Below are 72089 nucleotides of genomic sequence, written 5' to 3'. Positions count from 1 at the left end.
GAAGGCCACGAGGTCTGGCTCCTGCCACTCCGTTGCCTCTCCCCGTGTGCTCCTTATACTGAGGGGGCCGAGGCGAGGACGCGGACTGCAGCTCTCCTGGAATGCCCAGCGTGCGAGAGCAGCACCTGGGCAGGGCCACCCGCCTGGGGCTGAAGGAGCTGACGCCTGTCAGCATCGCATTGGCTCTTGGCAGGAGCCTCCACAAACGTCTAAGCCTTGGTCCACTGTTCTAGTCAGGATAGTAGCATTGAGGAGAGGTAATGGGGGTGGAGGCAGACGAGTGAAGGATGGGAAGGGTTGCTGCTGGCTAGGCTAGGTCATGTAGAGTTTGTGAGTGGATGAGGCTTCTGAACTCAGGAGGTGCTGCAAACTTCGAGACTCTGCCCATCTTCCGCAGAAGTTATACTTCCTTCTGTAGGAACCACCTGCATCCCACCCCAACCCCGTGTTCTTTTTCAAAGCCCAACCCTCAAAACAAAACAAAACAAAAAGCTTGGACATTGCGAACTGTTGCCCTGCAAGCAGGGGTGCAAATAAAGATCAGGCAAAGAATTGGGGGCAACAAAATGTCAGGACTGTGGAGATGAAAGAGTTAAATTTCAACACGTTGACCTTCCTTCTAGGGATTTTACCTTTATGTAGACTCAGGTTAAGCAGGGTAATTAAAGTGAGGAGTCCCACTCCTTCTTCCTTCTCTCAGAGGAGTGGAGAATGTCAGTGGACAGTCTGCCTTTAGAGTTTCCCTGTTTGTGGGACTCAGCACAGGCGTTACAGGAGAGAACTCCTGGCATCTTCTCATAGCATGGGGAGTTATGATCAGACTGTCCAGCCTGTGCATGAACCACTGTTCCCTGGTGTGATCAGTTCTAGGAAAAGATATCCTAGTGACAACAACTCTGGGTTGTCCGGTTGCTTGACCTCTAGTGACAAGAAAAAAAAAAAACCAAAAAGATAATTTTCCTCCCTCCTTAATGGAAGGAGAAAAGGGTTTGCTGGATTACAGGAGGCTAACACTGGGGAGAGTAGCATGAGTGGGGTTGGGCTAGACAGAGCAGGTGGAAGCCAGCAATCTTTAGTCTTGTTAGGGGAAGTTTTATATTTTTGAGAAAATTCTGCCTCTTTTCAACCTGAAAGAACTGTTACAATTTAAGCTGATGCTGGGAACTTTAACTTCCTGAAAAACAAAACAAAACATCTTGAATACCACAGCTAAAGAGCACTTAAAAGTGTTCTCCAGGCCTTGAGAGCATTAACACCAAATAAAGGTATCTTTCATGTTGTTTTCAATTGTGGTGTAATTGGCAGAAACTTTCCCAGTGGGGTGTAGCTTTTAGTTGTGACTCAGTGTCAGCTGGTAATGAAATTTGTGAACATTTAAAACATTTTTATGAATCCCTTTGATGTCCAGGCATAGATGCATTAAGACAAATCATGGTAATTGCAGTTTTTACACCAGCAGTTGATTTTGCCTGTTTTTGAACTTCAAGTAAATATGTACCATTTTGGATGTGGCCTCTTTTGCTCAACATTATGTTTGTGAGATTCATATGCATCTGTCCTTTTAGCAAACAAGTATTGCTGAAGAGTAGCATTAACCTATGAATATCTTAGTTTTGTTTTAACTTGTTGGTGTGGTACAACAAATGAACTGTCGAATATATTTTGTTGAACTCCTATGATGCCCTCAGGCTCTGTGCTGAACTGTGGGGAGATGAAAAGTTAGGGAAGCTGTTTCCCAAGGGTCATCAGTCTAATATGAGAGTCTTATTAACCAAAGACCACTGCATTGTGACAAATGTGCAGAACATATGTGTAAGAGTGATAGAAACACTGAGCTGATTGGGGGTCACTTTCTCCAGGGCACTGTCAATTATTGAAGGGTGAGTAACAGCTCACCAAATAGAAACTTGAGTTGGGAACTTGGAGGTTGTTATGTTCAGTTTGGCTCTGTCAACCAGACTTGAGATGTGGTCTCTGAATCCAGATTCCTTCTCTGTCATAATGGGATGTTTTGTGCTACCTGCCCTTGTGGGCCTCTAGGTGATATCTAAGGAGGTATTGTTATGATACTCTGCCCAGGCTAAGAGTGCTGTATAGAGATAGTCATCATCATTAATGATAAATAGATTCATCCAGTACTTAATTGAACACAACCCATGTGCCAGAAACTGTTCCGATGATGGTATCAAGAGTGGAAGAGGTAGGAGTTCCCATTGTGGGTCAATGGGTTAAGAACCCAACTAGCATCCACGAGGATGCGGATTCAATCCCTGGCCTCACTCAGTGGGTTAAGGATCCATTGTTGCAAGCTGTGGTGTATGTTTCAGATGGAGCTTGTATCTGGTGTTGCTGTGGCTGTGGCATAGACCAGCAGCTCTAGGTCCGATTCGATCCCTAGCCCCAGACCTCCCTTATGCTGCAGGTGTGGCCCTTAAAAAAAGAGAGAGAGAGAGAGAGAATGAGAGGAACAAAGATGGAAGAGGTAGCTGTTCCACCATAAGTATATTTTTATCTTACGCTTTTTATAAGATGCCCTGAAAGCCTAGTAGTTTGAGGAAAAGCTGAGAGAGTGAGGAAGCCCCTAAGGAAGCGTGGTGAATATAGAACTTGTCAACCTCAAACAATAAAATGGCCAGTTATTTTACTAGCACAATGGTTTTATTCAGGAATAGCAGAGAATTGCAGTTTGGGACAGGCAAGCTATGGTGAATCATAGGCAAGTCTGAATAGATAAAGGGAAGGTCAGGTTTCATTAGGTTGTAAAAGTTCATTGGACAGGAACAAGAGTTTGAGGTTGTGGCAGGTTTTTACTGGCTTCAAGTAGTGGTTAATGCATTGTTGCTCAGGCAGAGAGGGATCTTCTTATGAGCTGAAATTCCCGTGTGAAAAACTGTCTTACCATCATGGATAAGGCGTTGAGACCAAAGAATTTTACCCCAAAAAATCTATCCAAACAGGCCTTGTTAAAAAACTGTTACTGCAGTTTCTGTTGTGGCTTATCAGGTTAAGTAAGAATCTGACATAGTGCCTGTGAGGATGCGGGTGGTTGCAAATGCGGCTCAGATCCCATGAGGCTGTGGTGTAGGCCAGCAGCTGCAGCTCTGATTTGACCCCTAGGCTGGAAACTTTCATATGCCACACGTGTAAAAAAACACCCTGTTACTGTTTCTCCTGTCCTGCAGGCAGCAACTGAGTGTGGTAAGTAAAAACCCCTCCCTTCAGGGTTTCCTGACTTTATTTTAAGTGAAGTTTGCTTTTATTCATTTTCACATTTCAGTTTTTCATCAAGATTTTGCTTGAAAGCATCACTGATCGAGTCAGGTTTTCCTCATTGAGAGATTTTTGTCCTTTGGTAACAGGAAGGTCCTTCCTGGTTGTCATGTCCCATGTCAGAGGGAACGTGCATAGTGACTGGAAACCATTGAAACCTCATTTGAGTAACAAGGAGGGGCATGAGGGAGAATGCTCAGGAATTTTTCATCTAAAGTCTATATCCTAACTACGTTGTAGGTATTAGAGATCATCTCAAAGTACTGACTAGCATCTCCCTGTTGCGTATGTCGTTTCTACAAAGGTTTGGCAGGCAGAGGGTTCAGAGCTTAAAAATAATTATGCAGAGCAGGGTTAAAAGTAATATAAGTCCAGTTTATATGGTGGTAACTAGCTAAATAGATCGAAAGATCATGGAGTATCAGGGGAAATTTGTTGTAACCAGTGTGTGCTTGTTCCCTAATCTTGTGTAATTGAATTCTTGTCTCTCCAGAGGTGTTTATCCATGTGCAACAGATTTTATTTGCTATCACACAGACACCTCCTTGCTCAGCAAGTAGATAATCAAGGGCCATGCCATTATCTAAAACTACTTTAGCCAGAGAGTCAAGTAATCATTGTTGGCCTGCTACTGCTTTGGCTGTGAAATTGGCTAGCTCTCCCATGGGAGAGCTTTCCGATCAGGTGTTCATTGGTGCTTATACTAATCCTAAGGGGAAAGGCTCTTTCTGTGGAGGCAAACTTGGAATCATATACACCATACCCCTCCCCCCATAGGTCCTGTTTAACTGGCCATGGAGGCTTAATTGGGTGGACCATGGGAGGCTTCAGAAGTCTTACTTTGTAGCTGATGTCAAGGGGGCCCTGGGTAAAATTAGCACTAACGTTTGGGACAAGTAAAAACATTTGTTACAGGATAGAGGAAAGAATCACCATTGCCAAGAATGGACTGAAGTTTCTGGTGGCAAGCCCAACAAGTAGGTAAGTTTTCCCCCTTTGTAATAGACTGAGAAATGCAGGTAAGATGTTTCTTTCCAACAAAAAGAGAGAGAGAATAAGGTAAGAAGTAACAGTGGGGAAAGGTATACAGGCCTGATCCTGAGGTCTTAGGAAAGCTGTTTCTTTCAGCTATCTTCTGTTTCAATTCTTGGTGAATCTGACTCTGAAGTCTCCAGTGCTTGCATAGGGCTAGATGCCAGGTGGAGCTTTCTTTAGCTATAAGATGTGTACCTAGGGCTTGAGTTTCTGAGGTTTTGCTGCTATCTGGGTAAAGTGAGGAGGACCTGGTTTAGTCCCTTCCAAGGAAATTTAAGGGCAGTCTTTGTTTTTATTGATTCCAAATCAAAAGGGTTGGAGAAAATTGGAAACATTTAGTTCAGAAATATTTTTTTAGTCAGATATTTGAGGAAATGAGAAGAGTTTTGTATATAGTCCACCTTATAGGTATATAACAGAACCTTAAAGACAAGGATGAGAACCTAATATCTGGAAGTTCCCACTGTGGCTCAGTGGATTAAGAACCCCATGCTGTCTCTCTGAGAATGCAGGTTTGATCCCTGGCCTCGCTTAGTGGGTTAAGGATCCTTTGTTGCCGTGGCTGTGGTGTAGGCCTGCAGCCGCAGCTCTGATTCAGCCCATAGCCTGGGACCTTCAGTATGCTGTAGGTATGGCCATAAAAAGAAAGAAAAAAAGAACCTAGTATCTGCAAAGGTGCAAAAATAATTTCTCTCTCCATAATTAAATCAAAGGCCATTATAGTAAAACTAATTTGTATTAAAATGGTCTGATTATTTACATAAATGCAGCAAGAATAATGATTTACCACATAAGCTCTTTTTAAGATTATTTTGCTGGAACTTTATAAGCAAGGTAGTAAGCTAATTTTTCCAAGCACTTCCTTAAATTTTTTTGGTCTTATCTGATTCTATGTATATTTCTCTCTAATACGACGTTTTGGTCAAATCCTTGGTATTGTAGCTAGTATATCTGATTGTGTCCTGTTTTGAGGAGAGGAGAACATATTGTTATTGAACTCATGCAAATGACTATATTGTCATAAAAATAAGAATACCCACTTACTTAGTCTCACTCAGAATTTGAAGAGTTTTCAAATTCTGGAGGGGTCAGACAGAGAGAAGAAATAAATGCTTCATTATGATTTACAAAGGAACACTTAATAAAATTTCTGTGAGTCATAGATAGCTTAAGGAAAAAGTTTCCTTAAATCTGTAAAATTAAAATGCTGAAAACATTAAGCAGTATTTCAAAGAAAAAAGTCATAAAAAGAATTATAAACATTCTCCTCAGTTAATTTGGTCCCATGAAATTAGTTCTTGTTGGCCTTGATCTTTTGTTAGAAGTTTTATGAAGCTATCTGTTTCTTCATTAGCATTCTCTAAATTTTTACCTAAATCAGTGGTATGATGTGAAAAGTTATCAGAAACCGGTATTCTTTACTGCTTGTCAGAGTCCTTTCCATGACTCTCTTTGAGGATGAAGCACTTTAGTAGAAACTAAAGTGCTTCATTTTTTTTTTAATGTAATTTTAGGAGTGAACCTAACCAGTGTATATTCCTTTTGCTTATAAGGAAATCCTGGCTGGTTTTTCAGTTTTTATTTTTATTTTATTTTTTGACTTTTTAGGGCTGCAGCCATGGCATATGGAGTTTCTCAGGCTAGGCGTCTAATTGTAGGTATAGCTGCTGGCCTGCTCCACAGCCACAGCAACACCATATCAGATCAGATCAACGCATCTGCAACATACACCACAGCTCACGGCAACACCGGATTTTTAACCCACTGAGTGAGGCCAGGGATCAAACCTGCAACCTCATGGTTCCTAGTCAGATTTGTTTTTTCTGTGCCACGATGGAAACTTCTAGTTTTCCAGTTTTTATTTTATTTTATTTTATTTTAATTAATTAATTAATTTATTTATTTATTTATTTTTGTCTTTTTAGGGCCGCACCCTCGGCATATGGAGGTTCCCAGGCTAGGGGTCTAATTAGAGCTATAGCTCCTGACCTACACCATAGCTACAGCAATGCCAGATCCGAGCCATATCTTTGACCTACATCACAGCTCACGGCAATGCCAGATCCTTAACCCACTGAGCGAGGCCAGGGATTGAACCTGAAACCTCATGGTTCCTAGTCAGATTCATTTCTGCTGAACCATGATGGGCACTCCTGGTTTTCCAGTTTTTAAATTTAACATTGTATCATAAGCAAACTCTGCAGTGTTACAGCTCTCTGACTTGTTAGAAAAGTAGGTCAAAACAAACCTGCAGTGGATATATTTGTGCCTATCACTTGGGTTTTTCCCCTGGTATTATTTATGTGTGTGTGTGTGTGTGAAACTTATATATGTGCACTGGGTCAGAGAGTGAGTTCTGCATGTCACTGTGCTTTTCTGAAAAGTAGTAACAATTTATACCACTGCCGGCAATTTATGAGGGTGCTAATTGTATTACATCTTTATTTACATGAGTGATATTCTCAATGACAAAGATTTCTACTATCTTCGAAAAACAGTGCCTTAATGTTTTAATTTTCATTTCCCTAATTACTGATAAGAATAACATTGTTCCCTTATTTTGTTTACTAGTTGGGATTTTCACTGATTTTTCTGTTCGCAAGGCAAGAAGGTAAAATAAGCATATATAAGCATGGAATGTGCTTCTTAACAGGATTACAATCCTGTTTCAGTGGACTGGGCAAATTGATGAAGTTGTGATGAGAGGCAGGGGATTCAAGAGTTATAGATGCAACAGAGCCTTTCAATCCTGAGATTTTTAGATTCTTCTTGGAAGGAAGGAAATGAGGAAGCATCCTGTGCCTGCAAGTGTTGAATTTGGAATGGCAGAATCACCAAGGAAAGTCCTTTCTTTTATAGGCTCTGCCTCAATGTTCTCATTTCTTTTCTTTTCTTTTTTTCTTTGTCTTTTTGTCTTTTTAGGGCCGAACCCGCGGCATATGTAGGTTCCCAGGCTAGAGGTCTAATCAGAGCTGTAGCCGCCTGCCTGCGCCACAGCCACAGCCACAGCAATGTGAGATCTGAGCCGCGTTTGCAACCTATACCACAGCTCACGACAACACCGGATCCTTAACCCATTGAGCAAGGCCAGGGATCGAACCCACAATCTCATGGTTCCTAGTTGGGTTCATTGACCGCTGAGCCATGACGGGAACTCTCTTCATTTCTTTTCTTATATATTTTCTTTTTCCCATCCCAGGATACCACTTCTAGGCAGAATTTCTCAAATTGTCACATTCTGATTAGTACCTTTTAAGAACTGACAAGTTTGACAAGTTTTAACCTCATTTCCTTCATTTCAAGGGTCTTGAGACCCAATCTTGTGTTTTCTCCAAGACGATCTCTCACCAGTGGGTGGCAGCCTGTTGCTTTCAAGAGAGGCAGTTACAAGCTTTTGTGTGTAGAAGGCAGAGGTGGAAGTATGGTATATAAGAGATAACTGGAATTTCGGGGAAGATAAATGGCTGTTGAATCTACTTGATGGTAAGATCAATTTGGCAGTTTGCTTGGACAACTTTTAATGATGACTGATTTATACAAACACATATTCCTGAGCTTTAGGATTACTCCTGGGAAGTTTTGGGGACCACCCTACAGAGAAAAATGTTTAATTTTTTTTAAACCTTTTTTTTTTTAATCAAAAGTTTATTTCTACTAATCTTTCTTGTTTTCTGGATTGAAAATAGTGAAAAAATTATTTGCTTTTATTCACATATGAAATTTCTTCGTGTCAGTTAAATCATTTTCCTAATTCCTAAGGTGAATAATACAACTTAGTATTTCTGAAGCATTATCTTTAATGTGGAGTAGGAAACTGAGTAATAAAAACTATCCAAGTCACGTGCATTCTAAAATAAGCCCAGATAGTTGAATCAAGGTGATGGAAATTGCACATAAATCTGAAATTTTAATGAGACTCCTTACTGAAATGTCTCAATCACTTATCCATTTTCTTTAGGTTTGCTTATTTAATATTTTTTCCTCTTAAGTACAAACTGATGATTAACTTATTAAAAAATGGTAATCATATATGATCATGTGAAATTTATTTGGGTTGTTTTTTAATAAGCTTGATTTGATATCTAAATTCTAAAAGTCTGTTTTCATCGTTACATGCATTAAAATGACATTCTTGGGTGCCTCCTCCATATAGCAGCTGCTCAATAATAAAGTTTATTAGAAAAGACATAGAGACCAGGAAACTTCTGTCCTAGTCCTTGATATGGAATTAACTAACAATTTTTGATAAATCAGTTAACTTCTTTTCTTTGGTTTTCATATCTATAAAGTAGAGATGATGATATGGTATCTACCTGATGAAGATGTTTGAAATTGGATAATACTTTAGAACACTCTGGAATAATATCAGCTTACCTTTGTTTAGCAGTCTCAATTTTCCAAAATCTTATTTCTGGGATTGAAGTCATTGAAGGCATTCGTGTCTCCTTATTTAAAAGATTTAAGAAGTCTCTTACCAAGGTGTGCCTCAATTCCTAAGGTTTCATTTTTTCTCCCCCAGGAAATGTACTGACAATTTTATTTTTTTATTTAAGGATTTTTTTTCCACTATAGCTGGTTTACAGTGTTCTGTCAGTTTTCTGTCACACATACATGTATACATTCCTTTCTCTCTCATTATCATGCTCTATCATAAGTGACTAGATATAGTTCCCAGTGCTATACAGCAGGATATCATTGCTAATCCATTCCAAAGGCAATAGTTTGCATCTATTAACCCCAAATTCCCCATCCATCCCACTCCCTCCCCCTCCCCCTTGGCAACTACAATTCTATTCTCCATGTCCATGATTTTCTTTTCTGTGGAAAGGTTCATTTGTGCCATATATTAGATTCCAGGTATAAGTGATACCATATGGTATTTGTCTTTCTCTGTCTGACTTCACTTAATACGAGAGTCTCAAGTTCCATCCATGTTGCTGCAAGTGGCATTATTTTGTTCTTTTTATGGCTAAGTAGTATTTCATTGTGTATATATATCTCATCTTCTTAATCCACTCATCTGTCGATGGACATGTAGGTTGTTTCCGTGGATTGGCTATTGTGAATAATGCTGCAGTGAACATACGGTTGCATGTGTCTTTCCTAAGAAAGTTTTGTACAGATATATGCCCAAGAGTGGGATTTCTAGGTCCTATGTATAGTTTTTTAAGGTACCTCCATACTGTTTTCCGTAGTGTTTGTACCAATTTACACTCCTAGAAATAGTGCGGGAGGGTTACCTTTTCTCCACACCCCCTCCAGCATTTGTTATTTGTGGACTTATTAATGATGGCCATTCTGACTGGTGTGAGGTAGTATCTCATAGTAGTTTTGATTTGCATTTCTCTAATAATGTTGAACATTTTTTCATGTGCTTGTTGGCAATCTGTATATATTCCGTGGAGAAATGTCTGTTTAGGTCTTTTACCCATTTTTCAATTGCTTTTGGGGTTTTTTTGTTGTTGTTGTTATTGAGTTGTATAAGTTGTTTGTGTATTTTAGAGATTAAGTCCTTGTCTGTTGCATTGTTTGAAACTATTTTCTTCCTTTCTGTGGGGTTGTCTTTTTTTTTTTTTTCCTCATGGTTTCCTTTGCTGTGCAAAAACTTGTCAGTTTGATTAGGTCCACTGGTTTATCTTTGCTTTTATTTCTCTGGCCTTGGGAGTCTGACCTATGTAAATATTTGTATGGTCGATGTTAGAGAATGTTTTGCCTATGTTGTCTTCTAGAAGTTTGATGGTGCCTTGTCTTACGTTTAAGTCTTTAAGCCATTTTGAGTTTATTTTCGTGCATGACGTGAGGGTGTGTTCCAGTTTCATTGATTTGCATGCGGCTGTCCAGGTTTCCCAGCACAAATTGCTGAAAAGACTGCCTTTTTCCCATTTTATATTCTTGCCTCCTTTGTCGAAGATTAATTAACCATAGATGTCTGGGTTTATTTCTTGGTTCTCTATTCTGTTCCATTGGTCTGTATATCTGTTTTGGTACCAGTACCATACTGTCTTGATGACTGTGGCTTTGTAATATTGCCTGACATCTGGGAGAGTTATGTCTCCCGCTTGGTTTTTGTTCCTCAGGATTGCTTTGGCAATGCTGGGTCCTGGGGCTCCATATAAATTTTTGGATTATTTGTTCTAGTTCTGTGAAAAATATCATGGGTAATTTGATAGGGATTGCATTAAATCTGTAGGTTGCTTTGCATAGTATGTCCATTTTTACAGTATTAATTTTTCCAACCCAGAATCGTGGAATATCTTTCCATTTCTTTGAATCATCTTTAATATTCTTGATCAATGTTTTATAGTTCTTAGTGTATAAGTCTTTCACCTCCTTGGTCAGGTGTATTCCCAGGTATTTGATTTTTGGGGGTGCAATTTTGAAAGGTACTGTATTTCTGTATTCCTTTTCTAATATTTCATTGTTAGTATGCAGAAATGCAACCGATTTCTGAATGTTAATCTTGTATCCTGCTACTTTGCTGAATTTGTTGATCAGTTCAAGTAGTTTTTGGGTTGAGTCCTTGGGCTTTTCTATATATAGTATCATGTCATCTGCATATAGTGCAGATTTATCTCTTTTTTACCTCTTCTCTTCCTATTTGGATGCCTTTTATTTCTTTTGTTTGTCTGATAGCTGTGGCTAGGACTTCCAGTATTATGTGGAATAGCAGTGGTGAGAGTGGGCATCCTTGTCTTGTTCCAGATTTTAGTGGGAAGGCTTTCAGCTTTTCTCCATTGAGTATTATATTTGCTGTGGGTTTGTCATAAATGGCTTTGATTATGTTCCCTCTATACCCACTTTCGTAAGAGTTTTTGTCATGAATGGATGTTGGACTTGTCAAATGCTTTTCCTGCATCTATTGAGATGATCATATGGGTTTTGACTTTTCTTTTGTTAATGTGGTGTATGACATTGATTGATTTGTATATGCTGAACCATCCTTGTGAACCTGGGATGAATCCCACTTGGTCATGGTGTATGATCTCTTTTATATGTTGTTGGATACAGTTGGCTAACATTTTGTAGAGAATTTTTGCATCTATATTCATCAAAAAAAACTGGCCTATAGTTTTCTTTTTTGGTAGTAATTTTGTCTGGTTTTGGAATTAGGGTGATGGTGGCATCATAGAATGTCTTTGAGATTGTTTTTTCTTCAAACTTTTGGAAATGTTTAAGGAGGATATGTATAAATTCCTCCTTGTGTGTTTAGTAGAATTTTCCTGTGAAGCCATCTGGTCCTGGACTTTTATTTGTAGGGAGTGTTTTTTATGACATATTCAATTTCATTTCTAGTGATCGGTCTGTTCACTTGATCTCTTTCTTCTTGATTCAGTTTTGGCAGGCTGTAAGTCTCTAGAAAGTTGTCCATTTCTTCTAGGTTGTCAGACTTTTTGGCATACAGTTGTTCATAGTATTCTCTTATGTTTTTTTGTATTTCTGCTGTATCTGTTGTGATTTCTCCTTTTTCATTTCTTATTTATTTACTTATTGGTCTTTTTAGGGCCACACCCGCAGCATATGGAGGTTCCCAGATTAGGGATACAATTGAAGCTACAACTGCTAGCCTATGCCAAAGCGATAGCAATGCCAGATCTAAGCTGCATCTGCAACCTACACTACAGCTCAAGGCAATGCCAGATCCTTAACCCACTGAGCGAGGCCAGGATTTGAACCCGCAACCTCATGGTTCCCAGTCAGATTCATTTCCGCTGTGCCTTGATGTGAAATCCCCCTTTTTCATTTCTTATTTTGTTTATTTGGGTTTTTTTTCTCCTCTTCTTTGTGAGTCTGACCAGAGGTTTTTCAATTTTGTTTACCTTTTCAAAGAACTAGCTCTTGATTTTATTGATTTTTTTTCTATTGTTTTTTGAATCTCTATTTTATTGATTTCCTCTCTGATCTTTATGATTTCCTTCTTTCTGCTGACTTTAGGTTTTGTTCTTCTTTTTCTAATTCATTTAGGTGGTAGGTTAAGTTGTTGATTTGAGATTTTTCTTCTTTTTTGAGGAAGGCTTGTATTTCTACGAACTTCCCTCTGAGCACTGCTTTTGTGGCATCCCGTAGATTTTTGAATAGTTGTGTCTTCATTATCATTTATCTCCAGGTATTTTTAAAATTTTGTTCTTTTTTTTTTTGTCTTTTGTTTTGTTGTTGTTGTTGTTGTTGTTGTTGCTATTTCTTGGGCCGCTCCCGCGGCATATGGAGGTTCCCAGGCTAGGGGTCTCATCGGAGCTGCAGCCACCGGCCTATGCCAGAGCCACAGCAACGCAGGATCCGAGCCGCGTCTGCAACCTACACCACAGCTCACGGCAACGCCGGATCGTTAACCCACTGAGCAAGGGCAGGGACCGAACCCGCAACCTCATGGTTCCTAGTCGGATTCGTTAACCACTGCGCCACGACGGGAACTCCTAAAATTTTGTTCTTTATTTCCTTATTGACCCATTCGTTTTTTAGTATTATGTTGTTTAGTCTCCATGTAGTTAGTTTCTTTTTGTTTCATTTCTTTTCCTGTGGTTGATTTCTAGTTTTATGCCGTTGTGAGAGAAGATACTTGAAATAATTTCTATACTCTTAAATTTGTTGTGGTTAGTTTTGTGCCCAAGAATATGGTCAATCCTTGAGACTGTTCCATATGCACTTGAAAAAAATGTATTTTATGATTTTTTTTGGATGTAATGTCCTGAAAATATCTATTCAGTCTAATTTCTATTTTGTCATTTAGGATCTCCATTGCCTTATTGTTTTTCTGTCTAAAGGATATGTCCATTGATGTGAGTGGGATGTTAAAGCCTCCTACTATTATTACATTCCCATCAACTTCTCCTTTTATGTCTGTTAGCATTTGTTTTATATATTTGGGTGCCCCTGTATTAGGAGCATATGTATTGATGATTGTAATATCCTCTTCTCAAATGGATCCTTTTATCATTAGTGTCCTTGTTTGTCTTTCTTTATGGCCTCCATTTTAATGTCTATTTTGTCTGATATGAGTATTGCATATACTGACATGAGTATTGCATATACTTCTCTCCTGTCTTGTCCATTGGCATGAAATATCTTTTCCTGTCCCTTCACTTTCAATTTATATGTGTCCTTTGCCATAAGGTAAGTCTCTTGCAGACAGCATATTGTAGGCTTTTTCTTTTTTATCCAATCTGGCACTCTCTGTCTTTGGATTAGAGCATTCGCTGCAGTGACATTTAAGACAATTATTGATAAATATGTATTTATTGCCATTTTAAACCTTGTTGTCTAGTTGATTCTAGGTTTCTCCTTTCTTTCTTTTTTGGTTGGATTATTTCTATTTATTTTATGCTTGAGTGGTTTTCTTTTTAGTTTTGTGAATGTAGTATTTGGTCTTGATTTGTGCCCTGTTTCTTATGTATATTAGCCACTTCCTATATCTGCTTGCTTTAGCCTGATAGTCATATGTGCTCAAACACATTATTTAAAAAAAAAGACTTCAGATTTTCTTACTTCCTTCCTCACATACAGTGATTTTTATGTCCTATTTTAACATCTTCATGTTCATCCTTTTGCCGTTCATTGCGTTCATCATCTCTATTACAGTAGGTTTTTTTTTGTTTGTTTGTTTGTTTGTTTTTTTTTTTTTCCCACTCTTAGATCTGTAGGCTGGCTTATTTAAGTGATTGCTTTCCAATTGTGGTTTCCTCCATCCTATTTCTTCTTACTTCTCTTTTTATTTAGAGAAGCGCTTTCAGTATTTCTTTTAGAAAGGGTTTAGTATTGCTGTACTGTTTCAGCTTTTGTTTGTTGAAGAAATTCTTTATTTCCCCTTCTATTTTAAATGATATTCTTGCTGGATAGAGTATTCTAGGCTGCAAATTTTTTCCTTTCAGAACTTTGAATATATCTTGCCACTCTCTTCTGGCCTGTAGTGTTTCTGTAGAGAAATCAGCTGATAGCCTTATGGGGGTTCCCTTATAATTAATGGTTTGTTTTTCTCTTATTGCCTTTAGAATCCTCTCTTTATCTTTCACTTTTGCCATTTTTATTATAATATGTCTTGGTGTGGGCCTAGTTTGGGTTCATCTTGTTTGGGGCAGTCTGTGCATCCTATATCTTGATATCAGTTTCCTTTAGATTTGGAAAGTTTTCAGACATAATTTCTTCAAATATATTTCCGATACCCTATTCTTTTTCTTCTTCTTCTGGAATTCCTATTGTGCATAGATTGACCTGCTTTATATTATCCCATAGATCTCCTTCATGTGTTTTTTCATTTGGTTTTCTGTCTGCTGTCCTGATTGGGTGATTTCCATTTTTCTATCTTCCAAGTCACTAATTCGTTCTTCTGCATTAGTCATTCTGCTCTTTGGTGGCTTTAGCTCAGTTTGCATCTCTGCAAATGAATTTTCTATTTTTTCCATATTCCTCATATTTTCTAGTTCCTTTCTAAATAATCTGCCTTATTGTTCATATCCACTCTTAATTCCTTGATATTCAGCCTTAATTCCTTCAGTAATTTCATTATCTCCCTTTAGAACTCAGTGTCTGTCAGACCACAGAGGTCTGTTTCATTATTTGCAGGTGAATTCTCCTGTTCTTTTAACTGGGAATGGTTCCTGAGCTTCTTCATCTTGCTTTTGTTTTTCTTTTTCTATGAGTTTAGGGAAGCCAAACTGTAGTGTTGGAGGGCTACTTCTATGCAAGAGAACCCCTTTGTATTTTGTGGGGGGTTACTATTTATTTTTGGTGTGGGAGTTTGGATATTTGCTGTCTCTCTCTTTGGTGCAAGTAGGCTCTTATCCCCAGGGTGCTGGGTATGTTTCCAGGGAGAAGGAGCAATGTGTAGGGCTAGTGGTCAGTTCTGGTTGCTGGGTTCTTAACAGCAGCAAGGACCTGTAGGAAAGCGGCACAGGCCACTCCTAGCTGCAGGGCCCTGGGAAGTGGTAATGAGCCTTAGGCAGATTTACAAGGTGCTCAGAGCATTTGGCAGTGGTAGTGGCAGGGTGTGTGATTTCCCAGGGGAGACAGAGCAACAACAGATGATGTTCCAACTCATTGCCCTCCTCTGAGGTGATTTGGGCCACAAGTGCTGCCTATTCAGGGACCCCCTAGTGGTAGCAGGCCCTTCCCATCTCTGGCTTGCCCCCCACCATCTGTAGACCATGCAGGAAGCACCCCATCCCACTTAGCCCACACTGGAGGTGCTGCACCCACTGCTCCTAGTTGCAGGGTCCTGGGAAGAGACAGTGATTAAGCATGTGGTCACTGCCTGGAGCGTTTGGCAGTGTCAGCAGCAGGGCGGGTGTGTTTCTAGGGGTGCGAGAACAACAACAGGTGGTGTTCGGTTGCAGCGTCCTCCTCTGTGGTGCCCTCTGAGGAGACTGGGGCCTCAAGTGGTGCCTATTCAGGAACCCCTAGTGGTAGTGGGCCACACCCACCTCTGGAATCAGAGATAACTGCTGTGGTTTGCCCCTGCCACCTGTAGACCATGCAAGAAGCACCCCATCCTGCTTAGCCCACATAGGATGTGCTGCATCAGCTGCTCCTAGTTGTAGGGTCTTGGGAAGGGACAGTGATCAAGCTTGTGGGCACTGCCCAGAGCATTTGGCAGTGGCGGCAGCAGGGTGGGTGTGTTCCCAGGAGAGTGAGAGCAACAGTGGGTGGTACATGGTTTCAGCGCCCTCTTTTTTTTTTTTTTTTTTTTTTGATCACTGGGGTGACAGGGGCCGCAAGTGGAGCTCACTCCCAGGCCCCCAGTGGTGGCAGGCCATGCCTCCCTCTGGCCTCCAAGATGACTGCTGCAGTCCATCCCTTCAGCCTATATATCACACAAGAGGTACCACATCACACTTAGCCTGCCACTGCCATTAGCCCACACAAGAAGTGCCTGGTCTCCTGTAGCCCAAGCAAGTGACTTCTTGCCACCAGTAGCCTGTACCAGAGGCACCCTGCCCCCCGAGAGCCTGCAGGAGCACAGGGAGATTCCTATGGCAATCCACCCCTTTTCCTCTCACCTTCCCCAATAGTGGTGCCTTGCTTCTCCCATGTGCCCAGACCTCCTCCTGGGTTCCCTCTGCCTTGGCATTCAGCACCCCAGCCCATAGCTCACCACTCTCCAGGCCATGGCACACCACTCCCTAGGCCTTTAGGCTGTCCCCACATAGCCAATCCTAGTCCTCTCCTGGGAACTGATCCCCGGAGCCTGAGTCTCAGCAACCAGCCCCTGCCCAAGCGTCTCTGGCTGTGGTATCCAGGGCGGTGGCGGAGATGATCTGTGGGGCTCTCACTGTACTTTGCTCTCCTCTGTCCAGCTGCTGCACTTTTCTCAGCAACTTTGAGGTCCCTCTGTCTTGGCTGATCTCCCCGTTGGTTAGGTGGCTTCCCAGGGTGTGGGTTCCTTTTCTCCTTCACAGCTCCCTCGCATGAATGCTAGTCCTGTCCTGATTGGTTTTTTCTCTCTCTCCCTTTTTTTCTTTTGTTCTACCCAGTTATATTGAGAGTTTCTTACCCTTTTTGAAGGTTTAAGTTCTTCTGTCGGCGTTCGGTAGGTGCTCTGTGTGAATCATTTTACATGTACATGTGGTTTTTTTTTTGATGTGTTTGTGGGAGCAGGTGAGCATGACGTCTTACTCCTCCGTCATCTTGATTCTCTGTACTGGCAATTTTAGATTGCCAAAATAGTAACTTGGGGTCATTAAGATTTGTAGCAGTTCACACCCAAAGTACTTATGTTGGTGATAGCTCACTTGAAGCTTACCGGGAAAAATAGTCATGTTTAAATTTTTTTTGCTTCCAAGTTCTCACAAAGATATTTGATTTCATTAGAATATACAGGCACCTGGCTCTCCCCACTACCTCACAGGAGCCCACAACCTTGAGTCAGAGGATTAGTAGAAAAGGGATAATCTCAAACTTCTCTTACTGAGGATAAGGTTTACCTTATGCTGTGACAATTTCATCCATGTTCTAAATACTAGGCCTGGGGGAAGAAAAGAAAAAAGGAGGCGTTTCCCTTAATTCCTAAAGGAGAATTACTTTTGATCATTCTAGGTGATGTTTGGGTGAATTGGGGAAGCAGAAACCCCAGGGTTGTAATGGTCTATACACTGGTTAGTGAGGTCAACCAGTTAATCTTTGCACCTCCCATAGCTTTGTTTATGCAGTTCTTTAGGGAGGTAAGGAGTTAGAGAGCATGGAAAGTACAACAAATGATGTTTTAATGAGCTGGGGTTCTTAGCAGTCCACCACCAGTTAGCTGAGGCACTGGACGGATTCCTTCATGTCTTGCTAGGCACCAGATCTTCAACTACAATTAAAGAGGAATATACTAGACAGTCTCCAGGGCCAATTCCTGCTGTAAAATTCTGTGAGACTTCCATCTTTAAATATTCTAGCTCTTTGTTAAACATTTCTTGTGTCTTCTTGGTCTCTGCCTCTATTCTTTTTCTGAGATTTTGGATCATCCTTACTGTCATTACTCTGAATTCTTTTTCATGCAGATTGCCTGTCTCCACTTAGTTGTTCTCCTGGGTTTGTTTTTTTTTTTTTCCTTGTTCCTTCATCTATAACATATTTCTCTGTCTAACTTTCTGTCTTCGTGGTCTCCCTTCCACAGATTGCAGGGTCGGGGTTCTCTTGCTTCTGGTGTCTGCCCCCTGGTAGGTGATGTTGGTCCAGGAGCTTGTGCAGGCTTCCTGATGGGAGGGACTGGTGCCTGCCCACTGGTAGGTGGAGCTGGGTCTTGGCCCTCTGGTAGGCAGGGGTGTGTGTTCAGGTGGCTCTGAGCTCACTACAGCTTTAGGCAGCCTGTCTGCTCCTGGGTTGGGGCTCTGTTCCCACCTTGTCGGTTGTTTGGCTTGAGGCGTTGCATAATTGGAGAGACTTGCATCTTTTTCATCCTAAACTGCTCCAGACAATTCAATCCCATCTTTTATTTTTTTATACCTTTTTTTTTTTTCTATTCTACAGCATGGTGACCCAGTTACACATACATGTATACATTCTTTTTTCTCACATTATCATGCTCCATCATAAGTAACTAGGCATAGTTCCCAGTGCTACACAGCAGGATCTCATTGCTAATCCATCCATCTTTTAAAATTAATCTTTCTTTCCAATCCAAGAACATGGTATATCTTTCCATCTGTTTATGTCATCTTTGACTTCTTTCATCAGCATCTTATAGTTTTCAGAGGACAGGTCTTTTGCCTCTGTAGGTAGGTTTATTCCTTGATATTCTCTTCTTTTTGTTGAAATGGTAAATGGGATTGTTTCCTTAATTTCTCTTTCTGAAATTACTGGCCAGGCATGAACTGCTATACCAACATTCTGTGATAATCTGTATGGAGAAGAATCTAAAAAAGAATGGATGTGTATATATGTATAACTGAATCACTTTTTTTGTTCAGCAGACATTATCACAACATTGTAAATAAACTATACTTCAATAAAACTTTTAAAAGATAATCTTTCCTTAAAATGGGCTCTGGATACATAATGGGCTGTATATTTTCTTCACATGTCCCTCACTGGGAACAGCAGCATATTTCTTACTTCTCTATGAGTATTTTACTGCACAGGAAAGTTTTCCTGGTGAGAAAGTAGGTGACCTAGGAAAGTATTCTTGTCAACTTTTTGTGTTTCCTTTAGTTGGCTGAGAAAGCCCTTTGAATTGTCTGTTGAGGTTCATTAGATCACTAAAGAGCAATTTATTCGTTCAGTCATTCATTCAGTAAATTTCAATGAGACCTACTGGGTTCTAGGTACTCTGCCAGCTGCAGTAGTGCTTCCAAGAACTGTTTGAAAGTCTGCCATTCTTTTGCTTAAATACAAATCTGTCTACATGAATGAAGGTCCTCAGAGTCTCAGAAATTCTCAAGAGGCAGGAGTTGCAAGTTCCTCAGCGGCTCCCACCTTCGTTAAGCAGGACTTAAATCGCCAGACACCCTTCTCTGAAGTTAAGTGGGGCTGAATACTGGGCAAACAGTGTGAACAGAAGCATCTTATGGAATGTGATGGCTCTGCTTCCACCTTCTAAACATCTGTGGTTTTATTCCTTCCCTCCCTCTTCTTGGATTCTTTCTCATTCCTTTTTAGATCTCCATTCCCACAAATGAGAGATTTTGTCCCCTTCTGGGCCATCCCTCTTTTAACATTCTTCCTTGGGAAAAAATGCTTGAAACTTCATTTAAATTTTTACGAAGGCTTTGGTTTGTTATACTAATAAATCCTCTTCTGGTTTGTGAAACGTGTAGTAAATGCAATGCATTTATATAGAAATTAAGGTAGCACTACATCTTTTAAATTAGACAGACATATATGTAAAAGGAAGCAAATGTTTCCTGGAATGGAAGGAAGATTGGACTTGGCAGAGAGTTTCTTCCCTGTTATTTTCATAGGTTAATTTGCAGACTGTTGACTCACAGGGTCCATTGTAGTAGAGCCCCTCCCTCCTCCTCAGCCAGAAGGTCTGTCCTTTTTTGTACTAGATAATTTATTCACAGTTCCCTCCCTCCTCCCCTGATATTTATGTCACAGGCAAAGAAAGCAGTCTGCATCTATTTAGGGAGAATGGCAGAGGCCGGTCCATTTGCCTGATATATATAGTCGTTCTCAACCATGGCTGCACATTAGAATTGCCTGAGTGCTTCACAAAGATCTCACATCTGAACTCCACTGCAGAGTAATAAATGGCAATTATGATCTCTGCAAGTGGAGTTTAGGCACCAGTATATCTTTAAAAGCTTCCCAAGAACCCTTGCAGATAAAATGAGAACCAGTGGCCTATATTTTCTAAATGTTTTGACAACAGCATAGAGTAACTGTGGAGCATCGATGGGCCATATTGCAAGTGTTCAGTTTTGTCCTTTGTCACATAAACACACATGCACATGGCCCACTTGGGATATAAATGAGGAGTTTTAGTGACAGACACAACACAGAGAGAATATAGATACATATACAACTGTGTTGGGAGACTCACATGTCACAGAGAGATACACACACACCAGGGGTTACAGACTATGGCTCCTGACACACATACAGACGTATATTCTGGTACAAAGACACAACCCCAGCACTTCATAAAAAAGGACAGGTGCAGACACACACACACATACATTTGTAACATAGTCACAGAGACACATGCACACAGTCACAGGTAGACATATAGTTTCATGGAGGGACACAGTTATACACAGAAAGACACACACTTAAGAGGTTACAGCATAGAAGTAGCCTGAGATACACACAGAGAACTCCATTCACAGAGATATGGAAGGCAACATAGACAGGTTTGGACATCCTGCAGTGAAGAGATGCATGCTCAGAAATGACAAAGTACAATATCCATTCATGATCAAAACTCTTACCAAAGTGAGTATAGAGGGAACATTCGTGAACATAATCAAAGCCATTTATGACAAACCCACAGCAAATATAATACTCAATGGAGAAAAGCTGAAAGCCTTCCCACTAAAATCTGGAATAAGACAAGGATGCCTGCTCTCACCACTGCTATTCCACATAGTATTGGAAGTCCTAGCCACAGCTATCAGGCAAACAAAAGAAATAAAAGGCATCCAAATAGGAAGAGAAGAGGTAAAACTGTCACTGTATGCAGAGGACATGATACTATATATAGAAAACCCTAAGGACTCAACCCAAAAACTACTTGAACTGATCAACAAATTCAGCAAAGTAGCAGGATATAAGATTAACATTCAGAAATCGGTTGCATTTCTGCATACTAACAATGAAATATTAGAAAAGGAATCCAAAAATACAGTACCTTTTAATGGCTGAGTATACCGGCATTTTTAGCAACAAGGATGGACCTAGAAATTATCATGCTAAGTGAAGTCAGCCATACAATGAGACACCAACATCAAATGCTTTCACTGACATGTGGAATCTGAAAAAAGGACAGACTGAACTTTGCATAACAGATGCTGACTCACAGACGTTGAAAAACTTATGGTCTCTGGAGGAGACAGTTTGGGGAGGGTGGGGGGATGTGCTTGGGTTATGGGATGGAAATACTATGAAATTGGATTGTGATGATCATTATAAAACTATAGATGTGATAAATTAATTTGAGTAATAAAAAAATAAAAAAATAAGATTGTGAATAAAAAAATCAAATTGCTGCCCTTCAAAACAAACAAAAATACAATACCTTTTAAAATTGCACCCCAGAAAATCAAATACCAGGGAATACACCTGACCAAGGAAGTAAAAGACTTATATGCTGAGAACTATACAACATTAATCAAGGAAATTAAAGAAGATGTAAAGAAATGGAAAGATATTCCATGATCCTGGGTTGGAAAAATTAATATTGTAAAAATGGCCATACTACCCAAAGCAATCTACACATTGAATGCAATCCCTATCAAATTACCATGACATTTTTCACAGAACTAGAACAAACAATCCAAAAATTTATGTGGAATACAAAAGACCCAGAATTGCCAAAGCAAACCTGAGAGAAACAAAAACCAAGCAGGATGCATAACTCTCCCAGACTACAAGCAATATTACAAAGCCACCATCATCAAGACAGTGTGGTACTGGTACCAAAACAGACACATGGACCAATGGAACAGAATAGAGAACCCAGAAATAAACCCTGACACCTATGGTCAATTCATCTTTGACAAAGCAGGCAAGAACATAAAGTGGGGAAAAGAAAGTCTATTCAGCAAGCATTGCTGGGAAACCTGGACAGCTGCATGCAAAGCAATGAAATTGGAACACACCCTCACACCATGCACAAAAATAAACTCCAAATGGCTGAAAGGCTTAAATATAAGACGAGACACCATCAAACTCCTGGGAGAGACCATAGGCAAAACATTCTCTGACATCAACCTTACAAATGTTTTCTCAGGTCAGCCTCCCAAAGCAACAGAAATAAGAGCAAAGCTAAACCATTGGGACCTAATCAAATTGACAAGCTTTTGCACAGCAAAGGAAACCAAAAAGGAAACAAAAAGACAACTTACAGAATGGGAGAAATTAGTTTCAAATGGTGCAACTGACAAAGGCTTAATCTCTAAGATACACAAATAACTTCTAGAACTCAACAGCAAAGAAGCCAACAACCCAATGGAAAAATGGGCAAAAGACCTGAATAGACATTTCTCAAAGGAAGACATACAGATGGCCAACAAGCACATGGAAAAATGCTCAACATCATTATAAGAGAAATGCAAATCAAAACTACCATGAGGTACCACCTCATACCAGTCAGAATGGCCATCACTAGTAAGTCCACAGATGACAAGTGCCGTAGGGGGTGTGGAGAAAAGGGAACCCTCCTGCACTGTTGGTGGGAATGGAAGCTGGTACAGCCACTATGGAGAACAGTATGGAAGTACCTTAGAAATCTATACATAGAACCACCATATGACCCAACATTCCCACTCTTGGGCATATATCCAGACAAAACTCTACTTAAAAAAGACACATGCACCCGCATGTTCATTTCAGCACTATTCACAATAGCCAAGACATGGAAACAACCCAAATGTCCATCGACAGATGATTGGATTAGGGAGAGGTGATATATATACACAATGGAATACTACTCATCCATAAAAAAGAATGACCTCATGCCATTTGCTGCAGCACGGATGGAACTAGAGACTCTCCTACTGAGTGAAGTAAGTCAGAAGGAGAATGGCAAATACCATATGATATCACTTATATCTGGGATCTAATATATGGCACAAACCTTTCCACAGAAAAGAAAATCATGAACATGGAGAACAGCCTTGTGGTTGCCAAGGGGGAGGGGAAGGGAGTGGAGTGGATTGGGATCTTGGGGTTAATAGATGCAGACTGTTGCCTTTGGAATGGATTAGCAGTGAGATCCTGCTGTGTAGCATTGGGAAGTATGTCTGTTCATTCATGATGTAGAATGATAACGTGAGAAAAAATAATGCATACATGTATATGTAACTGGGTCACCATGCTGTACAGTAGAAAAAATAATTGTATTGGGGAAATAACAATTAAAATAAATAAATAATGAAAGGAAACAGGAAAAAAAATGTACTCTTGAGGGACGTTAAGATTTTTTTTGTGTATGTCTAAGATCTTAAAGCACAGTTAAGAATTTGCTTCTTTACGCAGAAGTGCTTTTGCCTAGGCCTGTTTCCAAGTGGGCATGAGGCATAGAAGTTGTATAGCTTCAGAGGAGGGAACATGCTCATGCTAGCTTTTAACAGAAATAGATCCTGCTGAGAAGTTATCCTTCACAGGACCCTGCAATCCTGAGGAAGTAACAACAATAACAACATAACAACAATGAAATAACCCCTGTGGGATGCTGACAGCTCTGGAAACTAGAACAAAAGATCCTGTAATAGCAATTCCTTATGGTATACCAATTTCTCTTCCACCTATGAACGCAAACCTATCATTTGTAGCTAACTTTACAGGTATAATGTCATTTGATCTTTGGAACAACTTAGTGGACCAAGTTCTATTATTTGCCTTCGTTTTGTAGGTATGGAAACTCAGGCACAGAGAGGTTAGTTAAGTAAGTTTACTGGGTCATGTCTAGATTAGATTCATGTCTAGGTTTAGATTCACGTCTGCTTGAGTCTGTGCTCCTCACCACCCCTGATACTGCCTCTTCTTCCACTGAGAGGGAGTTGCAGCCTGACTGTTCCTACTGTACGCATGAGAAGACAGAGGGTCTTCTAAGTACCTCAGCTAGAGCTTTTAAATGATAAACTAAAGCTTTGCATCTAAGTGTCTGCTAAGTGTCTGTTTCCTGGCCTGAGCCTGCATTCACTACAGATGTAGACCTTTGCTTCTTCCCTTAGACTGTTTGTGAAATTGATAGTGTGGAATTGTAATTCTCAGGGTAAGAGCTTAGAACTATGAATGAACAATGGCCATGACACAACTTCACTCAAAGTCAGGAGTTTATTCTCCTAAAAGAGGGGTTGGAAGCCTTTTCTTTTTCTCTCTGCAACTCTGTTTGCCTCTCTGAGAAATGGGCTTCTGCTCTTTGTAGTGCATAGATCACTGGTACTGTAAAACTCTTGAATTTGAACAAGTCCTGGCAGAGTGTCCAGGATATGACCTGACATCCTATCTCTGGGGAAGGATGACCTTGACTTTGGGAGGACCTATTTTTTTGTGCATGTGTTGTCTTGCTTGAATGACACTCTCTGGATGGGCAGCATCTTGGTCGTAGTGCCTCACTATGGGATCTCCTTCAGTCTTCTTCTCAGCCATTGATTGTGGAGAGGACTATGACTCAGGATATGCATGCCATCATCTGTCAATAAACAGTCAATAAAGGGTTTATCAGGCATTTATCATAGGCTTTTCCCTGTGACAGCTTCTGTCATGGTTACAACTAGGTGTTCCTGTACTCAAGGGGTTTATGATTTATTGAAGAGAAAAATAAAACTGATCAATTGATTAGCAACTATTAAACCAGAGGTTAGAGATTGACAGTGGGATGACTGAATCTGACTAGTAGATAATTCCTCTCACTTCCACAAATACACACACATAATGGTTTAAAAATATCTTTGAGTTGGAAATATTTAAATGTCAGAATAGTTCACATAAAAATATGGATTTCTAGGTTCTGTTGAAAAGAAAAAAGTAGATCTGGAAACTCTGAGCTTTTGTATCACATAGAAATAATTGGGTAGTGCTGAGTAGCAATTGAGAAAAAAACGTGCTTTTTTATTACCCACTCTCTTTGTATTCTTTGATTCCAGCCCTCTACCCAAATCCTGCATTGACCTAATTCACTGTGATGCGTAGGCATCAATTACTATCAAAATTCAATGATAAATATTGTCAGAAGTTGAGGAGAGAAAGTCATTGAGTGCTGGTGCAGTCAAGGAAGACTTCATGAAGGAAGTGCTAACTTAGCTGGACTATAAAAAAGTCAGGACTTAAGGAAGGGGATGCAGCACTGGAATGTACCTATGTAGGTTACATAAAAAGAGGAGCAAGGGATGAGTACAAAGTTAAATTCTTAATAGACTAAAAGATTACATAGAAAAATCAAAATTTTGGGGTATTAGGAAGAAAATATAGGAGACTGTTTATTTTATCAGAATTGGGAGGGATTCATTTTAGTGACATAAAAAGCCCAAGCCACATAAGAAAATATTCAGAAGTTTGATTTCACTAAATTAAAACAAAAACAATAGAATCTCTTTGTATCTAAAAATGCAGAAAACAGTCAAAAAGCAAGCTGAAGACAGGGAGAATATTTGCAATGCGTAAAATAGGGGATAAATATCCAGAATTCATTAAACAAAAATTCCCACAAATCAATGAGAAAAAGACAAATAACTCAGTGTAAAAATGTATAAGACATACGAGCATCCCATTGACAGAAAGGAAATACAATGGTCAATGAAGAATGAAAAGATTCTCAGCCTCACAGATTTCATCTGAGAAATGAAAGAAACCATCATGATATATCATTTCATAAATATCACATTGACAAGTTTTAAAATGTGGCAATTCCATTAGGTTGGTAAGGATGTCAAAAAATTGGCGTCTTTACATACTACTTATAGGAGAGGGACTTGGTATAAAAACTGAGGAGAATATGCCTTGTATTAAGTTATTAAAATGTATAACAACAATAGCATGAAAGACTAAGGAAGAAATGGATGTATACTGTTCTAAGGTTCTTATACATGAAGGGGTATAATATTATTTGAAGGTAGACTGCGTAAGTTAAAGGTGCATGTTTTAAGCCCAGAACAACCACTAACAAAACAGAATAAGGATGTATAATTAAGGAGCCAAAGTGGAGCCAGAATGAAATGTAATGCTATTCTATTAATCCAGAAAAAAGGCAGGAAAAAAGGGATGAAGGAAAGGGGATGCATAGAAAATAAAATGCAAGAGAGTAGATTTAAACATAACACTATCAATAACTAAATGACCTAAAAAGCAATTAAAATTGGAGATTATAAAAATGGATTTAAAAGGAAGATTCTGTTATATTGAATTTATAAGAAACACATAATTAAAGAGACATAGAGGAGTTCCCCTGTGATGTGGTGGGTTAAGGATCTGGCATTGCTGTAACTGTGGCATAGGTTGCTGCTGCTCTGGCTCGAGGTTGATCCCTGGCCCAGAAACTTCCATATGCTGCAGGTGCAGCTGAATAAAAAAAAAAAGAGAGATAGAGACATAGATTTAAAGAAAAGGATTCAGTATACATTTAAAGTATATTTAATACAATGAATAATCATGAGAGCTACAGTAGCTGTGCAATATCAGAAAAAATAGTCTTCTCAACAAGGAACATTTCTAAGTGTAAGGAGGAAAATTTCTTAGTGATAAAAGGGCTAATTCATCAACACATAACAATCCTTAGTGTGTAAGCACAACAACATAGTTTCAAAATGCATAAAGGAAAATTTGGCATTACTGAAAGAAATAGATAAACCTGTAATTATGATTGCAGATTTCAAAACATTACTCTAAAATTTGATTTAATAAGTGCCACATAAAAACAATAGTGATATAGAAGACTTGAATAGCACCACTAACCAACTCAAGCTAATTGATGTTTATAAAACACATCATTCAGTAAGACCAGAAAGCAATCGTTTTACCTGTGATACTTAAGATGGACCACATGCTGAGCCATAAAACAAGTTTCAGTAAATTATGAAGACTGAACTTGTACAGATTATGTTATGTGACCACAGCAGAAGTAAATTAGAAACCAGTAACAAGAAGGTACCTTGGAAATCCATGAAACTTGGAATTGAATAATATATTTCTAAATAATTAATAGGTCTAAGAAGAAATCACAAGGGAAAATAGCTTTAACTGAATGAAATTGAAAAAAACTTCGAAATTGTGGCATGTAGCTGAAGCAGTGATTGTGGTGAAAAATATATATGTGTATGCATAGATTGAAAATTTATGTAAATTATATCACAACGTTAACTCTCAGGCCAGGGGGTAAGATTACAGGGCAATTACAATGTATGCCTTGAAAGTTTCTGTAGTTTCCAGTTCTCCACAAAGACCTTCCATTATTTTAAAATTCGGAGGACAATGGTATTAATGCAAACCTAAGATTCATCGATATTTTGTAACTTTCCCAATCTCAAACTGCTGACCAAGGAGTGTGGATCGTTTCAGATTTGAATCCAGCTCTGTCTCAATTAGAAAAGCCATGTCCTCATCACTATGTGGTGAAGTTCCCCATCTTAGTTAAGCACATCCATAGTACACAGGTTCTTTTTGACTTCGAGCACTCAAATATGTTATCTCTTGTCCATCCCCAATAAGCGGGGCAAGTGAAACGAACTTGAGAGTAAAACTCTTCTGTCTTAGAAATAATACTCATGTTCCATATCTTCTGGACCTGCCTGAACATTTTAGTACTTGTGGGTGCATGAGCCTCAAGGGGTACTTATCAATAAAACTCTTTAACATGCCTGTATTAGACAAGTTCAAAGAGTGGATACATTCTCTACATGAACCTCACTAAATTTTTCATTAGGAACCAAGTTGCTGTGATGGGGGAGACAGAGAGGAAAGATCCACCAAGTCCATTTGACGAGGTCCTTGGAGCTGTCCTGGTCCTCACCCTTCCTATGACCTGGTTATTCAATTATTTCTTGGATTTAGTAAGGTCTTCTGGTATCTCTTCCTATTTGCGTAAGTTGTTTCTATTATGCCAGATCAAAAGAACCCAATATTCCTACTTAAGCTCTTCTAGGTATTAAGTATCTATTGGGGATTCAAATATAGATTGGCTGAACTCTAGGACAAACAACTATTTCTATTCATGCTCAAATGGAATAGATGATAACTCGTCCAAGTAGAAGTTATATTCTATAAACACTTGTTTTGAAGAATAAAGTAGACATTTGTATAAATTTCCCCTCATTTGTATTTGATTGATATAAATGGTTTCTTTTTCCTAGACCACATTTAGCTTATTTTTAATGATAAATATCTTACTTATGCAGGAATGTTTATTCTTTCCTTCTCCACTCCCCAAGTGCATACTTCCTATTTGAAAAGTCTTCCCAGAGTTTTCTCAACAAGAATTACAGTTTTTAGAAGTTTTCTATTAAGATCAAAATACAGATAACCAGACAAGAAGGCAAGGTGCTTTTCCTTCCTGTTCCCTCATAAGGAGCGGAGTTGGCCCTCCTACCCAAGTGGTTCTGTGGTGTGGTGTTCAGGGTAAATTCTAACAGAGGTGACTAACAACAGTGGACTTTTCTGCATTCTGGAGGCTCATGTTACTCTGGAAATTCAAACCACGGATCCCAGCTCCCCTGCAAACATCTGCTGTTCATTGATAGCACTGTCAGGCTCTTATTTCAGCTCTTCACTCTGTTGTGAAAGCATCTGTGTAGCTGCCTTCCTGAAGCTGTTTACTCTGAAATGGCATGCTAGAAGCCAAAGCCAAATAGAGTAAGTTTGCTGAAAGCTACAAGTTAATTTGATGGTTTTCCTGCTTTTGAATGAACTTTCTGATACTTTCACCTTGTCACAGTCTTGAAGCATATCAGTTCATTACATTTGGGAAAAATACATATTAATGTGTTCAGTAAGTAACTTGGGAAGAAATGTGCTTATCTTACTCCACCAAAAGCTGATGGGCATGCATTTCCTAATCTGAATAATTTACTTAGAGGAGGGTGATTATGATCATACAACTTGGATTGCTCGATTGCCTCTGTTACAGGTACTTTTGCAGTGTTTCCTGGAGAAGTGATTATTTTTAATACACTCATAACCTTTGCCTTATTCAATTAGTAGCTCCTTGAATTATTGATTTCACAGTTTAATTTGCAGTGGTATCATCAGGGGCTTCATGGGTATGCCACCTGTGCAGTTACCTAGAATTGGCCCCATGCTTGGTTTAATAGTCTGCAGTTGCTGTTTTAAAATTCCTAATACACTTTAGAATTCCTAGCATACTTTGAACTCTGATTTTTGTTTTGCATTGGGCCCCACAGATATGTAGCCAGTCCTGGGAGTCATCAAGCTGCAGAGACATTGGGGTGGGCCAGAGTCAAGCAGTGAAATGAGCACAGAGCTTGGTCACTGGGTAGGTGTGTGACTTGCTGTGAGTTTGGTCCTTGGTTTTCTCAATAGGAAATAAATAAAATAACTGCACCTTACTACTCCTAAATTCTTGTGATACTTGAAATGATGCTTGTGAAGATACGGTGTAAGCTTTCGTGAATAATGTGTATATATTAGTATTATCCATTCATTTCCTTTTTCTTAGACCTGATGTCAAGTTATGACTTTGGAACAAGTTGATTAACACTTAAGTTCCAGCTGGCTGGGAAATAGCAGTTAAAGGGCAAATTGTTTCTTCCCAGCTTACCTGCTAGAAATTTTTACCTAGTGAACTTTCTTAATATGTATATTTGTTATCACTTGGGCCATATAATGAATTATTGTTTTAGTTCAGTTCTACTCTCTGGTTGTACAGTTTATCGCCTGACATCCCAAAAACTATTTATTAAAAGGCTGGACTGCAACTAAATAAGAATCTGAAAAGGAACTCAGGATTTTGCACATGGGAGTTCCTAGGGTAGGGGGCCAATCAGATATGCAGCTGTTGACCTATGTCACAGCTACAGCAACGCAGGATCTGAGCCGCACCCATGACCTACACCACAGCTCACAGCAACACTATATATCCTTAACCCACGGAGGGAGGCCAGGGATCGACCTCGCATCCTCATGGATACTAGTCAGGTTCTTAACCCACTGAGCCACGACAGGAACTCTCTGTTTTGTTTTGCTTTGTTTTATTTATTTATTTATTTTTATTCATACAAATATTTTACTTTATTTTATTTATTTATTTTTTTATTTTCCCACTGTACAGCAAGGGGATCATGTTATCCTTACATGTATACATTACAATTACATTTTTTCCCCCACCCTTTCTTCTGTTGCAACATGAGTATCTAGACAAAGTTCTCAATGCTACTCAGCAGGATCTCCTTGTAAATCTATTCTAAATTGTGTCTGATAAGCCCAAGCTCCCGATCCCTCCCACTCCCTCCCCCTCCCATCAGGCAGCCACAAGTCTTTGTTTTATTTTTTAGTGGAAATAGCATCAGCTTTGGTATCAGATAATACTGACTCTTCCCATTTTACTGTGAAAATGGGAAAGTCAGAACTTTCAGGATTGTAGTGAAGCTGCAAAATCACTTTTGTAAAGTTCCTAGTTCTGTAGAGCTTCAGTACCTGGAAACTATTATTTATTTTCACCTTTTATTGCATACTCTTGTTTCATGAATGTTGTGTGTATGTGTGTATCCACAACTGGATCATAAAGTCTTTGAGGTCATAAACTGTGGCTTATGTTTCTTTTTAATCCCCTACAGTGTCTAGTATAGTGCTGAGGATTTAACAAATAGGTTCATAAAAACTATTTTTGATTGATTTTTTGGACAGAAATGAAATTAAAAATCCACTCAGCTCTGTCGAATGCATTCAAAAACACCAAAATTGCATTCTGGCAGACTAACCGCAGATTTCAATAAGATCCTAAGAGCGTTTGTTCATCTGTGTCTAGGCTGCAGAGACATTTTTAATAATCAGCCTGTGAAGCCCATCAGTTTAGAAATTCCATTTAGAGGACTGAAAAATTTGTCCTGAGTCATTCCAGACTGTATTGGATGACAAGAAGCAAGCTGTGCCTAAGTTTTGAGGACAGTGCTGCATTGTCATTTCTGAAAGGATGAATGCAGATGCCATGTTTTATAAACTGGAGATGCTTTGGGAATAAGGTAGAAAGTATCAGAAGAGTGGTGTCTGAGCACAGAGAACAGGACTGGGACACAGCTGGGAAACCAGAAGTTATTCAGTTATACCAGAATAACAAGGAATGTGGCTGGGGAGCGACGATGTCTAATGGTCTGTACTGAATCTTACCTTTCTGGAAATCCCAAAGACTGATCTGTTCTCAATTAAGGTGGTCTAGATTTGGGAGGAGAGTAAGGGGGAAGGAAGAAAGTGCAGAAGTCTTTTCTGCTTTAAGCTTGGATTTATCTTAGAAATAGAGCAGAAGTGAACCCATAGATGGGAGGTCCATGGCCCCAATTGTGGTGCACTGTAGAGATGAAAAGCAAAGCAGATCAGGCAGACGGGCTGGATTCCTCTCTACTGGGCTTATTGCTCTACTGTGTGAGCTCCCTGCTACTACCTCCACTGTGAAGGGAAGCAGGCAGAAGATAGAGCAGGCTGGGGTCTCATAAGCTCGTCTTATATGTCTTTTTTTTTTTTTTTTTTTGTAGCATATACTGTATTTGTGCCAGATAGATCCTTGGGTGCAGCCTTGAAGATATGAAGCCAGCTTCTAGCCAACAGCCAGGGAAAAGCTGGCTTATACAGTTGCAAGGAAATAGATCTGAATGAGCAGATTCTTCCCCAGTCAGTCCTGCACAAGAGAATTCAGCATTGCTGATATCTTTACTGAAGCCCTGTGAGACTGAGCAGAGGACCCAAATAAGCTATGCTCAGACTCCTGACAGACACTGAGATAATTCATATATGTTTTAAGATACTAAATTTGTGGTAATTTGCTATGCAGAGATAGAAAACTAATGCAGTGTTTTAAATAGCAATGCAGTCAGGCAAGAGTTACTCTAGGTATTTGGTTTTATTTTACTTTATTTTTTTCCCTCGCTTTATTGAGGTATAATTGACCAAATAAAACTAGTATATAGTTAAGGTAAAACTGTGCATAGTTAATATGATATAGTTAAGGTACACAGTGTAATGATTTGATATACATATACATTGTGAAATGATTACTGCAATAAAGCTCAAGGAATTGACATATTCCTCAGCTCACATAGTCACATGTATACATGATTAGGACACTTAAGATTTACTCTTCCAGGGCATTGCAAGCATACAGCACAGTACTATTAACTATAGTCATCTTACTGTGCATTGTATCCCTCAAACTTATTCATCTTAGAAGTGAAAGTTTGTATCCTTTGGCCAGTACCTCCCCATTTTCCCCACCCTCTGTGCCCTGGAAACCACAGTTCTATTTTCAGTTCTGAGTTCAACTTTTGGGATTACACATATAAGTGAGATCATATGGTATTTGTCTTTCTCTTTCTGGCTTATTTCACTTAGCACAATGTCCTTCAAGTTCAACCGTATTGTCACAAAGTGATGTATGTGTACTATACATTTTCTATATCCATTCATCCATCATTATTTATGTTGTTTCTATACTTAGCTACTGTAAACAATGCTGAAATGAACATGGGGGTGCAAGTATCTCTTTGAGATACTAATTTTATTTCCTTTGGATATATACCCAGAAGTGGGACTGCTGGATCATATGGAAGTTCCATTTTTATTTTATTTTTTTTATGACCACACCTGCAGCATATGGAAGTTCCTGGGGCAGGGAATGAATCTGAGCTGCAGCTGTGACCTATACCACATCTATGGGAACACCAGATCTTTTAACCTACTGCACCAGGCTGGGGATTGAACCTGTGCTTCTACAGTGACCTGAGCCTCTCCATTCAAATTCTTAACCCACTGTGCCACAGCAGGAACACCCATTTTTAACTTTCTTGAGGAGCCTCCGTGCTGGTTTCTATAATGGCTGTACCAGTTTACATTCCCACCAACAATGCCCAAGGATTTCTTTTTCTGTACTTTTGATAGTAGTTGTGGCTCTTAATGTTTTGATAATAGCTATCCTAACAGGTATAGGGTGATATATCATTGCAGTTTTATTTGCATTTCCCTGAATAGTGAAATTGAACACCTTTTCATATATCTATTGGCAATTTATATTTCTTCTTTGGAAAATGTTTATTCAGGTCTTTTGCTCATTTTTTAAATTGGGTTATTTGGTTGTTTCCTAGAGTTGTATGAGTTCCTTATGTATTTTGGCTATTAACTCCTTATCAGATATTTTTGCCCATTCTGTAGAATCTTTTCATTTTGTTATTTCCTTTGTTGTACAGAAGATTTTTAGCTTTTTGATGTGGTTTTACTGTTTATTTTTGTTACCTGTGCTTTTGGTGTCATAGCCAATGTATAGTTGTTGTCAAGACCAATGTAAAGGAGCTTTTCCTCCATGTTTTCTTCTAGGACTTTAATGGTTTAAAGTCTTACATGTAAATCTTTAATCCATTTTCAAGGTGATTTTTGTTTAGGGTATAAAATAAAAGCCAAATTTCATTCTTTCTCTAGTTTTCCCAGTAGCATGACTCTCCATTCCTTGTTGTTGTGTCCTTGGTGCCATTGCCAAGTATTAGTTGACTATATATGAGTAGATTTATTTCTGGGCTTTTTATTCTGTTCCACTGGTGTTTGTGTCTATTTTTATGCCAGTACATACTGTTTTGATTACTAAGGTTTTATAGTATAATTTGAAATCAGGAAGTATGATGGATGCCTCCAACTCAAAATTGCTTTTGTCTATTTAGAATCTTTTGTGTGTCCCTGTGAATATTAGAACTGTTCTTTTTTTTCTATTTCTATGAAAATACCAAAAGTACCATAGGAATTTTGGTAGGAATTGTATTGAATATGCAGATTGATTTCAGCAGCATGGACATTTTAACAATATAAATTTTTCCAGTTTATATGCACAAGGTATCATTTCATTTATTTGTGTCTTTTTCAGTTTCTTTCATCAAAGTCTTATAGTTATCAGTGTACAGATTATTAACTTGGTCAAATTTATTCCTGTTTTATTATTTTTGAAACTATTGTAAATGAGATTGTTTTAATACCAGGATCTTGGAAGCTTCATTCTTTTTCCTGCCAATATTTATGTGCTTGATAGGCATGTATATTTTGCAACTCTTAGTTGAAGCCTTCGGATGGCTACAGGGGTTTACTGTTGTCTTTTTCAGGTGTTACAACTCTTCTTCCTCATTTAATTGCATATTCCATGATCAGACCTTTTTACCTTTGATATTTCCTCTGCAGAGGTAATTGGAAGTCAGATTAAGAAGAGAACAAAGGTTGGTTTTTTATTTTGAGTTGTTAGCTCTGAGACTCCCAAGTAATTTTAAGTTGTGTGTCTTAGGTATGCACGAAGTTTGGGAAGCCAGAGAGTTGTATGAAAGCATACAGTTGTAAGAGGTCAGAGCAAAAGTGGTCCAGTGCTCAGGCAAGAAAGGCAGCCTGAATTTTCTGGCAATGCAAATCAGAGGTCAAGGAATGAAGCCTCCAAAATCTTGACAGCCAATACATCAAGCCTCAACATCAGTCATCTGAATTCCTTGATGAACTCAATTTAGAAGAAAGGTCTGTCTTGGCCTGGAATGCCTGCTATACAGTGCACTTTCCACCAGATTAGTGGTGTTCCCAGGTATGAGACTGCATGAGCCAGAGCTTTGATATGTGTTTGTTCCTAGCTGAGTGGGCCTGCTAACAGTTCATCTTTAAACATATTTCTACCTTAAGGAAGTTGACTCCTTTCCCTCCTTATAAGGCTCAGGAAAATTACCTTTGTCAGGTAAACAATAGAATAACTCTGTCTGACGTGTATACAGACACAGAGGGTCAATGTCAAAGGTAATGCATTAATGAATATCTTCCTACTTATTGGGATTTCCATTAATGCCTTACTATCACATAACAGTTTACCATTTTCAAAATATATTTTGAACATTTAGTTTGTATGTTATGATTTATATACCCCAAAATTCCCATGTCTTAAACACAAGTGGCTCAATTATTTTGCATTTCTTTATAACTTTTGTATGAATGCTTCATAATTTTTACATTATGATAACAAAGTTTTCTGTTGACTTTCTACTTATAATTTTGTCATTAATCTCTCCTTACAGAGAAACATAGTGTATATGAAAAAATCTTTAACTATAACATTCAATTGCATATTTTAAAAAAGTAAATTTACTAGCATAATTTAAAAAAGCTAGTAGAATAAAGATTATTTCAATGGTTTCCTATTGTTTGATATTATAATGAGGTTTTTTCTTATTATGTATTATTCCTTTATTGAGTATATTACTAGATCAATTGTTAAAAGTATGAAGTAAGTCTTTTAAGTTTTTAGATTTTAATACAACTTCAGTGATGTGAGCAAAATATATATTATTTCCCCCATTTTATAGTTGAGGAACAGGATAAGAGAGCTAAATAATTTTTCTAATTTTAAATAGTAACTGACAGAACCATTCTTTCGTCTTTTTTTTCTTTTTTTGGTCTTTTTGTCTTTTTTAGGGCCACAGCCGTGGCATATGGAGGTTCCTAGGCTAGGGGTCCAGTTGGAACTGTAGCTGCTGGCCTATGCCACAGCCACAGCAATGAGGGATCCGAGCCATGTCTGCAACCTACATTACAGCTTAGGGCAATGCCAGATCTTTAACTGACTGAGCAAGGCCAGGGATTGAACCCACGTCCTCATGGATGCTAGTTGGATTCACTAACTGCCGAGCTATGAGCTATGATGGGAACTCCCCAGAACCATTCTTATAACAAGTGACTTCTGATTCTTGCTTTTTTCCTTCTAAACAAGGACTATTGAAAGCTTTTGCCTGTTTGCTTTGTTCTGTTATTGCATTTAAAATTCCCTTCATAATTTCTCCAATTCATGTTTTCCATATTTGGTTATAAGATTTTGGAGGAAGGGTTTCCAGAGAAGGGAAAAGAAAAATTTGGTAGATTTAATATATTTAGATGGCTTTCATTATGTGATAGCAAATTAAGATAATAAAAATTAATAAAAACTTGCACTTATTAAATGCTTCAATATGACAGGCACTGTGCTAAAGCTTATCAGTGAGTTTTCATATTTAATCATTTCTGTAAGCCTATAAACTTTTTGGTATAAAAATTCCTATTTACACATGAAGAAATTAAGGCCCAGAGAGCTTTAATAATTTTTGCCTACTATGTGTAAGGCATCATCAACCAATTTGTGTTGTTTTGGTGTTATTTCTTACATAAATGAATTCACTAGTGAAGCCATCTGCACTCATATTTTCTTAATGGAAAGGTTTAATTTTTAGAAAATAATGACTGGGCTAGTAACAGTTTTTATTTTATCTTGTATTTGTTTCTGTAATTTGTGTTGTCCAAGGAGTTTTTCATTTTATCTGTGTTAAAATGATAAGAACTGTTATTCATATTATCTGTAGTATCTGTAATAATGTTCATGCCTCATTACTGATATTGGTAACTTGTTTCTTTCCTCTAATTTTCTTTTTAACCTAGATATGTATCAATTATATTAAACTTTTTAAAGAATCAGCTTTTGTTTTTACTGATTTTTCTCTTTATTTTATTTTTTGTTTTATTTATTTCTACTCATATTTATTTCCTTAATTTTACTTAGCTTTGATTTAATTTGCTCTTTTTTCCATTTTTATTTAAAAGTTTTACTTTTATTTTTATACAGTGTTTAAAAATTACTTTCCACTTAGAGCTATGCTGTTCTTTTTCCTAGCTTATTCTTATTTATTTTTTTTTATTTTTTATTTTTTGCTTTTTAGGGCCGTACCTACGGCATATGGAAGTTCAAATTAGAGCTGCAGCTGCTGGCCTATGCCACAGCCACAGTGATGCAGGATCCAAGCCAAGTCTGTGACCTATACCACAGCTCATGGCAATGCCAGATCCCCAACCCACTGAGCGAGGCCAGGGATCAAACCCTCATCCTCGTGGATACTAGTCGGATTCATTTCTGCTACGCCACAATAGGAACTCTCTTTTCCTTAGCTTCTTAAGATGAGATATTAGAGCATTGACTTTAGAATTTCCTTTTTTTCTGTTATAAAAATTGCATCTGGTTATAAAAATTGCATCTGTAAATTTCTTCCTTTAAAATTTTTTTATTAAAGTATAGTTGATTTATCATGTTGTATCAGTTTCTGCTACAGCATAGTGACCTAGTCATACATACATATACATTCTTCTTCTCATACTATCTTCCATCACATTCTATCCCAAGAGATTAGATATAGTTCCCTCTACTGTCCAGTAAGGCTTCATTGTTTATCCATTCTGAATGTATAGTTTGCATCTGTTAACCCCAAACTCCCCATCCATCCCAATTCCTCCCTCCTCGTTCTTGGAAGCCATAGGTCTGTTCACTATGCCTGTGTTTCTGCTTTGTGGATAGGTTCATATTTTAGGTTCCAGATATGTTATATCATAGGGTATTTTTTTTTCTCCTTCTGACTTACTTCACTTATTATGAGAATCTCTAGAAATTAACTACATGGTCTGTGATTCCAGAACCTATTTTTTCCCATTATATGCACCTAAAACAAAATAAATGTCTATATCTTATTTGTAATAAATTATTCCTTCATTATAAATAGAAACTGGTATATTATAGAAATTTGAATAAACAGGAAGAACAAGGCAAAAATGTGGCAGCTGAATAGATTTAACTAGGTCTTCAAATATGACATCACACACACACACATACATACACACACACACACACGCACACATAGACACACACATTCAGTAAGACCAAAGTTTCCAACAGATTTTATAGAGGAAGAGTCTGATATTCTCTTCCAGTTGTCTTTCCTTTTAATGCGGTACAGAGATGCTGATAATTTAGCTTTTGGTTTTGCCTTGACATTGACTGTCTAAGCCATTTGGAATAGCTTCCCCATCTTTTTGCCAGAAGTAGCTAAGTCTATCTAGTTTCCTCTCCAAACTTTTTAGATTCTTGAGAGTAGAGGTGGTGACTTTTTATTTTCATATCTTTAGTACTTGACATAACACTCAAAAAGATAGATTTTAAGTTCTGGCTGAAAAGGTGTTACCTAAAGATTTCTGCTGACTCAGGAGTCTTTAAATTCTAAAGATAATCCTCTCCTTTTCTCCTTTACTTTCCAAAAAGCCCTGCAAACATTTGGCTGATGCTAATGATAATCTGCACTTTCTTTCCTGTAGTATTTGCTAACTAGCTCAAAGAGTTTTGAGACCTCCTTGGACAGTCTTTTTAATATTTGTTCACTCTAAATATTGTGGAATTCTTCCTAATTTCCAGCCTGAAGTTACTGCTGCTTCTCATCTTTTTTCTGGCTTTTATTCTAGCATTTGCTTCTTTCCATTATGTTGGTTCCATGGGACTATACTTTATTTCAGAACTTTTGTTCTTCTCTCTCCTACTTTTTAAATATCGAAGGCATTGGAAACTTCTCCCAAGCTTTCTGGGGTGTAGGTTTGGGTCATAGTAGAAACTTAGGTTTACATAGGAAAGAAACTAAGATTTGCCTCTGGAGAGCTGGCTAAAATACGCTCACACTGGGCAGTGTCCTTGTGGCTGCCAGGTCATGGCAATAGTATATCCGCTTGCATAGCGTGCTCTCTCACTCATGCATAGTGCTTGTCACTGCTTTTTTCCTGAAGAAGTTTGTCACAGGAGGGAAATAATAACATAGAACAGGAAGAAAGAATCGAGGTTACTTCAGCAGCCTCCAACCTTCTCCCCCACATAAACACACTTTTACTTTACAAGATCAACTGTCTTTTCACTTGTTTAAATATGAAGATTTCACCCTAAGACTATACTCACTCCATCAACCTATTCCCATTCTCCCTGTGGTTCCCCATCAAAACTTTTTCTGCATGGGTTTTTGCTGACTCTCTCCTCACCCGTGCCTCTAGGTGAATGTGGAAGAGAATATTTACACTGATAAGACAGTGACTTTGTGAAGATGATTTGTCACCAAGGGCTTCATAACATCTCATCATGATTGTAGAGATTTACTGAGTATCGTATGAGTTTCTGCTGTAGATTCTGCCCATAAAATAAAAATGCTATGATTAGCTGAATAAAGTGGTACATATGTAATGATCTTGAATAGCCTTGAAGGTGAACAGCCTTCAAAAAAAGGGAAAAAATCATTTTGAGTTAATATGGAGTATTAAGGACACCATTGCTGAATTCAGCAAAAGAAAATTATTTTAGTCAAACACAGATGTTGAAGACAGTGTGTTTAAAAAGGCAGGTCACGTAGTGTACTGCAAGCTCCTGCTAACAAGGTTAGAGTTAATAGATTATTGATCCATTTAATGTTTAGTAGCAAGCTAATTTTTTTCATCAGCTATGGCAATTGGGAATTTGTCTGTTTTAGAGGCCAATTCAATAAAAATCTTTCATTTGATATTACTCTCTAATGTCGAGAAGCATATGCCTTTGATGCACTAAACCCTGTTTATTGCTACAGTCACCCTGGGGTATTAGTATGCCTGCTATTGTGAGCACTCTCTTTTCTGAGGTTTACTTTTCTTTGTCTCTCAAGAGACTGGCAAACCCTTTCTAGTGTAAAAAGGCTTGGGATTGCAGCCATGGAGATAAGGGTAGAAACTGATCATATCATCTGCTGCTAACACCTGCTCCACTTCACTAAAGTTTCTATTACATGGGATTTTATTCAGTATTGCGATGAGGAACTTGAAATAATGTGTTGCTAGTTATCTCCCTGGTATTCAAGAAGTTCTAATCTTTAAATAGTAACAAAAGGAAAATTGTGATAGCATGGAAGCCTTGTAGTCCTTGAATTTTGAAGAAGACGCTAGACTTGAGAAATAACAGATGTTGAACTCCAAATTATACATGAAGTGTGTGTGTGTGTGTGTGCGTGTGTGTGTGTACTTTTCAAGGCTTTAATGATATTGGAGCCATGTGTCGCTTTCTGACTTATATAATAAAGAATCATTGCTAACTACTATGGCAATACAAAACAGTAGTGAAGCAGCAAAGAGCAGAGGTTGAGAGTCTTAAATAAAACCTGAAACCAGGTGATCTGGGTTCAAATCCCATCTCTACCAATACGTGGCAATGAGACTTTGAAAAAGATACTAGATAACTTTGACTCTATGCTCTTTTCTGAAAAAAATATGAATATTAATAGCATTTCCTGGAGGTTGTAAAGAGTTAAATAAGTTAATATCTATAAAATGCTTGAAGTATTGTCTGGATAAACAGTAATTTGGAAAACACCTGGGTTTGCTTTTAGAACTACATGTTTTTATTGTTTCTAATCTAACATTTAGTTTTTAAAAATTAATAAACTTTACTTTTTTTTTGTCTTTTTTTGCCTTTTTCTGGGGCCACTTCCTGCAGCATATGGAGGTTCCCAGGCTAGGGGTCTAATCGGAGCTATAGCTGCCAGCCTATGCCAGAGCCACAGCAATGCGGGATCCGAGCCGCGTCTGCAACCTACACCACAGCTCACGGCAACGCCGGATCCTTAATCCACTGAGCAAGGCCAGGGATCAAACCAGCAACCTCATGGTTCCTAGTTGGCTTTGTTCACCACTGCGCCACAACGGGAACTCCAATAAATTTTACTTTTAGAGCAGTTTTAATTTCATAGAAAAATTGAGTTGAAAGTACAGAGAGTTCCCATATACCTCTGTCCTCCTTCCCCGCCCACATATACAACCTCTTCCAGTATTAACAACCAGTACCACAGGGTTACAATCCATGAATTTACATTGACACATTATTATCACCTAGAGACAATTACTTTTTAAAAATATATCCTCTTTGATTTAAATGATTTTACCTTTTTCTTGTTCCAAACACTGTTTTTTTGCCTAGGTTCAGTGAGCATGGGGAACAGGTGATTGTTACTCTTAGGATGTAGCAGAAAAAAGTGAAGCCTGTTACAAGTAGGAAGTATTCCTTTTGTTTCTATGATAGGTAGGTGTGCATTTTTTACATTCACAATATTCATTCAATATTCAGGTATTCATCCATTCAACAACATTTAATTCAGTCCTTCTGTTTCAGGTCTGAGGATTATAATGATGAATGACACAGTGTTTAAATTCAAAGAATTTATACTCTGGTTTGAGAGATTGTGTCTGGTTTGTTACCATCCACAAGAGGCTTTTGGAACAAATAAGGTCATATGGATATTTAATGTTGAAACCACAATGATGACCAATACCCACTTTCTCGCTAGCTTTCAGCCCTCCTTCCCAGGCCCTAAAAATTTCCTCAGTTAATTTTAGAAGTCCAGGAGTTCCCGTCGTGGCTCAGTGGTTAACGAATCTGACTAGGAACCATGAGGTTGCGGGTTCAATCCTTGGCCTTGCTCAGTGGGTCAAGGATCCAATGTTGCCATGAGCTGTGGTATAGGTTGCAGACTCAGCTCGGATCCTGCATTGCTGTGGCTCTGGTGTAGGCCGGCAGCTATGGCTCTGATTCGACTGCTAACCTGGGCACCTCCATATTCTGCGAGAGTGGTCCAAGTAATGGAAAAAAGACAAAAAAAAAATTTTTTTTTTAGAAGTCCAAATGGGGTCCATCACATGTGCAGCTACCTATTTCTGCAGTTCTAACTATACTCTCCACTGAACCAGAGCACAATTCAGACCATGCTTTCTTGTTTTATGCAGACAATTTGCACTCAGAATGTGAGATACACTGTAAATAATGACACCCACAATGGATGCCATCTAATCTGTTTATGATAAATACTCCAAATGCTTCTGCCCAGATCTTATGCCTCTCAATTTTTTTCTCTTTTCCTTATGTGTCTGCTGAAAATAAACAGGGTCTATTTATCTTATGCAGACAATAATAGTCCTTGGAATTTTGAGAAAGAAGGAGTATGAAATCAGTGGGAGTCCATGGAATCAAGGGAATCCAGCTGATCTTCTCTGGAGGTGGCAGCACCAAGTCTTATACAACATAAAAATGTAAAGGAAAATGCCTTGACCATTGCTGGCCCTGATTCGCTTCTGTTGGAAAACATTGTATCAAGTCTCAATATTTTTGCTTAGTGCCATCTGAGTTTAATTTTCCCTGTGGCTTAATCGCCCATACAGTGGTGGAACCATTAGGATATGATTTGTGACACTGAATATCAGATTTAATGAATTGGACATCTGGATGTCATGGTGCAGAACATAACACATAGATGTCTGTTTCCTGCTCAGCAGGCAGTAGTCTTCTCTAGATGAGACTCAAGGAAAGGTACATATCTCTGCAATTGGAGGTACCTTCGTTCCCCTGACCCAGCCAGTGCAATTCATTCCATGTTCTTCAGGCTCCTCGTTATTTTCTCAGGCTTTCTGTGGGTTAAAGCTTATTCTACTAAGTGCCAGACGAGTTAAGGCTTAGAAAACACATGATGTAACCTCAGCTCTCACCTTTTAATCACCGAGGTCCTGTGAGCAACTCTCCCTAATGCTGGTGGTTGCAAAATACTGTTTTCATTTACATCTTTAATGGAGATGAATGGGTATGCAGACTAATCATTACTGCTATTAGGAAATAGGCTTTCAAGCTGAAGGTAAAGGAGGGGGTATTATCAGAACTGAGCATTTTTCTGAGTATCCATTTCAGACTAGGCTGGATAAAGCCCTGTAGACATTGCTGTATGGAACAATTTCACATTCTTTCTAGGGCTGAATCAGGTGGTCTGTCTGTAATGGGCCTTTTTTTCCCTCTGCAGTCACTTCAAAAATCCTATTGTGATGGAAATGGCCGGCCAAATCTGCTTCAATTGCATCCAGACTTCAAAAGTCATTTCATAACTGCTTTTGCTATAGCTATTTAAGGTATAACCTCCAGATAAATTTCTCCATCTATCTCTTATAGAAACAGCAATTATTAATAAGAAAGAGATAATTATTTCAATATATCCCTTATCACTTGGCATTATTACATTATACCTACTTTGGGTATTTCAAATACGTTATGCATTTTTCCATAATTAACAAATACATTCCTGCCTCTTCCTGCTAAGAAAAAAATCTTTTGGGAAGCACTTACTGATGACTTACAATCAAATGTGCTTATAATATACTTAGATAACATTAAAACATCTTGAATAGGATGATGATTTATTTCCTTTCCAATGCATACAAGGAATAACTTCAAAAGCACACATACTTAATGCTTTCGCCATGAAGAAAGAAATTCCATATGAATGTAATTCTAAAATTTAGTATTTCTTGTACATCTCACAGGAAGAATGGACACGAGAGCAGTAGCTTAAGAGACGGCCTGGAGTTCCCGTCGTGGCACAGTGGTTAACGAATCTGACTAGGAACCATGAGGTTGCAGGTTCGATCCCTGCCCTTGCTCAGTGGGTTAAGGATCCGGCGTTGCCGTGAGCTCTGGTGTAGGTTGCAGACGCAGCTCAGATCCCGCGCAGCTGTGGTTCTGGCGTAGGCTGGTGACTACAGCTCTGATTCGACCCCTAGCCTGGGAACCTCCATATGCCGCGGGAAGCGGCCCTAGAAAAAGACAAAAAGAAAAATACTGAAAAACAAACAAGAGAGGGCTTGGGCTCAGTAAGATATGAGTGATTAGACAACTCTTATGGAACATTTTTTCTTTTAGAATTTGCAGAGAGTAGGATCCTGCTTCTCCCTAAGATTAATTCATATTATTTCTGCAAATATTTTCAATAGTCTTTGAAAATATTGCTCAACAGCTACTTCCATTGAAGTGTCTGTGGGACTCCTGATTTTGGATAGAGCCATAGCCCTTTGACCATCTGGGTCAACATTTCAAAGTTTCCATGGTCTAGAGATGTGTTAAGCCAGGTGAAAAGGTCTCTGGAGCCCTTGAGGCCATAAATCTTGCTCTGGCTCTTTCTTAGCTGGGCATGCTCTTCCATGTTGGCAGCGTCTAAACTATTCCTAGTATCGTGTGTGGAGCAGCATGTAGTAGCATGTAGGGTAGCATGTAGAGAGTCCTACCTTTTAGAAGACGTATGAGTTTTATTGAATAGCATAATGAGAACAAGGCAAAATAGCACTGAGTTCTACCTGTTTAATAAAAGCATTAGAGGAGTCCAGGGGATATTTAGCAAATACCCCTTAAGTTTACACTTGAAACTATAGTTTGATTATCTCTACTGCTTTCCTTGGATGGGAGAATTTTGTTACACTATGCAATATTGCTGCTAATGAATATTTAGATGAATAATGCTAAATGAGTAGGTCCTACCCCCTATTAAGAAATCTTTTAAGGCTTAGGCTTATACTTTGGTAATTAAACCTTATAGCAAATATGCATAATAGTGACAATTTCTCATTACATTTGCCGTTGACTCTATGAATTATCTGTTGATACCCAGGGGTTGGATTATTCTAGTTAATTATTGTGATTTTACACTAACATAACACCTTCTGTCCCAAGGAATTCTTAAGCATGGTGGAAACTTCATCCCAATCAGTACTTACTTATGAATCTCTTTACTTGTTAAGTGAGAAGGCAGCCTGAGATAAATTACCCTGGATAATTTTAATCAAGAGCTTAATTTTAATGATCATCTGCTGCACAAACAAAATAAGAGAAGGAATGAAACCATCATTATCAAGGTAAGTCATATGTGTCTCTAAAGGATGTTATTTGTAGCAATGTTCATTAAGAATTTCTATAAACTCTGAGTGGAATAACAGGATGGTAGAGCAAAACTACAAAGATAGCCTAAATATGTAATTAGGTCATAGAAAGCATCTTATTTTGCACTTGATGATTGCTTGGGAATTGTCCTTTAGTTTAATATCTACAATCTAGTTCTACAACCAGGTTGAGTATTTCTGTGAGACAGTGTCCACTCTGTCCTAAGCATTTGAATTTCTCCACCAATGACCAGATCAAAACATGAGTTCAAAACCAGCTCTTCTCTAACTTTTTTTTTTGGGGGGTGGGGGGCGGTGTACCCACGGCATGTGGAAGTTCCCAGGCTAGGGGTCACATCAGAGCTACAGCTGCCAGCCTATGCCAATACGGATCTGAGCCGTGTCTGCGACTTACACCACAGCTCATGGCAACTCTGGGTCCCCAGCCCACTAAGTGAGGCCAGGGATCGAACCTGCATCCTCATGGATACTAGTCAGATTCATTGCTGCTGAGCCATGATGGGAGCTCCCCCTCAAAACTTATTTTGACTTTTTGCATTAGCATAGAAAAGCGTAGGCTGACATTTCTTAGGACAAAGACAATGATGCATTTCAAAGAACTGTATCTATGTATTTTTTCCTTACTTAGTTTTTCTGAAGGTCAGTTGTGCTGAATTTTATGGAAATGATATTAAACATTATAAATGATGTTCAGTGGATAAATTGAGAGCTGTTTTTTGGTACCAAATATGGTCTTCTCCATTGTCTCTATGTATTTATACTTCCCTCCATCCCTCTCTTCCTTCTTTTCTTCCTTCCCCCCACTCTCCCTCTTTTCCTCCCTCTCTTTCTCTTGTTTTATTAATAGCATAAAGCAACATGACTTTCTATATGATATGAAATTTACCTAATACTATTAAAATCAAGGACTTTATTAGTCCAAGTTTAACTATTTAATTGAGGATATTATTCAAAAGATTTGTAGCTTATCATTTTCACAAATGTTTCATGATGCCTGATATTCATAATTGCCTCTTTGCCTGACTTCTCGTACCTAGTGACCTAGGAATGCATATGCTTTTGCCAGATTTCAGGGTAAGAGCAAAACAAAACCTAGGCTTCCACATCCTCTAAAATTGATGTTTTCTAACTTTGTTGCTAATGATGGAGCTACACTTCCCTGTGATACAAAAGATATTGCACCTGTAGTTCTTTCTAATTGTGTGCATTGACTCTGAGATAGACAGTTGGTACAGGGAAATTGGAGAATATGAAGTGACTAGTTAGTTGCTAATAAAGTAAGAAGAAGCTGTTTCAGAGCACACAGGATGGACTCACCCATGGTAATTGTTCTCACCTTTGGCACCAGGATTCGCTGCTAAGAGGCTTGGAAACTCATCACCTGGGTTTCAAGTCTTGGCATCACCAGTTACTACAGTGAATGGTGATATAAGATGGAGGAAAGGCTGTAAAAATGAAGAGAAAGAGAGGACAACTCATCTATCTCTCTCCATCACCATCACTGAGAAGAGCTATAAAGACTGAGCTAAATCCCCTGTAATAGAAGCTGTTAATTTCTAATGGTATAACAGGCTGTTACAGCTATTTCTGAGTCCTGATCTGTACTTGAATGGTCAGGCTATAAACAGTTATTAAGTGCCAAGTATGTGTTAGGACCTGGAGCTGTAAAAGGTTGGAGGATTATAGGTGGAAAATTTGGTTTCGTCATTAAATGTTCTGAAGTTAGACAAAATTCTGAATCATCTCAGGCACTTAGCAACAGTGTGACCTGAGGCAAATCAATTAATGTTTCTCCAACTCAGTTTCTTTTGTCTGTGAAAGAGAATAATAATACCTAAGAATGATATAGTGAGTAGTAAATAAAAGATGTGCTTAAAGCATTTGGTAGAGTCTTCAATGTTTAGGATTATTAACTTTTCATTATTATTGTTATATTAATGAACATCAATCATATACTATGACTATTAGTAAGGCAAGGTTATAGAGTTGAATAAATACTGGACTTTGACCTTAAGGGCTTTATTGTTTAATGAGAAAGTGACATGAAAAGTGAAATATTTGTATATGACAAGTGCCACAATAGAGTTTCTCCATAGTCTTATGGACACAGGGAAAAATATAACTAGCTATTAATGGCTTAACTGGTAAACTGCATGGGTATCTGGACAGTCTTATCTGATTCAGGAGACAGTGAACTCTGGATCAGAGTGGGTATTATGGGGGACCATAGGGGAAAGGGAAGATGGCAAAGTTACGGGATCCAGGATCAATGAGTCTTCTCTGCCAAATAAGGTCCCTCATCCTAGGCAACTTAGTCTTAACAGATTGGTTCATTCCCTGATACAGAATTTGCTAGGTCTCCAAAGGTTTCTTAGAGTTGAGGGATTCACCTGATGTACAGGAACCTTCAGGGTATGTCTCTGTGGGGAGTATTGACTTTACCAAGTGAACACAGTGTTGCCAAACTCAAGTTCAGGTGTTCACCTGCTCAAAAGCCAGTACTTGAGACCTGTGGCAATAGGAACAGAACAGTTGCTTTATTCAGGAGGCTGGCAACCTGGGGAGAATGTGGACTCTGTCCTAGAACCAACTCTGAAGAGTATGCTTGGCCATGATAGTTTTTAAAGGCAAAAAGGGGAAGTAATCTCAGTTAATCAGTGAGGTTAGGAGTCAGATTCTTTGCCATCCCCCACTGTATGCAGGCTTGTGATCTTCCTTTAGAAGCTGTCTCCTGCACATAGTTTGCTTGTTTGATTACTGAAGGGGAAACTGGGGAAAAGATCTACTTACCTGTTAACTACTTTTTCTTCATTTCTACTTCTTGAATCTAAAAAAAAGAATCAACTGGTTAGGTGTGACATTGTGTAATCAAAAGATGTGAAAGGTGTGCTTAGGCTGGAGGTTAGTTAAAAATAGAACTTTGTTAAAGTGACCAGACAAAAAGTCCCCCTGCAGAGAGTTGCTTCCTGCAAAGAGCTGTTTTCTGCAAAGAGCTGCTTGCAAGGAGCTGCTTACAAATCCCCACTGTCAGACATCATTCCATTTCTATGGGATCATGGGTGAAAGTTCATCTTCTGTAACTTCTTGCTGATACAGGGTGCTATATTCTTAGAATGGAAGATTCCGATGAATCTGTAGCATCTCTTTGCTGACAGTTTTAGTTACTCACACAGGCAGAGCAAGTTACAATTATTTTGATGCCTACAAAGTTACAGATTATTATGAGCAATACTATTAATCCCCTTCTCTTGAGGCCAGTTCTTGAAATTGTGCTAGCCTTAGATTCAGTACTGCTCAAGATGGAGTACTTTATGTTATGGTTGCAGTCTGGTCATCATACAGTTAGCTTCCCCCCTGGTGGCAGTTATAGTATCTATAAAACAACTCAGGAATTGCATCAGACACAAAGATTCTGTGACTCTATGGTCCTAAATTATTAACTGCTTGAGCCTGTTCTTTTGTGACTCAAGGAAGCCTGAGAGAGTTCAGCTTTTCTACAAACAGGAGGCAGGGCACATGGAGGGGCTTATGTACTTGGGGTGGGGGCTCAGTTTTAACAGTGTTCTACCATTTCCTTAGTAGCTCTGTTGAGTCAGACTAAAAGCAGTGTTAGTGATCTGCCAGATAAGGATGCCCAGGGTTTTGTGTAGGAGACACGAAAATGAATACATTGAAACTGACAGCACTAATGGCCTGAACCCATCCAAAACCCAAATGGGACTTGAACCCACGTTTTAAATTATAATCACTCACCCGGTGTCTGGATTTACTGAGGTTCAGGTTCTTTATATGCAGAAGAAATTCAGTGAGAGTCAAAGTGATAAGCAAGAAATAGTTTTATTAAGATAGGAGACTTATGCGAGATGCAGGTGGGCAGGCAAGGAAGGTATGCTCTCAGGATCCGGTGGGCTACAGTTTTATTATCCTAGGGAAGTGGGGGTCAGAAAAGACTACCTCCTTCTCTTTCTTCAAGTAGTAGCTCCTCCTTAGTATCTGGTAAGGTGTGTGTTCAAATTAGCAGAAGGGTGGTCCTCAAACTCCTGCTCTTTGTCTGAATCTGAATGCAGGCCTCATCCCATCCTCCACCCAACATCTCATGCCTCAGGCAAACCCAACTCTTTCTGATGGCTTTCTTGAGCAATTATTAACTTGCAGTTATTTCCTAGTGTCCCCTAGGCTTCCCTCTTTATCTATGATCCTTTACTGGGACTTCTACAACTGCCTGTGTCTACTCTATCCCTATCACAATGTGACATCTGATTTCAAGTATCCTATCAGAGAGGTATTCTCACATGAATCAGAATTTCACAAGGCAATGAGCACAGGAGAGTAAGGATTCTTAATGTTAGTGTTTAGACCTATGTTTCAAAGTGGGGCACTTTGTAAACCTATTCAAGATGATGAAATTTTGTAGCCTGGCTCTGCAGTTCACCAGCTATGTGATAGCAGGCATTTAAACCTCTTTAAACCTTGGTTTCCTCATATTTAAAACCAGAAAAATAATACCCTCCCAGGGTTATTGTGAGATTGTGAAATTAAATATGTCAAGTGCTTATCAAAGCGTCTGGTCCAATAGGTATTCAATAAATGATAGTTACTATTTTTAACTTTTAATGACCTTATTCTGTAGCCTACATGCTTTGAAGTGCTACCAAGTGCTATACTTTGGTAGCCCAATGGTATATACCAGGCTAATGAGGTTGTTGGTTTTAGTCCAAAAGAATGATTTATTCTTGCAATTTATTAGTTAGTTTATTGGATTGCTAAATCAAAAGTGTATTAAGACCAACCATGATTTTCCTTAGCTTTGCCAAAGCACTTGTGCTATAGCACTACTGCCTAAGGTCATTAAAACTTAAAATATTCTCCCAGGTAAACAAGGATGTTCAACATATCCAAATCAATCAACCTCATACACCACACTGACAAAAGAAGAGCCAAAAACCATATGATTATCTCAATAGATGCAGAAAAAGCATTTGACAAAGTCAAACATCCATTTATGATAAAAACTCTTACCAAAGTGGGTATGGAGGGAACATTCCTTAACATAATCAAAGCCATTTATGACAAACCCACAGCAAATATAACACCCAATGGAGAAAAATTGAAAGCCTTCTCACTCAAATATGGAACAAGACAGGGATGCCCACTCTCACCACTGCTATTCAACAGAGTATTGGGAGTCCTAGCCACAGCTATCAGACAAACAAAAGAAATAAAAGGCACCCAAATTGGAAGAGAGGAGGTAAAACTGTCACTGTATACAGATGACATGATACTATATATAGAAAACCATAAGGACACAACCAAATAATTACTTGAACTGATCAACAAATTCAGCAAAGTAGCAGGATATAAGATTAAGAAATCAGTCGCATTTCTGTATGCTAACAATGAAATATTAGAAAAGGAACCCAGAAATACAATACCTTTTAAAATTGCACCCCAAAAAATCAAATACCGGGGAATACACCTGACCAAGGAGGCAAAAGACTTATATGCCAATAACTATAAAACATTAATCAAGAAAATTAAAGAAGATGTAAAGAAATGGAAAGATATTCCATGATCCTGGGTTGGAAAAAATAATCTTGTAAAAATGGTCATACTACCCTAAGCAATCTACACATTGAATGCAATCCCTATCAAATTACCATGACATTTTTCACAGAACAAACAATCCAAAAATTTATGTGGAACACAAAAGACCCAGAATTGCCGAAGCAATCCTGAGAGAAACAAAAACCAAGCAGGAGTCATAACTCTCCCAGACTACAAGCAATATTACAAAGCCACCATCATCAAGACAGTGTGGTACTGGTACCAAAACAGACACATGGACCAATGGAACAGAATAGAGAACCCAGAAATAAACCCTGACACCTATGGTCAATTCATCTTTGACAAAGCAGGCAAGAACATAAAGTGGGAAAAAGAAAGTCGATTCAGCAAGCATTGTTGGGAAACCTGGACAGCTGCCTGCAAAGCAATGAAATTGGAACACACCCTCACACCATGCACAAAAATAAACTCCAAATGGCTGAAAGGCTTAAATATAAGACGAGACACCATCAAACTCCTGGGAGAGACCATAGGCAAAACATTCTCTGACATCAACCTTACAAATGTTTTCTCAGACCAGCCTTCCAAAGCGACAGAAATAAGAGCAAAGCTAAACCAGTGGGACCTAATCAAACTGAAAAGCTTTTGCACAGCAAAGGAAACCAAAAAGGAAACAAAAAGACAACTTACAGAATGGGAGAAATTAGTTTCAAATGGTGCAACTGACAAAGGCTTAATCTCTAAGATACACAAATAACCTCTAGAACTCAACAGCAAAAAAGCCAACAACCCAATGGAAAAATGGGCAAAAGACCTGAATAGACATTTCTCAAAGGAAGACATACAGATGGCCAACAAGCACATGAAAAAATGCTCAACATCACTGATTATTAGAGAATGCAAATCAAAACTACCATGAGGTACCACCTCATACCAGTCAGAATGGCCATCACTAGTAAGTCCACAGATGACAAGTGCTGGAGTGGGTGTGGAAAAAGGGAACCCTCCTGCACTGTTGGTAGGAATGGAAGCTGGTACAGCCACTATGGAGAACAGTATGGAAGTACCTTAGAAATCTATACATAGAACTACCATATGACCCAGCAATCCCACTCTTGGGCATATATCCAGACAAAACTCTACTTAAAAAAGACACATGCACCCGCATGTTCATTTCAGCACTATTCACAATAGCCAAGACATGGAAACAACCCAAATGTCCATCGACAGATGATTGGATTAGGGAGAGGTGATATATATACACAATGGAATACTACTCATCCATAAAAAAGAATGACCTAATGCCATTTGCTGCAGCACGGATGGAACTAGAGACTCTCCTACTGAGTGAAGTAAGTCAGAAGGAGAATGGCAAATACCATATGATATCACTTATATCTGGAATCTAATATACAGCACAAATGAACCTTTCCACAGGAGAGAAATCATGGACTTGGAGAACAGACATGTGGTTGCCCAGGTGGAGGGGGAGGGAGTGGGGTGGATTGGGAGCTTGGGGTTAATGCATGCAAATTATTGCTCTTGGAATGGATTAGCAGTGAGATCCTGCTGTGTAGCACTGAGAACTATGTCTAGATATTTACTTCACAGCACAATAATGGGAGAAAAAATTATGTACGCATGTATGTGTTCCTGGGTCCCTATGTGTACAGTCGAAAAAAAATTCTTATTACAGGTTAAAAATTATTATTGGAGGAGATCAACTGGCAACCTATGGTAAATACAACTGGGAGTTTTAAAACGATTTTTTTCCCCAAGATTGTGAGAGAAGTTAAAAAGTAAATACAGAAACCCTCCAGATATTTATGGGATGAAATCTCAGTTTTCAAGCTTGCTGATGAGGCCCAATTTTTGAACTAGAGAATATCCTGAATTTATGGCCAGTTTTTCAGTGACTTTCCTTTTCTTCCATGGTGTTACTCTGAAATTAAAGCTGATATCATGAATAAAGTATAGTTGCTTTTTAGTATATTTTCTTAAAATTTTGTTTTTGTAATTTCTGCTGCCCTCTTTAGTGAATAAGTGTAAATTGTTAAAAACTGTGGAGATTGAATAATTGGAGGCCATTAAATTCTCCAGACTTTATGTTGTCCTTATCTAGATAGTAAATGCAAATAGTATGATCATACAATAAATAAGAAAGGACAATATCTTTCATAATTGTCTAAGCCTAGAACTATTTGCCTCTCCAAAAACAAGACTGCTTTTTTTTGTTCTTGCTCCCCTCCCACAAAAGAACAAGTCAAAGTCCATTGAAAAACTTCTCTTCCTCCACAGAAACTCTGCTTCTGTTGTTAAAGTATTAAATGCTATCACCCCTTTTGAAGGTGACTGCTGTGTGATTAAGAGCCCAAGTGTATACCAGGCTAATTAGACTGTTGGTTTTAGTCCAAAAAATGACTTATTTTTGCAACTTATTAGCACGTTTATTGGATTGCTAAATCAAGAGTATTTTAAAACAAACCATGATTTTCTTCAGCTTTGCTAAAGCACTTGGGCTATAGAATAAGGGACTTAAGGTCATTAAAGGTGAAACAACTCATAGGCATAATGCTTATTAAGCAAAGCTAATTTGGTTTGAAAGTAACAAAGCACACTTGGAATTCTTAGCAAATTAACTCATATGCTGTATGAAAAGGAGTCCTGGGTGAAAGGAAATTCAGGTTTTGAGTTTGGGTGAGAAGACAGAGATTATGAGGAAATAAGTTTGTGTCTAAATGATATAGAACAGGATATCATAGATCTTGGCCTTGAAAGAGCAATGGTCTTTGGCAACATCTGTCATGGAGAAGCTTTTTTTCCCACTTGTTTCCCATGCATTTACAATACTTAGTACTTTCTGAAAGTCATCATTACTAATGAGAAACAAACATCAACAATTTGAGTCTCTATATATTTTTGAAATGTGAAATGCTCTTTTCCCTCCCTTTTGAAGACTCACACTTCTCTTACCTATCCAAATTCCTCACTTTCCTTGGCCTCTGTGTTGTCTTCCATGACTACACCATACCCTAGTCAATTCCCAAAGCAGTGCCCAATTATGTGCTTGATTTTGTGCTATTCCATGGTGTTTACTTATTCTCTCATGAGTAGAAATTTGTCCTTCCAAAAGAATTTCAAACTTTTCAAAAGCAGAGACTGTGATGCTTCCAGATAGCTTAACTAGGTTTCCATAAAAAAAAAAAAAAAAAAAAAAACCCAAGTATCCTTGGAACTGTCCAAGGAACCCTTTTTTGGGTTCCCTTTTCACCACTAGGGTACACTATAATACTGTGCCTGGATTCTTATTCCCTAGGCTAGGGGTTCATCATGACCTGACTGGGCTGAACCATTTGACATTGAATTCAAGACTTTAACCTCATTAGTGTCCCACTGTAGTTAAATGAGTTAACTAGCCTCAGATTTAAGACAGCAAAGATAGAGCTGGCGGAAACAACAGCTAGAAAAATACAATTGCTATTTCACGCTATAGTTGGGAGCCAGGGATGCTGAAAGGGAGTAGAGTGGAGGGGAATGCAACAAGTTTACTTGTAAGTGGGAGCCCTTTGGTGTGCCCTGTCAAGAGTTTTGTTTGCTTGGGGCCTAAGGCACTGCCTGTGAGAGAACCCTAAGGGAAGAATGTGAGAGAACCCTAAGGGAAGAGAACCCTAAGGTGATGAAGAAAACTTCCATTGTTGGACTTGAGTGACAATTCTGTATACAGAATGGGGTTCCTTACTTAGCTTTGTCTCTTGAGCCAACACCTGAAGGAGTTATTTATATGGTCAGTGTAGGACAGGGGTGTAAAACAGAAAGAAACTTTTCAAGGGCTTCTTGCATAGGAACATGTGTTGGGTGTCCCTATAGCAAAGCATGACCCAAAGGGAGATAGGAGTTCTTCCTTGTATCACAGTAATAACTTACCACTTGTCTCTTGGCTCTAGTGTATCTCCTGTAGGAGGAAACAGAAGATTTCGTAGTTCCTGGTGGACACTCAGCTAGAAATGGAAACATCTGAAGGGCCTAGAGAAAAATAAGGGACTTCAGCTTTTCTGTTCACAGTTAGCCTGTGAAATATATCTGAAACTCCTACCTTAGGGAAGATCACCCCCACTTATGTTTTTGTTGAATCACTTAAGATACCTGTAAAACCCAAGCATGTTATCATTCACTCTTCTCTCAAATTACCATAAAAACAAAAGGCATGAAGTTTAGACAAACAGCTGAAGAGAGTTAGCAAGGGAAATGTAAACAGAATGTGGATAATAAGTATACTTTTTCTCTGTTCAACTTCTTCCCCTTTTGTTTACCCTAACTTCTTGTCTTTAAAGATATTTTTGAAATAATAGGTAATGCTGTTCATTCTCTCAAGAATATATATTTTACAGTCAAAATGGAGGATTGATTTTTCCTGGTGCCATCCTCAGTGTACTCCAGTGGAACTTAGCTAGCTCTAAGGAAGTGGGATTCATAAAATACCATGAGCTGGTACCTTTAAATGAACCATGTTTTGTAAATATAGCATTTACAGAGTTGGGCTATTAAGCAAAGTAAGTTGTTCCCTTAAAGGAAGCTGCCTCTGGTGGAAGGCAGGAATTTCCTTTGTTCTAAACAGAATGAAAAGAGGGGTATATAATTGAAATGTTTGAATGAGAGCTAAACATTGTTTCTGAATAGGGATTTATTCATTATGAAGCTGAAAATTAAAAAAGTCAAATGGGAAAAGTATTCAGAAATAAAAATGAAGACCTTGCATGTTAAAGAGCAAGGAGACTTGTGTTTTCTCAGAGTATGATGTTTTCTCTCTATCAAAAGAAATTCAGACCGGTGACTTGGTGATTGGGAGGTAATTGTGAAATGGGGAAATCACCCCCGGAAAATAAATGGATATGCTGGTTGGGCTGAATTCTGAGTTCTGTGAGTTGTGTGGATGGGTGGATAGAAGGAGATCCGTAAGAGTCAGTCACAGAGCAAGAAATGAGATTCATTAGGCACTTATCGATGGTTTCTAGAGACCCTTAGGGAAAGCCCTCAAAGAAAAACCAGAGCTGGTCAGTAATTAAAGTGGTAAAATTTTTTCTGTTTTGTAATTCAGGATGACTGCAATAGGGGAAAGGAGACCTCACTATAGAACCGGCTCAAGTCCAGGTATGGCCATGGACGGGTGTGAATTTATAGCCAAGGAGCAAAGTGAAGGATAGTGGATAGAAAATTACCAAAAGGAAACATCAGCAGTAAGGAGAGTTCTTTTTTTTTTTTTTTTTTTTTTTTTTTTTTTTTTTTTTGTCTTTTGTTTTTTTTGTTGTTGTTGCTATTTCTTGGCTGCTCCCGCGGCATATGGAGGTTCCAGGCTAGGGTCCAATCGGAGCTGTAGCCACTGGCCTACGCCAGAGCCACAGCAACACGGGATCCGAGCCGCGTCTGCAACCTACACCACAGCTCATGGCAACGCCGGATCGTTAACCCACTGAGCAAGGGCAGGGACCGAACCCGCAAGCTCATGGTTCTTAGTCGGATTCGTTAACCACTGCGCCACGACGGGAACTCCATCAGTAAGGAGAGTTCTGGCTAAAGTGACCTAATAGAATTTTTGCTGAAGACCAACCTGGATGATCAGATATCACCTGGGAGACCGTGGAGGCTAATGAAACTAATTAGATATCAAGTGTGATCAGATGGAGAGGATTAGGGATTCTTACTAAACTAACATAGCAGTTATTGCTAAAACTGAATCTTATGAGGAAGTGTACAAGTGGACCTAAGAGGTGGTTCAGGAGGCTGATTAAAGTTTGATCAAGCAGAGAACCTTTGCCAAAGAGTCAATGAGTACATGTTTGTGGGTGGTTGGGCTGGGAGAAAAGTACTGGATGTCACCATCTTCATAACTAGAATTGAAAGATTGAGTTAAACGGAAGTGAAGAACTTGAGTGCTGGTTTGTCATGGCTAAAATTTGTTATTGGTGATTTTCAACCAGGAGCAGTGTCAAGGGATTTCTTCAGCCGAATATTCACTCTTGAGAGAACTTCTGCTTCTCTTTTAAATTTACCTCCCCAGGATCTGCCACTCCACAAATGCTGCTTAAATATCTTCTGAGGGTCTCTAAGAACAGGAGCCAGGCTCGTGTTGGAGACTGAGTTGCTCTGTGGTGGCAGAGGCTGATTGCTCTTTGGCATAAAAGTCGTGCTTGATGACCATGCATTCTGTATGCTTCAATACACTGCTTCTAGATTGGCTCATGAAATCTAGGTACTAATCATGCCTTATCTGACATTATGGTTTAAATCCCCCACAGTCTATTAAGTGTAATGCAGCACATTTGCTGCATTCCTTGAATAACCATGTGCAAGTTGAAACACATTTTATTTATTTTATTACTCAATGAATTCTATTACATTTATAGTTGTACAATGATCATCACAAGCAAATTTTATGGCACTTCCATCCCAAACCCTCAGTGCCTTCCCCCACCCTCCAACTTGTCTGGTTTGGAAACCGTAAGTTTTTCAAAGTCTGTGAATCAGTATCTGCTCTGTAAAGAAGTTCACTGTTTCCTTTTCTTAGATTCCACATGTAAGTGATAGCATTTGACGTTGGTGTCTCATTGTCTGACTGACTTCACTTAGCATGATAATTCCTAGGTCCATCCTTGTTGCTAAAAATGCCATTATTTCTTTCCTTTTAATGGCTAGGTAATATTCCATCGTGTATATGTACCACATCTTCTTTATCCACTCCTCTGTCGACGGACATTTAGGTTATTTCCATGTTTTGGCTATTGTACATAGTGCTAAAATGACACTGGAGTACATGTGTCTTTTTGAGTCATTGTTTTCTCTGGATACATGCCCAGGAGTAGAATTGCTGGATCAAATGGTAATTCTATGTTTAGTTTTCTGAGAAGTCTCCATACTGTTTTTCACAGTAGTTGCACCAGTTTACATTTGCACCAACAGTGTAATAGGGTAATCCCTTTTCTCTACACCCGTTCTAGCGCTTACTATTTGTAGACTTTTTTTTTGTCTTTTTTTTGGTCTTTTCTAGGACCGTACTGGTGGCGTATGGAGGTTCCCAGACTAGGGGTTCAATCAGAGCTATAGCCGTCAGCTTATACCACAGCCACAGCAACTCAGGATCTGAGCCATGTCTGCAAACTGCACCACAGCTCATGGCAATGCCAGATCCTCAACCCAGTGAGCAAGGCCAGGGATCGAACCTTCAACCTCATGATTCCTAGTCAGATTTGTTAACCACTGAGCCTCGATGGAAACTCCCTGTTTGTAGACTTTTTGATGATGACCATTCTGGCCAGAGCAAGGTGATACCTCATAGTGGTTTTGACTTGCATTTTTCTAATAATTAGTGATGTTGAACATCTTTTCATGTGGTTTTTTTTTTTTTTTTTTTTTTTTTTTTTTTTTTTTTTTTTTTTTTTGCCATCTGTATGTCTTTGGAGAATTGTCTGTTTAGATCTGCCCATTTTTTGATGGGGTTGTTTGTTTTTTGGTATTGAGCAGCAGACAGTGTTTATAAATTTTGGAGATTAACCCTTTGTCAGTCGCTTCATTTGCACATATTTTCTCCCATTCTGTGGGTTTTCTTTTCATTTTGTTTAGGATTCCTAAACTATGCTTTGGTGAGAACAGACATCCTTGTCTTGTTCCTGATCTCAGCGGGAATTCCTTCAGCTTTTCACCATTGAGAATGATGTTAGCTGTGGGTTTGTCATATATGCCCCTTTATTATGTTGAGGTAGGTGCACACATTCTGAAGGGTTTTTATCAGAAATGGGTGTTGGATTTTGTCAAAGACTTTTTCTGTGTCTATAGAAAGGATCATATGGTTTTTCTTCTCCAGTTTGTTCATGTCGTTTATCACACTGATGGATTTGTGGCTATTGAAGAACCCTTGCATCCCTGGGATAAATCTCACTTGATCATGATGTACAGTCCTTTGAATGTATTGTTGGATGCGGTTTGCTAGAATTTTGTTGAGGATTTTTGCACCTATGTTCATCAGTGAAATTGGCCTGTAGTTTTCTTTTTTTGTGGAATCTTTGTCTGGTTTTGGTATCAGGGTGATGGTGGCCTAATTGAATGCGTCTGTGTGTGTCCCTTCCTCTGCAATTTTTTGGAATAGTTTCAGAAGGAGAGGTGTTAGCTCTTCTCTAAATGTTTGATAGAATTCTCCTGTGAATCCATCTGGTCCTGGACTTCTGTTTGTTGGAAGTTTTTTAATCACAGTTTCAATTTCAGTTCTTGTGATAGGTCCATTCATCTTTTCTATTTCATCTTGGGTTTAGTCTTGGAAGATTGTATTTTTCTAAGAATTTGTCCATTTCTTCTAGGTTTTCCATTTTATTGGCACAGAGTTCCATGTAGTCTCTTATGATCCTTTGTATTTCTGTGATGTCCATTGTAACTTCTCCTTTCTCATTTCTAATTTTATTGATTTGAGTCCTCTCTTTTTTTCTTGATAAGTCTGGCTAGGGGTTTATCAATTTTGTTGATCTTTTCAAAGAACCAGCTTTTTGTTTCACTGATCTTTTCTATGGTTTTCTTCATTTCTTTTTTATTGATTTCTGCTGTGATCTTTATGATTTCTTTCCTTCTGCTAACTCCAGGTCTTGTTTGTTCCTCTGTCTCTAGCTGCTTTAGATGTAAAGTTAGGTTTTTTATTTGGGCTTTTTCTTGTTTCCTGAGATAGGCTTGTATTGATATAAAGTTGCCTCTTGCAACTGCTTTTGCTGCATCCCATAGGTTTTGGAGTGTCATATCTTTCTTGTCATTTGCTTCTAGGTATTTTTTAATTTCCTTTTGATTTCTTAAGTGATCCATTGGTTGTTTAGTCACATGTTGTTGAGTCTCCACATGTTTGTGTTTTTTGCAATATTTTTCTTGTTGATTTCCAGTCATATAACATTGTGGTCTGAAACAATGCTTGATATGATTTAAATTTTATTAAAGCTGCTGAGGCTTTATTTGCAGCCCAGAATGTGATCAATCTTAGAAAATGTTCTGTGTGCACTTGAGAAGAATGTGTATTCCACTGCTTTTGGATGGAATGTTCTATAAATATCTATTAAGTCCATCTGGTCTAATGCTTCATTCAGGGCCTGTGTTTTCTTGTTGATTTTATGTATGGTTGATCTGTCCATTGCTGTAAGTGGGATGTTAAAATCCCCCACTATTATTGTGCTATTGTCAGTTTCTCCTTTTAAGGTTGTTAGCAGTTGCCTTATATATTGAGGTGATTCTAGGTTGGGTGCATACATATTTAAAATTGTTATATCATCATCTTGGATTAATCCTTTGATCATTATGTAATGTCCTTCCTTGTCTCTTAAAATATTCTTCATTTTAAGGTCTATTTTGTCTGACATGCATATTTCTACTCCAGCTTTCTTTTGATTCTCATTTGCATGGAATATTTTCTTCCATTCTCCCACTTTCAATTTGTATGTGTCCCTAGAAGTGAAGTGGGTCTCTTGTTTTTATATCCATTCAGCCAGGGTATGTTGTTTGACTGAAGCATTTACTTCGTTAACATTTAAGGTAATTATTGATATGTATGTTCTTACTGCCATTTTATTAACTGTTTTGGATGTGGTTTTGTTGCTCTTTTTTCTTCCCTTCTTCCTTTGTTTTCTCATCTTGTGGTTTGATGATTATCTTGTATTTGAGTTGATTTTTCTTATTTGTTTTTGTATCAATTGTAGATTTTTGGTTTGCAGTTGCCCTGACATTTTGATATAGGAGTATATTTTTATGAGATTGTTTTAAGTTGTTGATCTCTTAATTGCAAGTGCAGACCAGTGTCCTGCATTTGTACCTCTTCTCACAATTTCTGATTTTGGTAGCATATTTGTGCATGGATGATTTCCTACCTTTACTGTATATATCCCTTTACTTGTGAGCCTTGTCAAATGTGGTATTGTTGTTTCAGGTTGTGGCCTTTTATTTTCTGCCTAGAGAAGTTTCTTTAGTATTTGTTTTAAGACTTGTTTAGTATTGCTGAATTCTCTTAGCTGCTGCTTATCTCTAAATCTTTTGATTTCTCCTTCAAATCTGATTGAGAACCTTGCTGGGTACAGTAATCTTGGTTGGAGGTTTTTTCCTTTCATCACGTTAAGTATTTCATGCCACTCCCTTCTGGCCTGCAGAGTTTCTCTGAAAAATCTGCCATTAACCTTGTTGGGGTTCCCTTGTATGTTATTTGTTTATTTTCCCTAGCTTCTTTCTATATTTTCTCTTTGTTTTTAATTTTGTTCAGTTTGATTAATATGTGTCTTGGTGTGTTCCTCCTTGGGTTTATTTTAAATGGTACTCATTGTGCTTCCTGGATTTGGGTGAGTCATTCCTTTCCCATACTAGGGAAGTTTTTGGTATTATGTCTTTGAATATTTTTTCTGTCCCTTTCTCTCTCTCTTCTCCTCTGGCACCCCTATAATATGGATGTTGGTGCATTTAATGTTGTCCCAGAGTTCTTTGAGACTGTCTTCATTTCTTTTCAATCTTTTTTCTCTTTTCTATTCCACATCCATGATTTCCACCAGTCTGTCCTCCACCTCACTTATTCATTCTTCTGCCTCCTGTATTCTGCTGTTGGCTGCTTCTAATGAATTTTTTATTTTGGTTATTTTGTTTTGAATCTCTTCTTGCTTAAGTTTTAAGTCATATTTATTTGCTCAGTGTTTCCTATAAATTATCCATCTTTGCCTCCAGTTTATTTCCAATGTCTTGTATCATCTTCCACATCATCAGTCTAAAGTCTTTTTCCTGGAAGTTGATAATCTCCAGATCACTTAGCTGTTTTTCTGGGGTTTTTTCTTTCTCCCTTATCTGAGTTATAGTTCTCTGCCTTTTCTTTTTTATAGGTTTTGGTGTGGTGTCCTTTTTACAGATAATAGAGTTGTAGCCTCTCTTACTTCTGATGTCTGCCCGCCTGTGGCTGAAGTTGGTATGGGGGCTTGCTTTAGGCTTCCTGATGGGAGGGACTGGTGCCTGCCCACAGGTAGGTGGGGCTTATTTGTATTTTCTGGTGGTTGGGGCTTTGTCTATGGGTGAGATTAGAGGGGCTCTGTGCCTGGGGGGTCCTTAGGCAGCCTATTTACCGATGGGTGGGGCCAGATTTTCCCAAAATGGCCACCTCTGGAGAATCACACACTGATGAATATTCCAGAGAGCTCTGCCTCCAATGTTCTTCCCTCATAACAAGCCACAGTCACCCACTGTTTTCCCAGGAGGTCCTCCAAGATCTGCAGTCAGGTTCAACCCATATTCCTATGGATACTCTGCTTTGCCCTGGGACCCCATGCCAATAAAAGTCTGCATGTGCCTTTCAAGAATGGGGTCCATTTCCCCTCAGTCCCATGGAGCTCCTGCACATAATCCCCACTGGCCTTCAATGCCAGATGCTCCGGGGGCTCTTTCTCCAAGTGCCGGATCCCAAGGCATGGGATTTTGAGGTGGGTCTTTTACTCCTGTGGGTGACTCTCTGTGATAAGAGTTACTTTCCAGTCTGTGGGGGTTCCCTCCCAAGAGGTAAGGGGTTCTTATATTGTGTAATCACCCCTCCAACCTCTTGATGTGGCCTCCTCTTTGTCTTCTGGAGTAGGATATCTTTTTGAAAGTTTCTGGTCCATTTGGTTGAAGATTGCTCAGCATTTGGTTGTAATTTTGTTGTTTTTATGAGAGAAGTTGAGCTCTGGTCCTTCTATTCCACCATCTTAATTCCATCCCCAAAACACATTTTAAAGTTTCTGATGCATCATTACTGTTGAAGGGACTGTGATCATTATATTTGAATAAATCTTGTTAGCTAAAGGAACATATGATATTGTATGGAAATAACCATAGTCATAATTATTGTCAATAGTAAGAGCTAACATAGTAAGTATCTATAAGCAATTGTGATAAATAATAAAGTCTTATATATTTTCTCACTGTATTGTTTGGGGTCCCAGGATAACACATTTTTGTAGGACCTTGTAAAGATATTTGTATCAAACAAATGTCACCTTGTAAAGATATTTTATTTTATTTCATCACTAAACTGTCCTCTAAATTAGTTGAAAATTGTAGGTCTCAAGATAAAAATAGGCTCATGATGCCTTGTTATGATGTGGCAATTTGAATTTTGATATAGGTGATGAGTTTGAAATGTGAGGGTGTATTCACCTTCTTGCAATATAATTTGGAGGAATGGATAGGTCAATCATGTAGGTAAACAGACTTTGCATGCTAATTACTCTTGAGAGTCAAGACTTTATTAAGCTATTCTTATAGGAGACAAAGCTTCTTATCCCTTTATACAGGCCAGTCTGAAGCATTGCCACATGATGTCTTGTCTGTTTTGACGCTGGAAACTTATAGTGGAATCGTTGACTCTCTGATCACTAGCAGTTGACCAAGCCTCCTTTGATTCCCAGAATGTTGAAACTTCTCTCTTTTGCCTGTCATCCCTCACAGTCAGCAATTTGCCAAAGTTTCATCTTTGAGGTGTGTTGCATTTCTAAGTACACATTAAAATCAGCTCACCAATTTACAAAAAAAAAAAAAAAGCTAAGATTTTTTTTGTTGCAATTTCTTTGCTTTTATAGATCAATTTGAAATTTGAGAATTATTGATAATGATATTGTCTTGAAATTCATGAAATTGGAATATTACTCTTTTTATTCACATGTTCTAAAATTTCTCTAAGCAATTATTCATAGTAAATTTTTGTGCTGAGGTCTTTCACATCTTTTGTTAGATTGATTGCTAGATACATTATGCTGATATAAATCACTTTGATTTTTGCTTTTTAGGGCCACAGGTGCAGCATATGGAGGTTCTAGGGCTAGGGGTTGAATCAGAACTGCAGTTGCTGGCCTATACCACAGCTGCTGGTTTATACCCCAGCCACAGCAACATGGGTTCAGGGCTGCATCTACAACCTACAGCACAGCTTATGGCAACACTGGATCGTTAATCCACTGAGTGAGGCAAGGGGTCAAACCTGCATCCTCATGGATACTTCATGGATTTGTTAGTTCTGATTCATGACAGGAACTCCCACATTGATTTTCTAATTTTATTTTCTAATTGTTTTTTTCAGTATGATTTCAGAGACAACATGGCTGTTCCACTCTGAGCCCAGCCAGAGTGAAGAGGCCTTATTAACACCCCAAGAAATCATCTGAGACCCCAGAAAAAGCACTAAGAGTAAGGAAATTGATAAATTAATATTGATCTTGTATCTAGCACCTTGCTAAATTCATATTAATTTTAGACTTTCTATATCCAACATCAAGACATCTGCAGTAAAGATAGTCATTTCTTTCCTTCCAGTTATAATTTTCATTTCTTCATTTTGCTTTATTTCACAAGCTATGAGTTCTAGTAAAATATGAATGGCAGTGATTATAGTAGACATTTTTGTCTCATTTCAGACATTAGAGGAAAATGATAAAATAGTTTACCTTTGATTATGTACTGATACATCTGTTGTAGATACTTTTTTAACAGGATATATATTTCTGCTTTTTCTAGAAATGTGCTGAAACCTTTTTAATCTTAAATATGTAATATTTATCAAATTCTGTCACCAATAAATATTCCTGTTTATATCTTATAATATTTCTTACCTTTAGTCTGGTTTTCTGATATTAATAGATCCATAATATTTTATGTAGTGTTTATATGACATATCTTACTCTATCATTTTATTTTCAACTTCTCTATATATTTCTTTCTTTTTCTTTTTTTTGTCTTTTTCTTAAGCCGCTCCCACAGCATAAGGAGGTTCCCAGACTAGGGATCTAATTGGAGCTGTAGTCACTGGCCTATGCCAGAGCCACAAAAACGCAGGATCCGAGCTGTGTCTGCGACCCACACTACAGTTCACGGCAACACCAGATCCTTAACCCACTGAGCAGGGCCAGGGATCAAATGCCAGATCCTTAACCCACTGTGCAGGGCCAGGGATCAAACCCGCAACCTCATGGTTCCTAGTCGGATTTGTTAACAACTGCAGCACAACGGGAACTCCGAACCTCTCTCTATATTTCTTATAAATAGTAAAGCTGAATCTGATTTATTCTAGTCTGACAATCTCTGTTTTTAAATTGGACTTTTTAGTCTATTTATGCTTAACATATTTGCAGTTAATTGCACCATTTGCATTTTTAAAAATTTGTCTCACCAGTTATTGATCTTTACTACCTTCGTTTGTTGATAATTATTTTTGTTAATCCATTTTATCTTTTTAATAAGTTTTTCTTCATATATTTCATAATATTATTTTATTGGTTGCTGTAAAAGTAAAAAAAAAATACAACCTAAATGTTACTATGTAACATTCAATAATACTGTTGAGTTCCTAGTTTCTGTGGTACCTAGATCTTTATTTTTATATATACTACTCCTCACTTTAAGAAATTAAGTCTTTTTGGATGGCTTATTACAGATTTGAGGCAGGGAGTAGAAAATGAGCCTTGGACATGTTATTGAAACAAAAAGCAAGGAAGTATTCAAAAATTAATAGGGGGAAGGGTCATAGCAAATGGATTAAGAGTTGTCTTGAAGGGACCCACACTGGTCAAATTTGAAATAATTTGGACAAATTGATGAAAAGATGATGTTAAGAGTGGCGAATTGAGATGAGAGATACGTAGGCTTTCATTGCACTGTTCTTCCAAGTCTCTCGTGAGTATAAGCAAGTTCAATACTACCATATCGTCTATATCACTGATATAATTTCTGCACATCTTATCTTCCATGTTACATACATGTATACATATGTTCTTTAGGGCACCAGAACAATCCTCATTCCATAACACTTAAATCATGGTGTTCCAGTTGTGGCGCAGCAGAAACAAATCCATCTAGGAACCGTGAGGTTGCAGGTTCAATCCCTGGCCTCACTCAGTGGGTTAAGGATCCAGTGTTTCTGTGAGCTATGGTGTAGGTTGCAGATGGGGCTGGGATCCTGTGTTACTGTGGCTGTGGTGTAGGCCAGCAGCCATAGCTCCGATTGGACCCCTAGCCTGGGAACTTCCATATGCTGTGGTTGCGGCCCTAAAACGCAAAATAAATAAATAAATCATAAACAAAATGTTGCTGCAGGTAGTAGGAAGAACTGATGCTGTGAAAGAAGCTCTTCTTTGAGATTATGTCCAATTGTGAAAGCAGAAAATTTTCAAAATGAGAGAAACAACATGCACTTGAATATCTCTCTGATTTAATTCTAAAATGCCTACTATAAGTTTCCCCTGCGGCATAAGAGTAGGGACATTTCTTGCTTTATTAATGGAAAAAAAATTTCTGTAATGAAAATTGGCCTTTATATAGGGCTAATGCTGATTAGTTACTACCCTAAAACTATACCAATCATAATCCCTGAAGTTTAACTTCCAAATTCTCCAGGATTTTCAAACAAAAAGTTAATTTTATCCAAAGGCAAATGTGTTACTGTTTAATAAAACAAAGCCAGATGACTGTGGCAGTGAAAAATAAGGAATTTATATAGAGCCCTTCTCTGTTTGAATAGGAGCACTGTATGGAGTAGCTAACTCCTAGACCAGAAAGGTGATGTGAATGAAAGAAAAAAATTTTGACTGAAGAAATATGTAGCTAATGAACTATAAACTATTCAAGAAATCTGTGTTAGAAAGAGGACAAACTCTTGTTCTTAGAACAGATATCCTTGCAGCTACCGATGGACTGTGGATGTGTGTAATACCAAATAATCCAGGAATTTGGCAGCATTATATAATAATTTACCAAAATTTCTCTAAGGCCGTGGAACGCATAATAAAACCAACTGGTTTTTCCTATGTTGAGCCTCTTGGGGAATGATTCTGTAATAGTCACACAATCCAAACTGGTAGAATTAGGATGAAGCCTGAGATTTGTGCAAAAAAAAAAAAAAAAATAGCAAAGTAGTGTTTTTAGCAATCAGAATAGGCTCTGCTACAGAAGCAAATAATCTCTGACAGCTTAATTTCTTGCTCATATCAAGTCTAATTCAGGTTGGGCGGGCAGCCCTCTGCTGTATTGTAGATGTTTCTATATTAAACATGGGGTCTCTGACAGGATGCGGGTCTTTTAGTATTTTATGAACACCTTTCAAACAAGATGATTTATTGAGCTGTTTTGCGGGGTTTTATCAGTTACCAACATTCCTGTCAGCTGCAGCATCTTTATTGACAAATTCAGTCTGTTCTCTCTTATTGCAGCAAACTCTCAGTCCCGATATTTTCATGTAGATTAGTCTCGTCAAATCAACTAGATTGGACATTTGTTGAAATAGAGTCCTGGATCCCCCTAGTTATAATTTCATGGACATAACAGTTTCTCAAACAAGATTTCTTTGGTTTTTTGATTGATCAGTTCTCAGAGGTATCTGACATTGCAGCTCTTTTCACTTTATGTACTCAGACATTTGATACAAAAGGAACAACAAAACTCCTGAGTTGTATCTATAAATCTTCCTATTCTTTTCATCTTTGTTACTTGCCAGTAAAGGAGCAAGGGGCTGAGATGTAATGTTTCAAGTCATGGACCTTCTCTGACCCCACAGTCAATCTCTAGTATCTTCAGAGTTGAACATTGGTAACTGATGGATGCCTCCCATCTTAGCTGTTCACATTATCACTGGTAGCACAAGTTGTTTTGAATATTTTATACTTTGCTACATTTCCACTTAACTGTTCTGGTAGCATTTAGGTTGAGTGATGGTGTGCCTAAGTGGATAACTAAGGATGGCTTATTATTCTAGTGCCACCTCTTGCTCTAGCACCATCATTTAAGGTCTAAGGCTTTTGGGAAATAGCAAACTGATACCTGGGACCTAGTCTGCTAATTGAGGAGCATCAGTAAGCAAATAAATGGCAATGAGCTATCATGTAAAAACCAATTTTGTCCTACTTAGCATGACTTCTAGAACCATCTCTCAGCAAGGGATTTCTAATCTATATTAAATTTACATCTAAAAGTGAAAATGGAGATCAATATGGATGGATCAATATAAATAAGAGAGGAATTAACTCAAAATAATTTTTACTCTTTAACCTGAAATAGGCTCTTAGAGTCAGTATAATTTTATTGGTATTTACTTCATATTCAAGAAATTTTAGCCTTAGACATCTCAATAGCAAGAACAAAAGAGGCAAAGGACAGTATTTCTCCTGCTGTGTCATCTAGATACCTCACTGGAGGCCTCTCTGTAACATGGGCTAAGAAAAATCTGGTTCTTAGAAGCTGTTATGTGGATCTGGGGTCTGCTTTGCTTGGTATGAATGATGTACCAAAGTGGCAATGGAGCAACTTTGTTTTTCCAAAGAAAAATACCCGAGAAACAGTCCAGAAGGTAGGCCTAAGGAGACACAAATCTCTAAAAGGTCAGAATTTCTTGGTGAGTGAAAATGTGTCTGCTGAAAAGTCTCTGAGTAACACTTCTCCTTAAACTCACCATAGGTTTTATCTTTTTATCTCAAATTAAAAAAAAATAAACTTACCCAACTAAGACATGTGAATCACATCTTAAATTTCCAAGGACTTCACAAGTCCTTTCTCCTTTACTGGAGCCCATCAATCCTGTTCTGCAACCAATCCATTGCTTTTCTTCACCAAGGTCTTATAGCTGCAGCACTGTCACTGCTAGGAGTCCTTGTCATCACTGCTTCTTGGCAGGTCTTCCGGGGAGCTAGTGGTACTCCAGTTAATTGAGAATGCAGATACCTGACACAGTCCATTAGTTTGGAGTCATACGTTCTTCTGGCTTGGTCAATACTGTCTGCATCATCTTCTTCCAAGTCAAGGTGAGGAGGAACTCAGGTCTAAGGGTCAGAAAATAAGGAGGGAGGAAAGGAGGAAGACGAAGAAGAGAAAGACATCCCCTAAAATTGAAAAGCAGAGCAGAGAGCTGAATATTTTAAGACTACAAGAAATTAGAGTTTAGGTATAAAGAAGTATGAAGAAATTCAGATTTACCATGCGATTTAAACCAAAAGACTGTTCTGGGCCAGGAAAGTATGATAGTTTTGGTGATGATGATTGACATTTATTGAGCAGTTATTATAGTCAAGGAGCAGTTTTAAACCATTTTGCTAAGAGTCCTTGCCTTTTTTTTTTTTTTTTTTTTTTTTTTTTTTTTTTTTTTTTGTCTTTTTGCCTTTTCTAGGGCCACTCCCATGGCACATGGAGGTTCCCAGGCTAGGAGTCTAATTGGAGATGTAGCCACCGGCCTACACCAGAGCCACAGCAACGCGGGATCCGAGTCACATCTGTGACCTGCGCCACAGCTCATGGCAACACCAGATCCTTAACCCACTGAGCAAGGCCAGAGATCGAACCCTCAACCTCACGGTTCCTAGTCAGATATGTTAACCACTGCGCCACGACGGGAACTCCAGCCATTTTGCATATATTTCTAATCTAAATTTTTTTTTTTTTTTTTGGTTGCACCTGAGGCATGCAGGACTTCCTGGGCCAGGGATAAATTCTGAGCCACAGCTGTAACCAGAGGCACAGCAGTGACAATGCCAGTTTCTTAACCTGCTAAGCCAGTGGGAACTCCTGATCTGCATTTTATTTCAAACTTGGAAAGTATATGCTATTAATGTGTCACATGTGAAGAAACTGAGGCTCAGGAATGAGAAGTAGCTTGCCTAGGGCAGCACAGATAAGGAGCACAGAGCTGAAATTCTGACTTAATTCAAATTGATTTGTGGTGTGTGTCTTTTTTTTCGAATTGCCTTAAATACTTTAATAGATACTATATTATAGTACAATATTCAGATTCCCCCTAATCACCTCTACCAGTTCTAGGTGCATAGCCACTAACTTCAGTCTGCCTCTCCTAAGAACCCACATCTGTAATTTTCTTTAGAGGACTACACTTTGTTACTGGAGGCTCCTTTTTTTTTCGCTTTTTAGGGCTGCACCTGCAGCATATTGAAGTTCCCAGGCCAGGGGTCCAAACAAAACTGTAGCTGCTGGCCTATACCAGAGCCACAGCAATGCAGGATCCAAGCCATGTCTGTGACCCACACCACAGCCCATAGCAACACCAGATCCCTAACCCACTGAGTGAAGCCAGGAATCGAACCCGCATGCTCATGAATTCTAGTCAGGTTTGTTAACCACTGAGCCATGATGGGAACTCCGCTACTGGAGGCTCTTTGACCAGAGCAGGAAGTGCTTAATTTATAGCTCCCTCTGTGACCCCCAAATGACACCTGATCAGTGTAGCAACTTGAAAGCCCAGCAACTTTGCATCAGATTGGGATGGGTAATTCTTAAATTTATCATAGTTTAAATGATAAACTACAGAGGAGTTGATCTCCAGAGCTCCTTATTGGATCAGGCAGAGAAGGGGACTTCACTTGAAATCATACTTTTATTTGGCTTGTCCCCCTCTGCATCTTGCAACTCCCACTGGTTTCTCTTGGTGACATTTATTAATAAAACTCTAGTGCACCAATCTTTGTCTCAATGTCTGTTTCTGAGGAATCTGAATTAAGACAAATATGGTTTGGTCTTTTTCCAAATTTGACCTTGGAAAAGGGAATAATTTTAATAATGGTGATTATGTAATACTAATGTCAATATCTAATAAATCAACCTTAAAATTATTTCAATATTTTGAATTTTATTTATTTATTGAAGTATAGTTGACATACCATATTATATTAGTTTCAGGTATACAATGTGGTGATTTGACATTTATATACATTACAAGTTGATCACCGTGATAAGTCTAGTAATCATCAAATACCATAAAAAGTTGTTACAATATTATTGACTATATTCCCTACTTTGTACATTACATGTCAATGACTATTTTATTTTGTAACTGGAAGTTTGTGAGGTACAAACTTAACCTATTTTGCCTACACTTTTACCTCCTTTTCTGGTGACCATCAGTTTGCTCTCTATATCTATGAATTTGTTTCTGTTCTCTTATTTGTTCATTCTTTTTTTTTTTTTTTTAAGATTCCACACATAAATGAAATCATGTATTTGTCTTTCTCTGTATGACTTAGCATGATACCTTCTAGGTACATCCATGTTGTCACAAGTGGCAAAATTTCATTTTTTTAAATGGATAATATTCCATTATATATGTATATCATATCTACTTTATCCATTTATCTATCGATAAGCACTTAGGTTGTTCCATATCTTGGCTATTGTAAATAATGCTGCAATGAAAAATTAGAATGCATATGTCTTTTCAAATTAGTGTTCTCATTTTCTTTGGATAAATACCCAGAAATAAAATTCCTGGATTATATGGTAGTTCTATTTTTAATTTTTTGAAGAACCTTCATAATGTTTTCCATAATGGATGTTCCAATTTATATTCCCTAACCAACACTGCACATGGGTTCCCTTTTTGCCATATCTTCACTAGCACTTGTTATTTGTTGTCTTTTTAATAATAGCCATTCTGAACAGGTATGAGGTAATATTTTATTGTGGTTTTGATCTGAATTTCCCTGATGATTAGTGATGTTGAGCATCTTTTCATGTGTCTGTTGGCCATCTGTAGGTCTTCCTTGGAAAAATATCTATTCAGGTACTCCGACAGTTTTTAAATGGATTGGGTTTTTTTTGATATTGAGTTGCATGTGTTCAAATAATTGGATATTAACCCTTACTTGATATACAACTTGTGAATATCTTCTCACGTTTAGTAGGTTGCCTTTTCATTTTTTTTGTTTGTTTTGTTTTTGTTTTTTGTTTTGTCTTTTTGTCTTTTCTAGTGCCGCTGCCACGGCATTGGAGGTTCCCAGGCTAGGGGTTGATTTAGACTGTGGCCACCAGCCTACACCACAGCCATAGCAACACGGGATCCAAGCCGCATCTGCAACCTACACCACAGCTCACGGCAATGCCAGGTCCTTAACCCACTGAGCAAGGCTGGGGATTGAACCCACAACCTCATGGTTCGTAGTCGAATTTGTTAACCACTGAGCCACAACTTTTTTTCATTTTTTAAAAAAAGTTGTTATAGTTGATTTACAGTGTTGTGCCAATTTCTGCTGTATAGCATAGTGACCCAGTCGTGTGTATATACACCTTCCATCATGTTCTATCCCAATAGTTTGCATTTATATTGCATTTTCATTTTGTTAGTAGATTTCTTTGCTGTGAAAAAAAAATTTAGCTCAGTGTAATCCCATTTGTTTATTTTTGCTTTTGTTGCCCTTATCTGAAAAGTTAGATCCAAAAACATACTGCTCAGACTGATGTCAGAGTATATCACCTATGTTTTCTTCTAGGGGTTTCAGTGTGTCAGGTTATTACATTTAAATATTTAATTCATTTTGAGTTTATTTTTGTATATGGTATAAGAAAGTGGCCAGTTTCATTCTTTTGCATGTAGTGGTAAAGGTTTCCTCAAACCATTTATCCTGAAGAGACTGTCTTTTTCCTACTGTATATTCTTGCCTCTTTTGTTATTGATTAATTAACTACATGTGAGTGGATTTATTTTTGGTTTCTCTCTTCTGTGCCATTTATCTATGTGTCTATTTTGGTGCCAATACCTTACTGTTTTGATTACTATAGCTTTGTAGTATAATTTGAAATCAATGTGCATGATATCTCCAGCTTTATTCTTTCTGAGAAATACTTTGTCAAAGACTAAAAACAGGGGGGAGCTCCTGTAGTGGATAAGCAGGTTAAGAACCTGACTAGTTTCCATGAGGATGTGGGTTCAAAACCTGGCCTTGCTCAGTGGCTTAAGGATTTGGCGTTACCATGAGCTATGGTGTAGCTCACAGATGCGACTTGGATCCTGCATTGCTGTGGCTGTGGTGCAGGCCAGAAGCTACAGCTCCAATTCCACCCCTAGTCTAGGAACTTCCACATGCACAGGT

The 72089-nt window shown here is 38.4% G+C and overlaps 1 long non-coding RNA gene across 1 annotated transcript; it reads left to right on the top strand.

Annotated features, from left to right (window-relative positions):
* LOC110256757 lies at positions 41483-55452 on the top strand. The gene is made up of 4 exons (XR_002338686.1): positions 41483-42837; positions 43249-43345; positions 44497-44610; positions 55316-55452. It is a non-coding gene; the product is annotated as an uncharacterized LOC110256757 (long non-coding RNA).

Source organism: Sus scrofa, chromosome 14 (assembly GCF_000003025.6).
Source record: "Sus scrofa isolate TJ Tabasco breed Duroc chromosome 14, Sscrofa11.1, whole genome shotgun sequence".
NCBI lineage: Eukaryota > Metazoa > Chordata > Mammalia > Artiodactyla > Suidae > Sus > Sus scrofa.
Note: the sequence above shows the minus strand (reverse complement) of the source record. Positions and strands in the feature narration are given on the sequence as shown.